This window comes from Ceratotherium simum, chromosome 15, assembly GCF_057802395.1.
Source record: "Ceratotherium simum simum isolate JZ-2026a chromosome 15, ASM5780239v1, whole genome shotgun sequence".
NCBI lineage: Eukaryota > Metazoa > Chordata > Mammalia > Perissodactyla > Rhinocerotidae > Ceratotherium > Ceratotherium simum.
This window is the reverse complement of record NC_141914.1, coordinates 32938148-33010236: the sequence shown is the minus strand read 5'-3', so window position 1 is coordinate 33010236 and position 72089 is coordinate 32938148. Positions and strand designations below refer to the sequence as shown.

At 36.9% G+C, this 72089-nt stretch overlaps 1 protein-coding gene across 1 annotated transcript; it reads right to left on the bottom strand.

Annotated features, from left to right (window-relative positions):
- Window positions 1–51454: 51454 nt before the first annotated feature.
- Window positions 51455–58293, bottom strand: GMNC (geminin coiled-coil domain containing). The gene is made up of 5 exons (XM_087439410.1): window positions 58258–58293; window positions 56446–56620; window positions 54636–54724; window positions 53612–53728; window positions 51455–52075 (listed from the first exon to the last, which is right to left on the bottom strand). Exons 1-5 carry the CDS (start codon window positions 58291–58293, stop codon window positions 51455–51457), a joined length of 1038 nt encoding a protein of 345 aa, XP_087295536.1.
- Between the last annotated feature and the right edge of the window lie 13796 nt (window positions 58294–72089).

Genomic DNA, 72089 nt, shown 5'->3' with positions numbered 1-72089 from the left:
TTGCTGTCTATTACCACGGACCAGTGCAAAGCAAGTATTACCTTACATAATTCATTATGTTTGTATAGTGATTTAGAGTTTATAATCTTTTTGTTCATTTAATTAAGATATTATTTACTGTGCTGCGAGGGTTAATTCCAGCGGACCTAGAACTGGCCTGAGCTGTGTTACTGAAGTACCTACATAGCACTGACCCTTGGTCAAGGCATAAAATATAACTATTAATAGTGTCACTTTTTAACCATGTGTCCAAGGAATTCAAGGATGGTTTTTACCAGTTTATCAGTATTATTTAATCTATAAGAGTAGGTTGATGATTTTACCTATTCTCAGTGAGACCCCCAGAAAATTTTGCCACGGGGGCTGTTTGCATATCAAGAATATGCCTATGTGGCCAGCAGAGTATAAGAAACCCCAGTCAGGACTCCATTATGGACTCCATGGTTCCATGTTGTGCACACATTGATAGCTCCTGATTCAAGACAGAAAGTGTCTACACAGCCCTTACATATGATCAAAGCTCTTGCCTTGTCCTGACTCTTAGGACATCTTGTGAGGTCTTCGGCTGTGATGCGTATCCCTACTTTAATTCTGTTTCTTTATTGTATCCTTTTCTTTGAGCAGACTGTAGATTTGTATGCACTGTAATTTTGAGTGCTAGCATCTTCTTCAGCAATCAATCCCATCTAACTAACATCATTAGTGCATTTACGTATAATATATTTCAGTAATTTGTGTGCAGAATATGCAGAATGTGCAGAATTATGAATTTTGTTATTTCTAAAAACTTGTATAAGCAACACCATAATCAGGATATAGATCAGTTCCTCATCCTAAAATGTTTCTTTGTGCCCCTTTGCACCTGGGTCCTCCTGCCTATCTCCAGACAACCAGGATTAAAAAGTTGAAACTCACTTTTTTGTTCTAGGAAAGCATAACAGAACATGATTCTCAAATTTTGCACCTAAGTACTCTGGGACACTGCAGCCCATTCACAGGAGTGTAGTGGAATATTTCACATATTTTAAGAAAACCCAGTTATCATATAAATTACAACTGTTAAATTTTTTGGATGTAACTACTTAATAAACAGAGCTCCTAGGTGTTTCTTTGGTCTGGGGCATTATGAAGAAATTACTGATATATAGTTAGTTCTTTGAACTAAAAAAGTTCGAGAACTCGTAATATGTGTCTCACTGTGAAGAGGAAGGCAGCTGTTACTGATGCCTGAATGCTGGGGGAAGTATATCAGTCACAATTATATCTGCAGAAAATAACAACAACAATAACTAGCAATGGCTGTAACAGATAAGAATTGTTTCTCTTAAGAATCAAGAAGTTCAGAATAAGGGGCTCATGGCTTAGACAGCTGCTCAAGTCATCATCAGGGAACTAGACTGCCTTGATCTTCTATCAGTAGTATGTAGCTTTCATTGTCATGATCACAATATGGTTCCCACACTCCCAGCATCACATCTGTTATCCGGGAAGGAAAAAACGCAGAAGAGCTGAGAGGTAAACTGACAAAGATATCCTAACAGTTTAGTCTGAACTTTAAAAAAACTTCCCTAGAAACCAGCCCAGAAATTTCTTCTTGCATGTCATTGTCCAGAAGAGGGTTACGTGGTCACATCTCACTTCAAGAGAGCAAAAGAAATGAAACATTTTTATTTTCTAGACTTTAGAAAAGAGGAAGTTAATTGAAAAGGTGGCTCTGACTGACTTTTGAGTGCCAATAAACAGGAAACATCAATATCTTAATGTCTCAAAATATTATTCCACTAACTGCTATAAGAAATTATTTGTTTCTAAATCTGCCAATGTGCTATTTGTAAGTTAGCTGCTTTTGTGCAGCGTAGGAAAAAGTTATGAAATGTTATATTGCTTTTGTTGGGAAGAAAACATCTAGATTGAGTGATAACTCAAATAAATCTTCACCATTATGTTATGGTCCTGTATCCTGTGGTTATATCTTATGCCATCGTGTAAAATTCTATCGATTTCACATAATAATTGCTGTGGTAAAAATTGGCTATTTGTTGGGGTTTTAACTTTTTGAGCACTTACCAGAATATTGTACGAACAGTGCCATACTCAATCAGGCAGGCTGCCCAATCCCATCTCCTCCACTTCATTGAACCATCAGACTTCCTGGTGCAGAAGATATTGATGGAAACTTGCCTATGAGGGACATCTAATCAACAACTGGAGTTGTCTCTGCCAGTTTTGAGATAACTGACAAATTTGGAAACTACTGATGGCTGTCAGAATTTTGAGGCTAAATTTTATAATGAATAACTAAAACTTTGCAAACATGCCAAATTCTGTAAATATACTTGGATGTTTAATTCATTCTTTGGGCATTAGATGGCACCAAGAAGTGAATTTAACTCAGTGTTTAGATTTTATGTATTAAGCTTGATGTCTGACATTTTATGGGACGTTTATTATTTTGCTAGATAAATATCCTTTTAAAGAACTTAGAATAAACTGTATACATAGGACACATGTGCCAGTAGCTGATGGTTGAATAGATCTAAGATATCTAACTCCCACTTGGAAGTGGAAGTAATTTTAGATATCAAAATGCAAGTAATTCTTACAATCTTCCAGAAATTTTTGAAAGTGGACCACATAATAATACATGACCCAACTTCCCTACTTATATCTTTATAATGCTATTAACTTGAATACCTGCATGAAGTTTCTATTCATTCTGTTTTTGGAATAATTTAAATACCGGTGCTATAATTTAGGCTAATTTTTTTTTTTTTTGGCTACTAAAGCAATGGTTTTGTCCCATATATTCCTATTTCCAAACTCACGCATACCTGAGGATCTCACTAGTAAACAGGATACCCCTTATACTATTAAGGCTGAATCCTGAGACTTGGTATCCTAGGAAGAAGAAAGGTATAAAGAAATGGAAAATTTATGTCAGAAGAAAGACAAAGTGCACACACTGCCATTTCTACCTTCATGGATTATGAAAAGAAAAACGGAGAGAGAGGTAGATTTGGGTCAAATGCCGGCATCATTACTCCTCCACACTACGTTCCCTTGAAGCTATACAGGAGGAATTCAAAAATATACAGAAAGGTATGGGAGAATCTAAAAGCTCCTGGCCCAGGGTGGAGCGGAATAATGTAGAGGTATCAGCAGGAGGAGGACAAGTAGGTAAGCCTGAGGTAGGACCCTGGTGTTTCATGGCGTATTGTCTATGCATGGCAAGCAAGGGTCTGAAAGTTCCCACACGCCCTGGTGAGAGGATGGAAAGTTACTGAAAGGGTCAGTGGACCAGCAGAAGTCAGGTTGGAGAAAGGGCTAGGAAACATAACTTTTTATGGCTGTGTGATGTGGTGAAAATGCTGTCTTCTACAACAGCTTCCGCTCGTATAAAAGTTTCCTGCACTGAAGGGTGTCCTGAACTATTGAGACATGGTCCTGATTTTGATCCATGCGGTTACATAAGGGGCTATAACCTCAAATGCTTACCCAATAGAATGTGGTGGAACTGGGTCCCCTGGAGAGCACATGCCCTTTCTTAAAGGGTTGGAATCCACTCAATTCTAGGGAACAGTTACCATAGAGGAATGCTGGCCTACTGTTGCCATATTTTCTAATTTTTAAGGAAAAGTCATAAAGCTTTATTTTACATGGATCGTATATGTATTTCAATATGATCAAATAATCTAGTGTAAAAGAAAAAAAGAAGCCAAAGAAGTTATATGATCCATTAGCCACCAGTTTGCTGACTTTGTTATAGAGAATATGCTGCGTCGCTCTTTTACAGATCAGCCTTTAAGTATGTGAGGGAAAAATAAAGAACTTCCAAGACTTAGTTTAACATGGACTTTTTTCTCAGATAGACAGGGTATACGGCACAAAATTTTTTCTTGTATTTCTGTTTTGATCTCTTTTTTCAACTACTTCAATTTGGGGGTCTTGGGCCCACCCAACCCATGTGAAATGTATGTGTTTTTCTGCATCACTCCATGTAAACTTAAGCCGCAAGATACCTAATCCAAGGCTATAACAGTCAATATCAAATAACTTGACTTAGATCTACTTGAAATAATCACTAACAAAGAGAAACTTTTCTTTTCTTCTTCCTGGTTTGTCCATATTATTTTCTTTAGTGTATCTTTGGGATTTCACCCTGATGTCTCTATGTTGTGTTTTTTTAGTTCTGAGCATTTTGTATGATACTTTCTTTTCCTCAAGGAATAGAGTAGCATTCTGAAATTATAAGTAAACTTCATTTATTATTCATTTAGGTGGAAAATATCATAAATCTTCTTGAATTCACTTCTACCTGATTTCTCTACATGCAGGATGACAATAGCCAGTAGTGGGACTCTTTTATATTTATTTTACTAGAAGAGTGTACACACATGTTTTTTAAATTTTTTTAAGTTTTTTTGCTTTAAAAAACATTAGTTCAAAGAAGTCTTATAAATAATTATAAACAAAAGTAGGAGACACATGACAAAGATACTGATGTGTCAGGTCCTCTCCTTCTACCCACACCTACATTAACAATTTCTTTTTATATGAAGTTGAGCTCAATAATAAAATGTAAAATCCGCAGAATCAGAAATTGAAGAAAAAAGCCCTCAAAGCCAGTTTGGTAAACATGAGTTTACACAGTAGTGACCCATGAGTTGTTCAGACCTAAACATTGGTGGTAAGATGCTAGTACCTACAGTGGAAAAAAAAGTATGGATCTGGAATTATTTAAGATGGAAGACATGAAATTAAGCCCATTTAAAGTAATTCTAAAAAGTGTTTAGCTATTTAAATCAGAAAAAGTAATATTTACTGTAAAAATAATAGTATTTAGCTATTTAAAACACTAAACATAATAGTGACTATTTAAAACAGTTAAGTGTCATGTTTGGTGAGATTTAAATATATGGAGAATTAAAATGGTGGTGTATAACGTGGTTGAGGGAAATGGAAATAAAGGGTTCTTAAGGTCCTTGATACGGGTGGAAAGAGGTTAAAAGCATCTACTAATACTAGATTTTTTAAAGAATGTATGTGGTACCATCTAGGAAAAACCTCAAACAAGAAGAGTACAATTTGTAACTTGCAATCAAAAGGAGAGGAAAAATATTTTAAAACATTTCATCATTTCACAGAAGGCAAATAAATAGAAGAAATTAATACAGAGAAAGTGGCAGCTAGTGAAATAAATATATTTAAATAAAAATATATCAATAATTTAATTACCTGAAAAATGACTAATTGCCCCCTTTAACACACAAAGATTATTAAGACTGGATGGAAAACTAACCCCAATTATATGCTGCTTCAAATAGAGAGTTAGTGAACTGGAAGTTAGATCTGAGGAAATCATGTACAGAACAGATGCTAAAGAAATAGAAAATACAGAAAACAAGTTAAGAGACATGGATGACAGAATGAGAGGACACAACTGATATTTAATGTGGTTTCTAAACATGAGAATAGAGAGAATTTGGAGAGAAAGAATCATTGAAGGGATGACTGAGAATTTTTCAGAGTTAAAGAATGACATGAATCTTCACACTGAGACAGCACCCCAAGTCCAAGAAAGACAAATAAAAATAAATAAGAATTCAGACATATTGTGGCAAAACTGCAGAATATTACCAAAGTAGAAATAAATAAGCAGAAAAAATGAGTTGTTCTGACTGAAGTAAGGTTGAAGATCTAGAGTCCTGCTCACACCAGACTGTTAGGTCCTAGACAGCGCGAATCAAATCTTGTTTTTCCTTAAACTTTTGGTGTCTGGTATAGTATCTCACTTTTAAATATTCTCTGACCTTGAAGAGCTTATAAGGTGGAATAGAATTCATGTTATGATAGGAGTATAAATTAAAGTGACGAAAGAGCAGAGAGGAGGAGATGATTTTTTTGAATGGGATAATGGAAAAGTCATAACCAAGGAAATAGTGTATGAGACAAGTACAACAGGTTAAAATAGGTGGCAATAGCCCTAGGAGAAAGGCATGAGAAAAATGTGGTGGCAAATATCCCATTTTGGGAAAGTTGTCTGGCTCTATTTGGATGGAGTTTAGAGGGAATGAAAAGACGCAGTGACACAAGTGAGGACCGTTGGCTGCCCGTGACTGACAATAAACCATACTAGGTGGGGCCAGATTGAAGAGCTGCAGAATTGAGTTCTAATCAATAGAATCTGGATTTTTTCCTAAAAGCAAAAAAGACCCACAGAGTTTGTCTGTTTGTTTAAGCAGAGAACGGTGATAATGAGATCTATGCTTTAGAAAGACAGTATGTATTAGAAGAAGGAGCTACTGCAGGCAAGATCACTTAGAAATTTCTATCAAGATAATAGTCTGGATGAGGAGGAAGAATGCTTTTGTCTTTTTGATGTTTTGACTACATCCTAAAGAGGAATGTGTGTGTGTGTGTGTGTGTGTGTGTGTGTGTGTGTAAACAGGAAGGATGATAGCATACAGGCATCACTGGTTTTAAATTTTCAGAATTATTCTACTGTGGTATAGTACAATTAACTTTGAACTTTGAAAACTCAGCACTGTCACTTTTTAGCTTTTTAGTCTTCGGAAAGCGATTTTAAACGTTAAGTAACTAGATATCAACTTTCTCATCTTACCTCATCTTTGAAAAGCAAGTTTTGTGTGAGAATTAAGTGAAATTAATAATTAAATAGCATGGCATATATCAAAGCTCCAGTTACAGTGTTTAGCACATATAGACAATAATTGTTATTGAATAAAAGAAGGAAAGACTGGAAAGTGACATCAATATTTTCCCATTTGATGTAAACCTTCCTGGAGCTTTTTGTTTCCAGGTAATGGCAGCTTATCATCTTGGTCATGGATCAGAGTTGAGCATGTTAGAACATCTTTTATGTGACTTAGAGACTCACATGTCTTTGTAGCGCTCTACCTTGTTTTAATCATGGGCTTTCTAAAGATGTTCTTTCCTCCTCTGGTACCATAGAGCTAATCATGTTACATATACGTTGCACAATATTGTTCACAGGTAGATTTCATTTTTTGAAAACTTTGACCTCTTAGTTAACAGTAAGCCTAATTCAAGTCAACAATTTGCAGCTATCATAAATAGAAGTAAAATATCCAGGACATAAAAGAGTCGTCTCTGTTAGACAGAAGGCAGAGGAGTATACCTTCTGTTCTGAGCATTACTGTCCTACATTGCCTGCACAGTTGTCTTGAGCAAAGAAAATTAGATGTTTTTTGTATTGTTAAACACCTTGAACTAGAATCACTGGGTAGATACAAGGACACAATTTGATCTTGACATTAGATACAATTTTCTGACTAAAGATGCCAGACAATAGAATCGGCTGTGTTAGTATATAACAATTTTTCAGCCAGTGGACTCTGCTCAGGTGTAATCTGGCCCACTCTTTAGGAGGAGACTGGAGGAAACATTAGCCAGCTCTAAGGCCACCAATTTTTAGTCCTGTGATCTTTGGCAAAACTCTTCTCCATTTTCCTTCTCATTGCAGATATAGTTTTGCTACACAGTTTTGAACATTTTAAATAGCAAAATAAATTAATGTTGATTAGATTCTAAGGAAATTAGCATTATATCAGAGATTGGTTCCTATCAGATGCCATCGTAGGGACTTTTATATTTATTTATTTAATACTTATAACAACCCTGGAAGATATTATTTTCACAGTTTTACAATTACTCAATAACTGAAAACATGTCCATGATATGTTGATGAATGAAAAAAATACAAAATATTATGTACAATCTGTTGCCAATTATGGAAAACAGTGATTCTCCACACCTACTCACTTGTGTGTAAAGCTGAACATACATATGCCACACACAGATAAAAATGATCAGAGTAATACACATGAAAATGATCATTGTGGCCATATCTGGGTTATGGATTATGATAACTTCTCAACTTCTTTCTTGGACTCTTCTGATTTTCTAAATTATCTACAACAATAAGCACTACTTTTATATTCAGAGAACAATTACTATTAATATTTATATGGCTATATAGAAAAAATATGTAACTCAAGATGACTTAGAGAATAAGTAGCAGGATTTGGCAATGCTTCCTGACGTGGAAGCAGTGCAGGGAGGGGAGTTCATTCTTACCTAAGTCCAGAAATTTGAGTTGTTCTTTGTTCCACTTTTTTTCCAGACAAGTTTCACTGCCATTGATTAGAGGACAGGAGGAAGAATGGCCCATTGGCTTAATGATGACAAATAGCTGCTTTGGTCCTTACCTGGAGGCTGCGGTAACCTGGGCCTGCCTTTTGTGTGTGCCCCTGGGCAGCAAGCAGGAATTCAGCGTGGAAGCTGGAGCCTGGCCTGACTCCAGCTTGGCGTGTGTCTAACATTGTTTGGGGAACGCTTTGTGCCCGCTGAGGCACACTCCTCTCCCAGGGACTAGAGCTAAGAAAACGAAAGCTCCTGGTGCCAAGGCTACCGGCCTTATCTGTAAATCACTTTTCTTTTTTCTTGTCTCCTCAAGGGTGCTATGACCTTAGCTCAGAGCTTGAGCGGGCACAGCTCATCAATTTTTCACTGACAAGTTAAAAGACCTAGTGGATTGAGCTTCCCTGATTGCTGAAACTGTGTCAGGTCTTATATTTGAGTATCGTTTTGACCTATTGGTGATTAGTACTGCCAAGAATATGTGTGTCTGCGTGCACATGCGCGTACATGCATGTGCATGTGTGTATAACTATATATAAATGATCAAATTAATCAAAATTGTAAATGTGTATGAAAATTAATTTTACTTCTTGTTTTTTAGAAATCATAAAATCCAAAAGTCACAGTGTCAAGAGGTCACTTTTTCCTCCTAGAATTCTCTAGATGCCTGCCTGATTTCAAGCCCAACGTTATCCTAGTAGCAGTGAGTGATTCTAGATAGAGCTCAAACATTAATGTTTTCCTAAGAAGCCACTTCACAATCTGAAGAGGAAGGTTTCTATTGTGAATGAGTCTAGACTTCTCCCAGGTCACTGACCAGGAATATTCACCCCACAGGGTCAACAGAGAGGCAGCCGAGTTGGTTGCCTTTAAAATCTGTTCAAATAAACAAAGACTTAAAAAGACCAATTATATCTGCACCTATTAAATGTTAAACATTAAAGACTCCAAAATAAGTAGTTGAAGCAGAGGAATTTTGTGGTATGTTTCAAGCCTCCTTTTATTTATTAAGACGCCCTGATCCTCTTTGGCTTGCTGTCTGACACAGGGCCCAAGGTTGCAATTTAAACAGCAGTAGAAATTCTCTGTGCGTTGAGGGGCCCGGAGCGTGCAGCCAGGGTTAATAACTAACTCTGCAGACTGAGCGTCGCTCATGCAGACCCTTACTAGTAACTGTCTCTGTTTTGTCTAGGACAGGAAGGACCAGGACTCCCTGTGCTTGGTCCTGATCAGGCTCACGCTTCACAGTGACTCATTGACTTATGTGTCTAGCAATGGATGTGCCTTGCTTGTTTCCCTTGAGTAAAATCCAGACATCCCTGTTGGATTTCATTTTGGTCTTGGATAAAATTTAAGGAGACCTGCAGGAAGGTGGTTTTTCTTCCAGAATTTGCAGCTCTGAGTTTCAGGATGCTCAAACTTGAATGCACATATAAATTGCCAACTTATCTCTTGTCCTACTGCTTTTCTCCTATAGCCTTTGGGTCCAGAAACAGACATGGCCATGGGCATTGAGAAATAAAAAAAGAAGCACTCCAGAGACACAAGAGATCATACTCCGGGTACCACTCTCTAACTGTATTTCCCCAAGTTGGAGCCAGCTCAATGAGTGTTTGCCCACGTACTCATCTAAGGGGTCAAAGTTAGGCCCTGAGTGAGGAGGGCTGCTGGTCAGCCCTACAGTCTTCTCCACACCTGCTCCCCGAGGAGTCTAAGTTCCCTCTGGATCTTGAGTAGTCTTCAAAATTCAATAAAATTCCAACTCTGTTCCCAAAGAGTTCAAGTGTAATGTCAGAATCAGCAGGCACTTTTGTGCTCACTGTGTGGAGTCGGAGGCTATAAGAACTGCTCCTGGCTCAGGACCAAATTTAGGGGTCCTGCAGACTCTCCGGTGTATTCTGGAGAAAGTAAGAAGAGAATATTCTTCACTCCTGAGAAGAAGCTCAGATCTCCACTCCTTCACTGAGGAGGAAGGCTAGTTTTGACTCCTGGAACCATGGCTCTGGCTTTTCTGCCTAACAACTAAGAGAGTTCCATTGCCTACCTGGGCCCAGACCCCTGGCTGCTGCCTGCCCACATGCTTGGTCATCACCTGGGTTACCTACTCCTTGACCTCCATGATGCCAGACACCTATGTGGGTGGTTGGCATTTGCCTGTCCCTGGACCCTGTTTTCTGCCTTACTAGCCTTTCTTTCTTACATGCAGCAGCTGGGCTCATCCTTCTCGGCAGCCACTCCCCTGAGGACATCCAAGAAGCCATCCTCTTTGCTTCGCCATTGATGGAACTTCTGATCCCTGTTTGTGATCTATGTTTTTAAGCCAGGTAGTAGCTATTTGCCCATCGGATGCTATCTTTTTATGATGTTGACATTCAATAATCAGAATCATTCTTTGGAGTGTAGATCAAGGAGATTTACAAAGCCAGGACAACACCTGGTACTGTCGAAGCAAAACAAAATAAACCAAACACTTGTTGGGGGTTCAATATATCTGGGTCCCTGTCCAGTATCGTTGTGACATCAGGAGAAAATCTTTGTCGTTTCTACTCTGGTTATCAATTTTCTCATCTGTAAATGGAAATAATTGAACTCACTGTTCTCTAGAACACACTCCCCCAAAACACAACTCCCGCAACACCATTCTTTTCAAAAAGACAAAATGTGCATTAACAGGTAATCTTAAATGAGAAGATGAGCATCAAAGCAAAGTGTGCAATTGTGGCTTAGGGGATGGGATGAGGCGCTGCCACCAAACTGTCCTGTGGTCCCATCTCTATGGGCATCGGATGAGGGCAGAGGAGGAAGCTATACTGACCGTGTGTGTAGACCCTCACATACAGTTTTTGAACACCCCGTGGTGAAGCCACCTCTTTCCAGGTAGGATAGTATCCTTCTCCAAGTCCCACCCAGCCCTTGCTGACTGTGGCAGTCAGAGGAATGAGAATATTATCCTTGGAGGAATGAATCATCTATTTTTCCCAGAACCACAAGGAGACTTATGAATAATCTTTATGCTCCATTTTTCTCAACCCAGCAAGACATCACAGTGGTAATCCCTGCTTGAAATAGTATCAGAGCTCAGATTTAATCATGTTCTGAAAGATATAATCTAAATTCACTAGGTAACCAAGACTACTCCTGTCACTTTTACGTATTTCGCCTTTCACTGATATTTTTACATCCATTATCTTATTTTATTCCCAGAATAGCACCCCAAGGCAAGTGGGGGAGATTATCACTTAACTTAGGAGGAACGTGAGACTCAAAACTGAAGGCATTTACTCAAGTTTACAGAGCTGAAATCCAGATTTTCTGACTCCAGATGAGTGCTTTATCTTCATAGTCTCAAATATGGAGATATTTTATGTTTTTCATGATGTCCGAGTGCTATCAGCACCCAGTATTTATTGACTATGTATTAATAAATACATATATTGTAATCCGTTATGTGCTTCTAATAGCACACACAAAAGCAAGGATATCATCCCAGCTTCCCCCTCTATAATCCAGGTCACTCAGGTTCATCTCTAATAAAGGAGATGACTTCTCACCATGGCTTTTGCTAGAATTTCCTAATACTATTATGTCCCCAAAAATCCATCCATGGCGAGGGCTACACAAGTCTTTCCACAGCAAACAAGACTCAATCTTGGTGCGAGTCTCGTTCCAAATTATCGCCAGCAGATGGCGCTGTGCATCAGCAAACATCCTGCTTGGGAACGTATCGCGAGGGGTGGCCGGGGGAGGTGAAGGAGACAAATACCATCTGAGGGGAAAATGTTGCACAGCTGATGCAGCAAAAAGGCACATCTGTGTGATTTAGACAAAGGAGCACAAAAATGTGAGTTAACTTTGTAGCAAGGCATTTGAAACACCTCCTATTTAGCTTTTATGTATCAGAATAGTACTGGTGAGTCAAATCAAATAGAAATTCTATTCACCCCAAAGGAGAGAAGTTCATTTACACAGGGGACTGTTCACACCTTGTTGACCTCAACCTAGCTCTAGAAATGTTAAATAATTGTCCAGATATTTCTCAACGTGAGAACTTCTTTCCTTTCTGCCTGTCATTTTTCCCCATTCCCACCCTGTTCTCATGTTCAGAAAGCTTTCTTCTAATACCTGTATTTCTGTCTGTTATTTAAGGACCAGATCTACCTCATATTTTTCTTGACATCACCTTTGACAGGAGTGGGAGCTCAAAAGACACTATTTGTTTCATCTCAACATTTCTTGCACTTGGCTTTTGCTCAATAAATGTTTATTATTTAATGTTGGATAATTGATTAGTGAATCACACTGTGGCCTAGTGACAGAATTTTCTGAAAGCGTATTCAATCATCCTTTTCGAAATATATTCACTGAGTACCTGTTAAGTTCTTGGTCACAGAGATTATGATCTAGGAGAAGAAATAAGAGGCAATTAAACGATTAACATATAGTGTAGTAGGTATATGATAGTAAGAAGATAGCATGCTGTGAAAGGACAGAGGGGAGTTCCTTACTTCAAGTTGGTATGAGGGGTTAGGAGAGACTTCCCAAAAGAAATGAAGTCTAATTTTGTATCTGAATGATGAGTAAGAGATTGCTATCTATTAAGAATATTCCAGGAAAAGAAGACAACATTTGAAAAAGTCCAGAGATTGGAAAGTATATCACTGGATATATGAGTAACTTAAAGAACTTCATTTTACCTGGAAAATACAGTGTGATAGGGAGTGTCAAAAGATAAGGTGGAAGGAGGCTGGCCCGGTGGTGTAGTGGTTAAGTTCACACTCTGCTTCTGCAGCCTGGGGTTCACAGGGTTCACGGGTTGGGATCCCAGGTGCAGACTGCACACTGCTCATCAAGCCATGCTGTAGCGGCATTCCACATACAAAATAGAGGAAGATTGGCACAGATGTTAGCTCAGTGACAATCTTCCTCAAGCAAAAAGAGGAAGATTGGCAACAGACGTTAGCTCAGGGCCAAGAGGACAATCTTCCTCACCAAAAAAAAAAAAAAAAAAAAAAAAAGATTAGGTGGGAAATGAAGGTGCTGGTAGGTCTCAAGATTGTCTAAGAGAAAAAGAAAATCATTATAATAATTGCATGAGAGTGATGTGATCAGATTTGTATTTTTCAAAGATCATTCTGGCTGAAGTGTGGAAACTAAATTGTGTTTGGGTGGGGGTGGTGGAAGGGAACAATGTGCAATACTGGAAACAGAGAGACCAGTAAGGGATCTGTTGCAAAAGTCCAAATGTGAAATGCTGTGGCTGCTCCCAGCATAGTGGGCAGACCTCGATTAAGGGATGGGCCAGCAAGATAGGTCTTTAGGGATGCCAACCTAAAAGGGTAAATAAAATATCACCAGGGTGGTAAAACATTGCTGCAAATGTAAGAAAATAGAGAAACTAATAATTATCAAGGCTCCTCCCTGGGAAAATGCAGTATATTTTTGGAAGGAATACTTTGCTAAGCAGCTTAGGGTAATAAAAGAGATCCTTAAGTAGCACATTCAAGTGACCACAGATGAAAAGCAACATGTCATTTTAGGACAGTAAGTCTTGTTATTTGCTAGGGTTTTGTTTTGCTGATAGTTATACAAGTTGGAGTCAGAGATGATAGTTCAGGAAAATAAAAGAAGGGCAGAGCACTAGCCCCAGTGGTCATATTTTTCTACTCTCCCCTTCTCAAAATAATTATTGGATAGATATATAAAGAATTCCTGTCTAAAAGTACACCAAATAATTAGCCTCCATTGAGGGGTCCCTCAATTCTCCACTGAGACTTATTAGTGGTAGAAGGATTAAAAAGAAGTAGATGGCATCAAAATATGTTTACAGGGAATGATCATTCTCTGTAATTATTGGGATGTAAGGATAAGGGAGAAAAAGAATCAATTATGAGAATGTCCAGGATTTAGACCTGGGAAACTGAATGATGCTGTTCTCTGTGATAAGGGAGAGAAAAGGCAGGTTTGGGGTGGAATTGGGAGAGAGTAGATGAAGAATTAAGTTGTGCATTTTTAATATTTGAAGTCTGTGTGACATTAAAGTGGAGAGATCGAGTAGATAAGTAAGTCTAAAGGTTAAGGTTAAGAAAGGAATTTGGGTTAAAGATATGTGTTTGGTAATTAAAAACATGGGAGTGGATTATATCACAAGGGAGAATGTGTAGAATGACATACAAAAGAGGATATGTGGATACGGATGTAGAGAAATACAATTATTAACATTGAATTAAGAGATATATTAAATTTTAAACCTGAGAAACAGATATATTGTGTTTGCATATGTGTGTGTGTGTAGACATATAATTTTTTAATTGTTAGATGCTAGGTGTCAAGGCATAACTTAGTAAATTACCATATGAGAAATTTGGGGGGTCATATTCTCTCTGCAGTGAAATAAAACTGCTTGAGGTGAATTCAGGACTCTTTTCCCAATAGGACTTGTGATAAAACGCTACAAGACTGCAAGAGCTCAAAATTGAAAGACTTTGAAAATTTTAGACCTTAAGACGTCTAAAACTTGAGACCATGAGAAGTCAAGACTGCAAGTCTATGAGACTAAGAAACTGTGAGACTGGAAACTGTGAAACAAGAATCCATAAGACCACAGGGCTCTGAGATTGCAAGCCTTCAAGACTGCAAGATTTTGAAACTGAAAGACTGAAAGATTGCAAGATCCTTTCTGTTTTCCAGTACCACCTCTAGCTTCTGTTTATTTAGCAAATTTTCTGTGTAAAAGAATAACTTAGCAGAGAGGGTTGTCTTTGCATTGGGGGTTCTTCCAGAATAAATTCTGGCATACCAGAGGACAGGTTAATCAAAAGTTTGACTGATCTCTCTTCATCTGAGAAGACTGTCCTTCTCTGACAGGTTAGCTGCTCTGCCCAACCTGATGCCTCCGACCTGGCTCCAGGTATGAAAGCATCCTCTGTCTCTTGTGATCATCCTTCTTGAGTTTACTTTTATATTTTAAAAATATTTGGGTCCATTGCTTTTCAGTGAATTTAAAGAAAATTTTTTGTTGCTCTAGTTTATCTGGAGATTTCATACTGTTTCAGTGAGAATGAAGGGCTTTCACACCTTGCACTTCTATAGTACTGCAGTCTTGCAGTCTCCAAAGGCTCAGGGAGTTACTGCAGCCTGAAGACCCAGCAGTATTAAAGTTTCATAGTTTCAAGGTGTAGAAGACCCAAGGTCTTTCATTTTTGAGATCTTACCATATTGCAGTATTTATTCACAGTCCTGAGCAAACTTTCAAAGTAATTAAAGACAAAGTTGAAATGAGTCTAATTAAAGTTGCAACTAATGAAACTTCTAATAACATCAATTTTTTTTTGGTCCTAGTAGTTGGGGGCTGGGATGAAAAAAAAAGAGAGAACTCCTCGATTCCTGGAAATCTGATTCCAAGCCCTGCTGGAGAGATTACAGTCACGACACGTCTATAAATGCTTCAACTTCTGTTTGAAGCAATAAACTGATCAGTCCCTTAGTCTAACTACCTAAAAGAGGAGAGTGCATTACCTCTTGGAGAGGTGTATATATATGTTCTACTTCTGCCTTTTCTTATATGCACAATATCAGCATAAAAATTATAAAACATCTGAGTAAACAAGAGAATATGACCCACAAAAAGAGACTATGTAGTAAATTTATAGAGACCGATAGATAATCCATATGTTGGAATTATTAGACAAGGACTTTGAAATAAACGTGATAAATATATTAAGGAATCTGCAGGAAAAGATAGATTGAATGAGTGAAGAAACAGGACATTTCAGGAGAGACTTGAAAGAAGCAAAAAAGAAACAAATGGAACACCTAGAAATGATGATTATAGTATCTGAAATTAAAAAATATACATTGAATATGATTAAGGATAGATTGGATACAATAGAAGAAAATATCAGTGAACTTGAAGATAAATCAATAGAAATATCCAATTTGAAGTACACAGAGAAAGAAAATGAAGAAAATGGACAAAGTCTCAATGACCTCTGAGAGACTAAATTAGTCAAGCATATGTATAAATGGAATGCCATAAGGAGAGGCGAGAGAACTTGGGACAGAACAATATTTGAAAAAATAATGGAAAAGTTATCAAATGTAATCGAAAAGAGCAATCTTCAGATCCAGAAAGCTCCAAAAACTCCAAGGAATGAGTATAATATAACAGAAAAAACTACACGTAACCATTTCAGAGGAAAATTGCTAAAAAACAAACATAAAAAGAAAAATTTAAAAGCAGTCAAATCCTCATCAGAAACAGTAGAGGTCAGAAGACAATAAAAAATTATTTAAAATGAAGAAAGAAAAAAGAAGCTGTCAAACTAGAACTCTATGTTCAGCAAAAGTATTTTTCAAAACTGAAAGGCATTATAAAGACATTTAAGATAAAGCTGAGAGACCATGCTGCATTAAGACTCACACAAGGAACCTAAAAAGAAGTTCTTCAGGATGGAGAGAAACCATACCCAGATGAAAGTCCAGATCTTTAGAAATACATGAAGATAATCAAAAAGGGTATTTATGTTGATAAACATGAAATATCTTTTATTCTGTCTACACACAAAATTACACACACTTCTTAACATACTACTGATGTGTATGCAAAAATAATTCATTTAGGAGTCTATAACATATGTAGAATTAAAATATTTGGCAATAAGAGCATAAAAATGTGAGGGGTCAACGCAATTACATAGCTGCAGGGTTCTTAAATCATTTATGAAATAATACAACATTATTTAAGAGTAAAGAGTGATAAGTTAAATATTAATATGATATAGCAAAAAAAGTCATGATTGACTCAAAAGAAGGTTGGACAGGAGGAACAGCGATACATGCAGATGGGATAAGTTTTTTAAAATCCAAGATGGTAAACTTAAAAATGATAATTACTTTTAATATAAATGGCCTAAACATTCCACGTAAGAAGTAGAAATTGTCAGACTGAATATAAAAGAAATAACAATGATATGCTACTTATAAAAATCACCTTTTAAACATAAAGACAGAGGCATGTTAAAAGGGAAAGTGTGGGGGCCAGCCTGGTGGAGTAGTGGTTAAGTTCTTGCGCTCTGCTTCAGCGGCCCAGGGTTTGTGGGTTTGGATCCTGGCATGGACCTACACACTGCTCATCAAGCCATGCTATGGCGGCATCCTACATACAAAATAGAGGAAGATTGGGGGCCGGCCCAGTGGCGCAAGCGGTTGAGTGTGCGCACTCCGCTGCGGCGGCCCGGGGTTCGCCAGTTTGGATCCCGGGCATGCACTGATGCACTGCTTGGCAAGCCATGCTGTGGCGGCATCCCATATAAAGTGGAGGAAGATGGGCACGGCTGTTAGCCCAGGGCCAGTCTTCCTCAGCAAAAAAAAAAGAAGAGGATTGGCAGATGTTAGCACAGGGCTGATCTTCCTCACACACACACACACACACACAAAATAGAGGGAGATTGGCACAGATGTTAGCTCAGGGACAATCTTCCTCATCAAAAAGAAAAAAAGGAAAAGGAAAAGTGTGGAAAGCAATATATCATGCATACCCTAAGATTTTAATAAGGCGGCATGTCTATATTAATATCAAACAAAATAAATTTTAAGATAAGAAGTATTACTAGAGTTAAAGAACGCCATTTCCTAAGGATAGAAGGATCAATTCATCAACAAGACAGAACTGAAACAACTAAAGAGAAAAATCAACAAATCCATAATCATAATTGAAGATTTCAACACTTGTTATGAGTAATTGATAGAATAAGTAGACAATAAACTAAGCAACACTATTAATCAATTTAATTCTGCTAGAATTTATGCAACACTTTACTGAACAGCAGTGAAATGTGCATTTATTTTGTAATTTCTCTAATTTTTTAAAATCAAAGTTTGTACGGTGTGGTGGACAGAGTAATAGCCTCCCAAAGATGTACACGTTCTAATCCCTTGGACCTGTAAATATGTTATGTTACATAGCAAAGGAAAATTTAAGTTATGGATGGAATTAAGGTTGCTTATCAGCTGACCTTAAAGTAGGGAGATTATCCTGGATTATCTAGGAGGGCCCAATGTAATAACAAGGGTCCTTAAAAGTGAAAGAGAGTGGCATAAAAATTGGTGTCACAAAAGGGGATGTGACAATGAAAGCAAAATCAGAAGAATGCAAGGTGAGGACTCAACCTGCTGTTTCTGGCTTTGAAGATGGAAAGGAGTTGCTATGGTCTGAATGTTTGTGTCCCGGAAAATTTGTATGTTAAGATCCTAATGCTCAATGTGATGATATTAGGAGAGGGGCCTTTGGAAAGTGCTTAGGTCATGAAGTTGCAGCTCTCATGAATGGGATCAGTGCTCTTTTAAGAGACTCCACAGAGCCTCTTAGCCTTTTCCACTGTATGAAGATACAACAAAAAGTCTATGACCAGGAAGAGGGGCCTCACCTCACTATGCTGGCTCTCTGATATTGGACTTCCAGCTTCTAGAACTGTGAGAAATAAATTTCTGTTGTTTATAAGCTACCCATTCTGTGGTATAGGAGAATGTTATAGCAGTCTAAACAGACCAGTACAGGAGTCATGAGCCAACGAATGTAGGCAGCCTCTACAAGCAGGAAAAGGCAGGGAAATGGATGTGCTCCTACAACTTCCAAGGAACTCAGTTCTGCTGACACCTTGATTTTAGCCCTGTAAGACCTGTGTAAACTTCTAAGCTATAGAATTGTCAGATCATACATTTGTATAGTTTTAGGTTACTAAGCCTTGGTAATTAAACTGATACATGTGGTATATCTTTTTACCATTGTTTTACTATTAACCCAACTGTGTCTTTATATTTAAAGTAGATTTCTCGGTGACAGTCTACAGTTGGGTCTTAGTTTTTTCCCAATCTGATAATCTGTCTTTTAATTAGTGTGCTTAGACCATTTATATATAATGGTAATTATATATATAGTTGGATTAAATCTACCGTCTTGCTAGCTGTTGTCTATTATTCTATCTGTTCTTTGTTTCCCTTTACTCTTTTTCTGTTTTCTTTTGGATTAACTGTGCACTTTTGTATGATTCTATTTTTTATTACTCTTTTCTTATTATTTATACCTCTTTAAAATTTTGTTTTTAGTGGTTGCCTTAGGGTTTACAGTATGCATCTTGATTTACTCAATTTACTTCCAGGTAATATTGTACTGCTTCACGTGAAATGTAACTTACAACAGTATAGTCCCAATTCCTTACTCCCACGTTTATGCTATTGTTATCATAAGTTTATGTTTATATATGCTATCACCATTCAATAATGCTTTGTACCGATGGTTATTATTTTCATTAAACAATCAGTTATTTTTTTAGAGCAATTGAAAATAAGGAAAAAATATGCATATATCTTCCTTTGTTCCATCTCCAGTACTCTTCATTTCTTCGTGCCTATCCAATTTTCTGTGTATGTATTTCTTCTGCCAGAAGAACTTTCTTTAGCATTTTATGACAGCATGCCAGGTCTTCTGGCAATGGATTCTCTCTGTTTGGGTTTCACTGAATAAGTCTTTATTTCTCCATTTCTAAAAGATATTTTCTCAAGGTATAGAATTCTGAGTTGACAAGTTTTCTTTCAGCACTGTTACAATGTAACTGTATTGTCTTCTAATTTGCATAGCTTCTGATGAGAATTCTGCTGTAATTCTTTGTTTCTCAACAGGCAATTTTAACCTTTGATTGTCTTCAAGGTTTTATTTTTCTCTTTGGCTTTCAGAATTGTGAATATGGCATGTATAAGTGTGCATGTGTGTAGGAGGGGTTTCTTATTTCTTTTATTTTTTTTCTTTTTTTTGGGGTATCTATTCCACTTTATGTTCTCTGATATATTGTTTGGTATCTGACAATAGTTTTGAAAAATTCTTATCCATTATATTTTCAAATATTTTCCTTCTAGTCTGGGATCTCATACATATATGTTAGACCATTGTTATTTTCCCACAAATCTTAGATACTCTATTCTGTTATTTATTTTTTTAAAAAAATCTCTCTGTTTTTCAGTTTGGGCAATTTCTGTTGATGTATCTTCAAGTTCACTGATTCTTTCCTTGTCTATGTCGAGTCTATTGGTGAAGTCATTGAAGAAATTTATCCTCTCTGTTACTGTGTTTTTTATTTGTAGTATTTCCATTTTATTATTTCTTTTGTTTTCATCTATCTGCTGAAATTAAGTATCTGATTACACATAGTGTAAACCTTTTTGACTGCAATCTTTAGTAGTTTAATCAGAGTTATTTTGATTTCCTTGTCTGATAGTTTCAATATCTGTGTCATAGTTGAGTCTGGTTTTGTTTATTGCTCTGTCTTTTGGCAGCATGTTGTTCTTTTTTTGTATGCCTCATTTTTTTAAGGCTGGACATCTTTTTCATGACAGTAGAGACTGAAATAAGTTGTTTTTTATGCCTGAAAGGGGCATGGTTTTCCATCTTCTGGGCTTTTAGTGTGAGGGGTTGAGTCAACCTAGTACGGAGTCAGTCTGGTTTTAGGTTTTGTTATTGCTATGGTTACTCTTAGTGCAATGCAGACCTCAAATTCCTCTTGTGTTACCTTGCATTTAGAGTAGGGACTGATTTTCCAGAGGGTTTTTCTCAATGTCTACTGTACTCTGAGCTTTATGTCTTTCTTTTGTACTATACTTGGAAGTACAGAGAAGATCTCTCTTTATGCTCTTTCCTTCTTCCAGGAGTAGACAGCTATTACTTGTTCCCCAGCTCCTGTTAGCCTGGCAAGGGGGAGGTTTGGAAGTATTCTCTGTTATGAATTCGCCTCAGTCTTAGACAGGCACTGTGTCCCTGGGTCTCAATGGTAGTACCTTCTCAGTGGTCTTGCCCCGTCCCAAGTTGTAAGTTTGGGCTCAGTAAGTATTTTAGAGCTTTCTTCAGGTAGAGAGGGGTCTTCCCTGTGCCCTTAATCCAGTTAAAATGAAGTTTAATTAATATCTTAAAGACAACAAAATATGGTGTCCTTCCACAAGGGATTTAAGTTTTTGTTCCTCAGGAGAGATAGAGAAGAAGCATCTGAGTGGGCTTTGTGGTTTTCCTGCAACAGCTGCTGTTCCCCTCCCCCATATCTGCACCATGTGGGATGCTTTTTCACGTCTCTTGCCCAGCTCCCCCTCTTTTTCGGTAAGTACCCAGTTAGGTCTGTGGAGAAGAACCTGTGAGTGGGTGTAAATTCCTTCAAAGGGTTCTATATTCTCTTGCTAGGTCACAGTCAACTTTGAGCAAATCTATGTTATTAATTTTAATGGAATTTTTCTCCCTAGAGTCTGGCAATGTCTTCTTCAGGAAATCTTCTTGGAGCTGCTTATCTTTTCTTAGATCTTGGGTTAGTTCGTTGCCTTAAAACATCAGCTCTCTGAAGGATTCAAGAAAAGTTATGAATCTGAAACTTGTCTGGAAACTATTTACCATTTTTATAAGGGTAGGAGTAATACTCTTCGCAGCTTTCTAGATCCTCAGTAGAAGCTGTAAATGTCTACATATTTATTTAAAGTGCACAGATAGCATTCATCAAAGTAGGCTATAGGCTGGATCATAAAACAAGTCTCATTAAATTTGAAAAGATTGAAATCATATAGAATATGTTCTGTGATCAAAAAGGAAGTAAATTATGCATTAATAATAGCCATATATCTAGAAAAGCCCCCAATACCTGGAAATTTAGCAATAAACTCTAATTAACACATTATCAAAAACAAAACAAGAAAATATTTTAAATTAAACTATAATAAAAACACGCCATATCAAAATTTATTGGATGCACCCAAGATTGTCAAAGAAAATTGATAGCATGAAATTCTTACTTTAAAAAAGAAAAAAAAATGTGTTAATGTATTAAACCAGTAACCTAAGGTTCCAACTTGAGTCTATAAAAACAAGGGTAAATACAATCTAAATAAGTAGAAGAAAGGAAATACTACAGAAAAGAGTGTAAAACAGACAACTAATAGAGAAAAAAATCAATAAAATAAAACACTGACTTTTTTGAAACTACTCGTAAATCTCTAGGTAGGCTGTTTGAGACAAAATAGAGCAAAACGCAAAAAAGGAATAAAGTCACAACTACAGATTATACAAACATTAAAAGAAAGATAAAAAAGATATTATGAGCATCTAAATGCCAAGAAATTTGACAACTTGGAAGAAATGAATGAATTATCTAAAAAATGCAACCCAAATTAACTGTATTACTTTTCTCCCGCATAAAAAATTGCCACAAATGTAAGGTCTTTAAACAACATTTATTTATTATCTAGCTGGTCTGTAGATCATCAGTCCATTCATAGGCCAGCTAAGTTCTCTGCTCAGGGTCTCACAAGGCTAAAACCAAGGTATAGGTTAGACTGTGGTCTCATCTGATGCTCAGGGTCCTCTTCCAGGTTCAGTAGTTGTTGGCAGAACTCACTTCTGGTAAGACTGAAGCCCTTGGGTCTTAGAGATCACTCAGTATTCCCTTCCACATGGCATTCTCTACAACGTGTCAGTTTACTTTTTCAAAACCAACAGTAGAATCCCTCCCTTCAAGATGGACCAATCCCTCTTTTAAGTGCTCACCTGATTAGGTCAGTTTCATCTACAATAATCTCCCTTTCAATTACTTAAAGTCAACTGCTTAGTAAGTTAATTGCATGAGTGGAATCCCATCATATTCACAAGTCCAGCCTGGCACTGAAGGAGAGGGAATCATACAAGACACATACACCAAGGGGAAGGATGAAGGCTATCTTAGAATTCTGCCTGCCGATCAAGAAAAATATCAAATCTGAATATTTCTATATTTATTAAATGAATTAAATGTATAAGTTTTAAAAAAATCCCAGTAAGGAAACCCCAATCTTAGGTAGTTTCACTGGTAATCATACCAAACATGAAAGGAAGAAATAAAACCAATATTATACAAACTCTTTCAGAAAATAAGGAAAAGAGAACATGTCCATCTTTCAGAAAATAAGGAAAAGAGAACATGTCCAGACTTGTTTTATGAAGACAGAATAATCTTGATACCAAACTCTAGTAAGGACGTTACAAAAAAAGAAAAAGACCAATGTTTCTCATGAACATAGACACAGAAATCTTCAACAAATTATTAGCAAATCAAATTCAACAGTATATGAAAAAGACTATATATTATGACCAAGTAAGTTTTATTCCAGAAATACAAAACTGTTTTATCATTGAAAAAATCAACCAGTATAACTCATCTCATTAAGAGAATAAAAGAGAAAAATAATATAATCATCCCAATAGATGCCAAAAATGTTTTTGACAAAGTTCAACACCGCTCCACGATTGAAACTTTCAACAAACAAGAAATAGAAAGAAAGTTTCTCAATCTAATGGAGAACATCTACAACAAAATACGCTAACATCATACACGCATCATACCTAAAATGGTGCAACGTGGAATTCTTTCCCATTACGTTCAGGGAAAAGACAAGGCTGTCTGTTCTCACTACCTCTATTTAACATTTTACTGGAATTTCCAGGCAATGCAATTAGTCAATAAAAAGAAATAAAAGACATAAATAAAAGGCATAAATGAGTAAAAGCAAATCTGTCATTATTAGTATGGCATAATTGTTAACAGAAAAAGTAAGAAACATAGGAAAAAACTACCGGAATTAATAAGTAGATTTAATAAGATCAAATTACAAAGTCAATAAAAATCTATTCTCTATGAAAAATTAAAATATAAGAATGATCAATTATTTCTTCAACATAAGTATACTTATTTTAAAGAAGTAGCCAGTTAGTACGTATACTTAATGGATAAAACACTAGGTGCGTTTTTACTAAATTGAGAATGAAAACAAGAATGCCATCTATTGCCTTTGTGCTTGAAAATTGTTCTGCAATATTTAAGCAATACAATAAGTAACAAATGTAAAATATATTAACACTGGAAGTGAAGAGACAGAAATATTATTAAGTGCAAATCATATGAGTATAGCTCTAAAAAACAATAACCAGAAGGAAGATAAAACAAATAATATTCCTGTTCATGCTATTAGTAAAAAATTAAAACTAGGAATAATATCTTAAAAAGTGTGAAGAAACTAAAACACATTACAGAATGATATCTAAAAAAGATATTTTGTTCTGACCTAGAGGAAAATTCTAAATGTTGTAAAGATAGTAATCTTTCCAAATTAGTTAAAGCTTAATGCCATTTAAATAAAAATACTAGTAAAATTTTTAACTTCAAAAAGATGATTTAAAAATAAACAAGCAGGAGGCCGGCCCCGTGGCATAGTGGTTAAGTTTGCACGCTCTGTTTTGGTGGCCCGGGGTTCGCAGGTTCGGACCCCAGGCGCAGACCCGCACACCGCTTATCAAGCCATGCTGTGTCAGGCGTCCTGAACATAAAGTAGAGGAAGATGGGCACAGATGTTAGCTCAGGGCCAACCTTCCTCAGCAAAAAGAGGAGGATCTGCAACAGATGTTAGCTCAGGGCTGATCTCCCTCACCAAAAAAAAATAAATAAATAAACAAGCAAAATAAGTAATAATATTTAGAAAAGAAATTGTAATGAAGGTAGATTTGCTTTAGTAGATATTATATTTTGCGACTGTAATAATAAATAACACAAATAATTTTAATATTGGTAAAGTTGCTGAATCTAATAAAATAGAGTGGACAATCCTGAAAAGGCAATAATACAAATACAAATGCAATACATGAAAAAGAAGCAGCAGAAACTGATAAAGAAATGCTGAAGCATTCAGCACAGATGTCAGCAAGATCAACTCAAGGTAATTCTTAGTGTTTATATATTTCATTTTCGTACAAACATTTATTCAATTATACCGTTAATCATTTTATAATAATACACTGAACTGCCATTCATATACAGAAGACGGTCTTTTGTACTTTACCTAATAAGTTTTAGAGCCGCTGAATGACGGTGTTCTTTTGAGAATATTGAGCTTGGTTATATGGAAAAGGGATAAGAAAATCACTTTTTAAACTTTTGAATGAGGTCTTCCAGTCCCCCAAATTTGCCATTTATTTTATATTTTATACATCATACATACTAAACTTATACAGAACTCTGTAGGTGTTACTTTACCTAACTTTTAAAGGATATTTCAACATCACAATTTTTCATTCATTCTGTATACACACACTAGCAGCATTTGTGCATAATAAAGAATAAAATCATTTAACATTTTAAAAATTTTGTCTTCAAAAGCACGTTGTCCAAGATGCAATTCAGAAGTGGAATGATCTTTCCCCACGTTTTTACCGTGGTGTTTAACAGACACTTTTGGGAAAAAGAATTTGAACTTGTAATTAATGGCATTCGATTAGTCCGTGCCTGGATCCTGCTGGCCCCGTTAGAGGACAGGGACTTTAGTATATTAATACAAGTGTGTTCAAGGGTCGGTCTTTATCCATTTTGTCTTTTAAATGATCTTCTTCAGAAACAACTGAAGATTTGTAAGACAGCTAGTGGGCGCTCAAGTTTCAGTCTGGGAATGGCAGAGAGGGAAGTAACGTAGCCATACAGAAGTTACACATACAACCCGAAATGTAACAGGGCTAGATTTGCACGTGTAGATGCTACATGGATTCTCCTAAAGTTCCAGAAACACTAAACAAAGAAGGAAAATAACATAGGGATGGCTATTGTGTGCAGGTGAATTAAACATGAAATAAAGCAACATAAAGAGTTTTATAACTATTATTTATGGCACCTTGAAAGGGAAAGCATTTCTGTCCGTCTCTCTTGGAGCCTCTTTCCATGTTGGTCTTCCCCTTTCATCATGGTTTTGTAATAATCTGTTTAGTTTAAAATTTCTCTGTGTGTGGAATGCAAAGAACACTCACCTGGGATTTAGGAGACCTGGATTCTCTAATCCCCACTGTTTTTCTGTATAACTGTGTCCTTCCCCTCTCTGCCCCTCCCTACTCATACATTCAGGAATTTAAGTAAATGATAGCTAAAGGCAGTATAATCTCCAGATTCTGTAAGAAAAGGGAAGGACTAAAGGGCAGATGGTTTGTATTGAGCAGAAGGAAGGCTTAAAGCTGTGCTTCCCTGGCATGACACATAAAAGGTAGAAAAAAAATCAATTGCCCATATCAAAGCATGCGATGGGTACATTCCTTCACTCCAATATTCCCCTAAAAGCACCTGCTTTCTGAGATCTACTACAGTTCTGCCATTCCGTATTTCTAAGATTCTTTCCCACTTTTCACTCACTCTGCCCACCAAGCCATGTTTGTGTGTTACCATTAAAGTCTGGATGACAGCCAACGGAGAGAAGCAGTCATGCCCAGTGTCTAAGAACACAGACTCTGCAGTCAGATTTTCTGAGTTCAAATGCTGGATCCACCCTTTGCTAGCTGTGAACTCTTGGGCAGTTTACTTCGTCTCTCTGTGCCCCACTTTCTCATCTGTAAAAGGGGGATATAAGTAGTGCCTACATCATTGTGTGATTGTGAGATTACATTCATTCACACATGTAAAACTTTTGGACCAATGACTGATCTGTAATAAAGCAGTTAATAAAAGATTGCTACTATTAATATTTATTTTAAATCAATTTGGAATTGCTAAGGATAGTTATTTTATGTAATTTTGTCTATAGTCTTCCCTTTCCTTCCTTCCTTCCTTCCTTTCTTTTTTCCTTCCTTTCCTCCTTCCTTCCCTCCTTCCTTCACTTTCTCTCTCTCTCTCTCTCTCTTTCTTTTTCCTCATCTCTGTCTGCCCCTCCTTTTCTAGGCAGATGTTTTAGGAGGCCTGCACTTACTTCCCAAGTACCTTGCACCAATCTGGCTTGATCAAGCAGGCCTAGGGTCAGGGAGCTTGCTAAGCCTCTCTGGTGTCCAGGCTATGCTCATTGTAAGCTTCACCAATCTGCAGAGAGTGCCAGACACGGATTTCATTAATCCTACCATCAGAGGTCTGAATTCATTGCAACTAATACAATACCTGTTTCTCTAACTATGCCAACGTTTTCTTGACACTGTGTATGACCTCCTGTTATTTCTCAACAAAAGCTGGCAAGCACGACCGGCAGTGAGGTAAAACAGCCCAGCGGGCCACAAACTGCTGAGTGCATCCATGCTGAAATGAACAGCACATTCCAAAAAGATCCATAGCAGCTCAGAAGAAAAAAAAAAGAAAGAAAAAAAAAGAAGGAATGCAGAATCATTCAGAGGAGAGAGTAATCCTCTAGGCCACCAGACTTCCGTATTTATCTTCCCTACATTGAAAAACAGTGTTTCTACCCAAATCCCTGATCATTCCAATTCTAGTACCATGTTTTGAGATGCCGTTCCCAACTGTCCCCATCAGACTTTATCCTCACAAAAAGAATCACATATGTCCTCCTGATGGGACAAGTCTCTAAAATCTTTGAAGTTTCTGCCAGCAACACCAAAAGAGAAAGAGCATGCCATACGTATGAGTAGGTTTAGTTATAGCTCAGATTCAGGATGAAATCAAACTGGGAAGATTTCTACATGGTATAAGAAAATATACAAGGAAAGGTGGAGTTTGTTTAGTTTCAAAGCCTGTAACTTTTCCCTCGTAATTTTTGTGAAAAATTGGTATACTAAACAACTTTTCCTGTTCTGTAGCCAACTCCGATGAGCACAGAGTGAAGTTTTTATTTTGTTGGCTAAAATATCAGATCTTCCTTGAAGCCTTTCCTAGCAAAATGAAGTAAGGAATGTTAATGGAAAGGGAGACCACTGAGATGAACACTTTGAATGGTCCATACAGTCGTTTAACACAGTTGTCAAACAATACTATATCCCAATTACTGTCATAGGACCTCAGCCAAAAAAAGATGAATAATATTGAGAACTTGTCTATTCTCAAAGACTCACATTCTGATGAGGGTGATAGACACAAAATAAATTAGTCATTAAAAACTGTAGGAATTTCCACAAAGAAAATGTTCAGGGTTCCATGGGAAATAAAATCAGGAGAATCTAGTTTAATTTGAAAGGCAAAAGAAAAGGTTTCTAGGAGGGAAAGCCTGCACCTGGTTGCAATCTGTAGGAAAATATAGGAAAGTCTAAAAATTGAAACTGCCATGTGGAATTATTAATAAATTGATCAACAACATCCGATTGTTTTCAAATAAAGCTAGCTGAAAAGAGGAAGTAGTTTAAAGGTGTTTAAGATTTAATCTTCTCTAGGACCAGAGGCACTTCTTGCTGTTGATCAAACTACCAAAGAATAACAGCTACCTGTTCCCCTCAAATCTCCAGAGATCAAGGTTTTATTCTAAAAGAATACCAAGGTCCCTCTTGGTATTCTTCACTGCATTTCGCATAGAATTCTGCATAGAATGGGTACTAACAAATATCTGAATGATTGTGAGAACCAGTTAGAATGGCTTGCACAGAGCTAGGAAATTCAATTTAAAAGTAGGTACAGACATACATATATTGGCTCAGATGAAAAAGGATTGATCGTGTAAATTGATGATAGTGTTTGGAAAGGAAGTTTTCTTGAGAATTAATCCCTGAATCTGACCATTCACATTTGCCTATACTAATGATGCACTCCCCAGTCAGTGAAGGAAAATCTGGGTAGCTGGTCCTTGTTCCTTTCATGAATACACACCATTCACAGAGCTCCGTAATGATCATTAAAAGATGGGAACTTGAGGCCTTGAGCAAAATGTTAAAATATCATGTTCATAATAAAATATCCTCACTAAGGGATAATAGACTTAGCTGTGAAGAACACTATATGTGTTCTTATAAGGGGTTCGTAAGAACACTATACATGTTCTTGTAAGGGGTTCATAAGAATAATAAAAATGATAAATAATGGTGTTGTTGTAACCCACATCTTGGAAACTGGATTTGTAGCTGTGGACTTTGATCAAGTAAATTAATTTCCAGAGTTGGAGCTTGTTCATCTCTAATTAGACTTTATAACACTTAAATTGTTTTTATAAATTGCTTTTTTACATGCATTCTCTCAATTCCCGCAGCAACACTAATGGTACAGGTTTTATCAACCCTATTTACAGATGTGGAAGTTAAGATTCAGAGTGTTTACTTGTTCAGTTATCTAAAGAGAAAAAAACAGAAACAGGACTCAAACCTTTATCCTTTCATTCCAAATTGTGTGTGAATTCCAGTACATTATACGTCCTCTGAGTATCCAATTATATTGTATATATTTGATAGTGTTTGATAAATGGTAAGGTGTTGCATACATATGAGGTACTATTATATAATGACCTCAAAGTCTGTAAAAGAGGGCCAGCCCTGTGGCTTAGCGGTTAAGTGCGTGCGCTCCGCTACTGGCGGCCCAGGTTCAGATCCTGGGCGCACACCGACGCACCGCTTCTCCGGCCATGCTGAGGCCGCGTGCCACATACAGCAACTAGAAGGATGTGCAGCTATGACATACAACTATCTACTGGGGCTTTGGGGAAAAAAAAAAAAGGAGGATTGGCAATAGATGTTAGCTCAGAGCCGGTCTTCCTCAGCAAAAAGAGGAGGATTAGCATGGATGTTAGCTCAGGGCTGATCTTCCTCACATACACACACAAAAAAAAACTCTGTAAAAGAGAAATCAGTAAGAAAATTGCTATTCCATGTTTGGAGAGAGGCCGTTCCACACTGACTATGCCGCTATTCATCTTGTGCTAGCACCTCTAGTTTCCTAAGCATTTATAATAAATTTAATATATTACATTGGGCAAGAAAGGTTAGTTTTCTGCCTAAGGGTAAAAAAAAAAGGCACTTTCCTTGACAGTATCACAGGAGGTAGGTAGCATGGTGCAATGAATAAAACCTGGATCTTCATACCGTTAAACTTGGATTTAAATCATCCTGCTTACAAGTCATGTAAACTGGACCAAGTCTTACCAGTAATTTTGTCTTGATTTCCACATTCACATCAGGATAAAAGCTTCTGATAATATTTGTGTAAAATATAAAAGTTAATTTCAGTAAAGAATCCATTAATTAATTAATAAAGTATTTATTCTTTCATTCTTTTAAGAAACCTTTTCTGAAAACCTAATGACTGTTTTCATCACTCTCCTAGACACTAGGGGAGTATGAGGAAGTTCTTTGCTATCTAGATCTGGAGATGCATTTGGCATATATTTCTTTGTTATATATTGGCACAGTGATCTAGGAAACAATCATTTGCAAGACAGTCATTCTTGAACAATTACTTTTATAATTTACTGCAGCACAAGAGGACATTAGTAATTCCAGACACTGGATTTTAGCCACTGAAGTCACTTAGTTATTGGCCTTGGAAGCGTCTCCTTCTTTCATTGTTATGTTTGATTGCACCCATTGGAATAAAAATAGATCACTGTACACTGGTGTGCACTGACCTGGTTAAATATACATGTAAATAACAGCTTTTTCAATGGAGTGGTTTCAAGACAAGCAACAAATATTTATATTACTCTAAAGTATTGTTCCAAGAATGGCTGCAATGATTCACAAAAATAAGAAGGCCATCTGAGTTAGAGGCTTTGCTTTATTACTCAAGACTGTAAGTAACTGTAACTTCACCATCTAATACATTTGGAATACTACAGAGTCTATTGAAGGTCTCCAAGTGGAGATGTTAACTTTTGTTTTCTTTCTGGTGAGGAAGATTGGCCCTGAGCTAACATCCACTGCCTGTCTTCCTCTTTTTGCTTGAAGAGATGGTCCTTGAGCTAACATCTGTGCTAGTCTTCCTCTACTTTGTATATGGGACGCCACCACAACATGGCTTGATAGATCTGCGCCTAGGATCTGAACCTGCGAACCCCCAGCCACCAAAGCGGAGCACACAAACTTAACCACTACACCACCAGGCTGGCCCCAAGATGTTAGCTTTTGTATGGAGAGGAAAGCTTTTTAATTCAATAAAATCTGAAACAGAGTTTTTAAGTAACGAGCACATTGTTCTTGGTTAGATTGGCATTTTTTAATGATTACTAGCCTTACATTTGGACTAAATTCCAAAGTGTATTTAATGGTTACAAATGACCTGAATTAGCTGTCAATTTTGAAATTAAACAGCATTGTTTTACAATCAAGGCAAACATTCTCAGAAAAGAAATATTAATTTCAATTATATGGTAGCAAATGTGAAGTAGCTACTTCTAGCTCTTTGCTTACATAATTTGTTTACCAGTTTAATACGCTAAGCACTGTTACAGATATTTTTCCATTAAAGTACATCAGAGATGCCTATTTAGGTAAATTAAATTATATGAAATTGCCAATATTAGACCGTATTTGTCCTATAGAAATGGAAATTTCAAATGGTTCAACTTAATATATGGTCCTGCTGATGGCAGCAGTCTTAGTTATGCCAGCCTCCCCCTATCTTTCATGAAAACTTTCCTCTAATGGAGCCACTTAAAGTGAAATTAATTGCAGAGATTTAAAAAGCACTCTTCTCTTTTCTTCATTTAATGAAATCAGTGTTCTTCTATTTTCAAGTGTCCTTACCAAACCTCTATAAGGACTAATTCTTCCAACCAAACCATGTGAAAAAAAATATTTTTTGGAGGGAGATTTATGCTGAGGAGTCAACATTTATTTCCTTAAAATGCAGAGATGGGGAAAGACAGAGAGAAGACCATACCCTATATAATTAAATATGATAGATAAAATGTCCAGTTATGAAAGACGAAGACATATTTGAATATTTAGATTCCATTAAAATACAGTATTTTGGCCACAGTGTCAGCAGTAATGTGAACCCCCAAAACTCTGATAATCATAAAAAAATAAGTTTAGAGTTTCTCAGAAGAGATTAGCATTTAGTAGCACTCATTTTACTATTTGCTTTTTAAACACCTAGTCACAATCAGCTTTGTTTATTTCATATTTAAAAGCTGTTTTAAAATTGGCAATATTTGTCATCTCTGCAATAATTACTGTTTTTATCTTGTGACCATGTGACTTCATGATGCTCTAACTTGGTCTCGGTAGGTTAGGTTCCAAAGAGTTCCAATCTTGAATTAGCGATTTCTCTGTCTTCTTCTACCCACCTTATTTCTGGCAGCGTGGGACTATTTCATCTTAGACAACCCAGGCTTGATATAACGGGTAATGTTCATGAACTAAAATGGAAGGTAATGGACCAGTGCTGGAAAAGGTGATCCATGACCAGATTGTTCTGATCTTTCATGGTACTGTCTGCTGACCTACTTGGAAGTTGAATTCACTCTTCTCATTCATGCATAACTGGGGTCACTTAAATATTAAAGGGTTGGAACTCCTCTCCCTCTCATCCTTTGACCTAGTTTAAACCTGTTGCTACTCCTTGCTCCAGTTTGAGGGAGAATGTGTAGGTATATACATATGTGTGAATGTGTGTGTGTGTATGTGCATGCCCAAAGTTATATACATTGGAAGTGGTGATCTATAAATAAATGGGACCAATTTTCATGTGTCTACATTCAATAAGGATAAGGACATATGTAAATGGGAAACATCAGCTTAACCTAAAATGCCAATAGATATATGTTAAGTCTTAAGAGATAGTTATCATTTATAAACCCTCTTTCTATGCCTTGAATGCCTCACCTATTCTCTTAAAATATACATAAGGATATCTTGGGTACACATAGTAAAATGGATCCTAAAAGCATTGAATCAAAGAGGGGCAGAAGGTCCATAAGGATAAGTAATACAAGATTTATACTTTAGGAAGAACTCTGAAATATGGCACTGATACACTGTTAAAATGGCTTTTGGAAGCTGGAAAAAAATGATGACCCACACCTAAGTGAGGTAGAAATTCCAGAAATGCTAAGGCAGATGGTGAAGGAATGCCTAGAGATGTGGGGGTGCTAGAGTGGATTTACTAAGCAAGGCCAGAAAACACAGCAGCTGATTATGTTACAAAAGAGAGCCCCTATGACTCTGTTTACCAAAGTGGTTAGCAATGCACTATTGAAGAGGAAGTAGTGTGTTTGAAAAGCTCAGTGATGGCCATCCTTTGTAGTCCAGGGTAGATGATAGGAAATGCTAAGAACTGGGCTCACTGATAGCAATGGGGATAATAAGATCCTAAAATAAGAGAGAACAGATGACAAAAAGTTTGAAGTCATTATGATAATGAGTGTCAACATCAGTGTGCAGATCAAGAACTATGGAAATGATTCAAAGGACGTAGTGTTCGTATGGGAAAGATAGGTGGTCAGCCAACAAGAGTACAAGCAGCCACTTCAATAAAATATCCCAATCCCTTGCCCAGTGTCCAGATCTGAGCCAATTTTCAAACCCCATCAATTAATCCATTGATTAATGGAGAGGCTGAGTCCCCATGAGAAATGACTTTGAACGTCATGGCATGTGTATACAGTTGTGATTCCCCCAATCTCTCAAAGAACTTATGGCTATTTAGTCAGATAACTGTATACCTTGAAAATGTGAATGCTCTGACATTTTGAAAACTGTGGAACACAGAGTTCAAGTTAATATTAACACTTAAGAGCCTGAATCATTATCATGGTCCTGCTGTTAAAATTGGTGCATAAGAGTGTCTGATAATAAATGGAGTTCTGGCCCAATGTCAGCTGACATTGAGTCCATTGGGTCCAGAGACATCCCAGAACTTACTTCTTTGGTCTTTAAATTCATAATTGGAATGAACATTTTGGTTGCTGGGAGAACCCCATAGTGATTTCTTGCCCTGTGGGACCAGAGCTATTGAAATGAGGAAGGTAAAATGGAAATCTCTGAGTCTGTCCCCTAATCCTATTCCTGGACAAGACAACCATGGGAGTGGATATGAAGTGTGAAGATCTTTTTATTTCAAGTTAACATCTACCAGAGAAAATCTACCATGTGAGAGGCCCCATTGACACTGCAGTACAACACAGTGGGCTCACAAATGGAGCAACTTTGATGGTGAAGATGGAGGCTATGTATACATAGGCCCACAAACATGGTCTTCAACTACCCAAATCTGATCCAGCTCTACTATGGCTTAATATCAACCTTCCATCAACAGAGACCAACACAGAACCCCTGCCCCATCCCTCAAGGATGATCAATTAGTTATTTGGTTTTAAGACGACTACATTGGACCTTTTTCATCATAAAATGGCAGCAATTCATTTTGACTGAGGTAGATACATATTTAAGTTACATGCCTGCCTTCTAATACTCAGGGCCTTGGCCAGCGCCACTATCTAAGAGCGTATAGAGTTTTGATCTACCACTTGGAATACTGCATAATATCACCTCAGAAAAAGGAAACTACTTTACAACAACGGAGGCATGGAAGTTGGCATGTGACTCATCACATACCCTCCCACCCAGAATTCAACAACTTGACAGAGTAGATGCAGATGAAGCATGAAACTGGAGGTGATAACCCACAAGGATGATATTTTACCCTACAGGATGTGGTATACCCTAAATCAGTGACCCATTTTATGGCACTGGGTCCCCATTAGGTAGAATATATGGGTCCCAGATCAAAGAAGAAGAGGTAAGAGTGGCCCACTTACCCTCACTCCCATTGACTCACTTGGAGAATTTGTGCTTTAGTCTCTGTTTCTGGATGTCCTCTTCTTAGATGAGGAATACTTGCACCAGAGATACAATAAGAGTCCCATAGAACTTTTTTTTTTTTAATTTTTATTTTTTTTTATTTTTTTATTTTTAATTTTTAATTTTTTGTTTATTGCAGTAACATTGGTTTATAACATTGTATAAATTTCAGGTGTACATCATTATACTTCTATTTCTGCATAGATTACATCATGTTCACCACCCAAATGCTAATTACAACCCATCACCACACACATGTGCCGAATTATCCGTTTCACCCTCCTCCCTCCCCCCTTCCCCTCTGGTAACCACCAATCCAAACTCTGTCTCTATGAGTTTGTTTATTGTTGTTACTATCTACTACTTAATGAAGGAAATCATATGGTATTTGACCTTCTCCCCCTGACTTATTTCACTTTACATAATACCCTCAATGTCCATCCATGTTGTCACAAATGCCTGGGTTTCATCGTTTCTTATGGCTAAGTAGTATTCCATTGTGTTTATATAACACATCTTCTTTTTTTTTTTTAAGATTTTTTTTTTTTAAGATTTTATTTATTTATTTTTTCCCCCCAAAGCCCCAGTAGATAGTTGTGTGTCACAGCTGCACATCCTTCTAGTTGCTGTGTGTGGGACGCGGCCTCAGCATGGCCGGAGAAGCAGCGCGTCGGTGCGAGCCCGGGATCCGAACCCGGGTCGCCAGCAGTGGAGCGCGCTCACTTAACCACCAAGCCACGGGGCCGGCCCTATACCACATCTTCTTTATCCATTCGTCCCTTGATGGGCACTTAGGTTGCTTCCAAGTCTTGGCCATTGTGAATAAAGTTGCAATGAACACGGGGGTGCATGTATCTTTACGCATTGGTGTTTTCAAGTTCTTTGGATAAATACCCAGCAGTGGAATAGCTGGATCATATGGTAGTTCTATCCTTGATTTTTTGAGGAATCTCCATACTGTTTTCCATAGTGGCTGCACCAGTTTGCACTACAGTGAGATATCACCTCACGCCCGTCAGAATGGCTATAATTAACAAGACAGGAAACAACATGTGTTGGAGAGGATGTGGAGAGAAAGGAACTCTCATACACTGCTGGTGGGAGTGCAAACTGGTCCCATAGAACTTTAAGCTATGGTTATTGCCAAGTCATTTGGGCTCCTTATGCCAAGAAACTAACAGATAAGGAAAAGAAACACTGGCATGGGAAGTTCATCCTGGTCATCAGGAGGAGAGTTAGCTACAGTTACACAGTGGTGATAAGGAGGAAATGCTTGACATCTGTTTGACCCACTGGAGCAACTCTTAGTACTTTCTTTCCCATTTTGATGGTAAATGGACAAGTGCATCAGCCATAGCTGACCATGGTGAAAAGATGGTGGCGATCAGGGTCTCATACCATCCCCCACAAAGATAACAGTCTGGCTCTCTACAAGGTGAGTCACCTAGACAAGCAGAGGTGCTAGGAGAAGTTTAGGTGCATCTAGAATGGATAATAAACAATTTTAATAAACAAGAGATGTAACGAGTATCAGTTGCAGTCACAAGATGAGCTACTATATGGGCACTGTGGTTCTAAAATTCTTCTTCTAAGTTTCTCGAGGAAAAAAGACCAAAGATCAACCAGAATACTGTAGGAGATGTTTCCAGATGGGATGAACTTGCTATGGAGACAAGCAGATCTGAGTGGTGCAAGGACTGCATCATAAGGAATGCTCTAAGTGATACATGACCCAAAACCCCTTTCAGGATCAAGGCGCTCCATTCCCGCAGCTCTCCAGAAATTGACTTCAGCTGAAGGAAGCTGTCCCACCCAAGGTTAATCCGACTTCTAAGGGCAGTGTACAAAAATTCAGCCCCTTGCTTCAATTCTGAAGGGCCATCTCAGCTCCAGAGCTATCCGTGCGTTTGGCTGAGGGCTTTGTTTTGACTGCAGCACCATTCATTGTTTCTCTTTTATCAACCTGCACATATTTCCCTTAGATGTGTTGTTCCTGAGAAAACTCCCATGAAAATCTCCTGTATGTAAATCTCTGTATTAGAATCTATTTCCTAAAGAAGTTGACTCGGGACACAAGGTTACACAGACTATAAGTAACAACCAGAATTAGAACTCAGACTTCCAGACTCTCAATACAGTGCTCTTTCCTCCACATCATATTGCTAAATCCTCTCAATATGTTTTTAAACTATGGCATTATATAGTGATATATAAGTTATCTGTTTAAACATTTGTGTCCCAAACTAGGATATAAGCTTCTTGAGGACAAGGGGATGTATCATAGACATATTTATTTCCTAAATTGAGCAAATTTGATATCTCATGTTAAGCACTCAATTAACATTGCATTTGTTTAAATAACTCCCATAATAAATATTTTCCAGTTTATTTGAAAATTATGATTACATTGAAATATTTAAGTATTTTCTTTAAGGGAATTACAGTATGTTAGAGGAGTTGTTAACAGTGCACTGCTGTCCTTTCTGACTTTCCTCTCTATTATTACCGCCAATAGAAGAGTATTCACATAATGCCTTATTGTTCTACTTCCTCCTTATTACCCCCTATATTTAGTGCTATCTTTATTTTCCTAAAATGTAGTTATGAGTGGATAATTCTCCTCCTCAAAAGCCTGCATGAACCCTTGTTTTCCAATGGATAAGTCTAAACTCAGTAAAATTTTTCTGGGTGGATAGAAGTCTCTCTGTACTTTATTATCACCTAATTTCCCAGTTTTATTTGCCATCACTTTACTTCATGCACCATAAATTTCTTTCTGCATGATTTTGTTCTCGTTATTTCCTTTCCTCTCAAATGTTCTTCCAATCTCCATTAGTCAAAATTTTAACAATCCTTCAGGGCTCAGATCAAATTCCACCTCTTTAGTCCTTATTCATTCTTTTCCAATAACTGTCTCTCCCAAGCTAGAAGTAAACTCTTTCTATATTTAGTCTCTACACCACTAGTATTTGTATTCTCTTACGGAATGTACCATGTTAAAACATGTGTATTATACGTATTTGTATTTGTCTTATCCCCCATACTCGTTGTTTTTCCTTTTTCCCTCAATGTGTAGCCTGGTGCTTGGTAGTCACTAGATAATTTTGACTGAGTGAATGAGATACAGATGAATGTTGACAACATAATAGCTGAATGACCAGCTGTGGAACTGATTTGTCTCCCTTAAGATATATATTTCAGACCTATTTAATGACACTTAGGTGGTAAACCATGTAATTAATGAGAAGAGACTTGAGGGATAGAAAAGATTTCAACAGAAATTGAGAGAAGGGAAATTCCAGGGAGGGCAAAGACATTGACACAGAAGTGGATCCTTGCCTCTTGCCTAAGTTTAATAACTAAATTCAGTGATAAAAGTGAGGAAATGCAACACAATATATTTCTGTAAATTCACTGCCTTATTTAATAATGACATTAAGATTACAGTAATTCTAACTTATATCCTGAAAATAGCTATCTGTAATTTCTGTTGTGTGTATCTATTTGTGTTATGGTCGCTTAAAGGTGTCATATAAGTTTGCTCGCTTTCCAGACATTCAGTATTTTTAAATGGGCTATAGCATGGCTTTAATCTTAATCTTCAACTATAAATTTGGTTACACTAGCCTGCTTTTCTTTGCGAGAGGTAATGTTGAGAATTGTTTAGTACCTTGCTATATACTTCATTTGGATGGAATTAGAAATACAAAAAAAAAAAAAAAAACAGTTACCACTTGCTTATGCTTCTTGACAGTCGGGATGCAATTTCAGGGGCCTATTTCAGCACCTTGGTCAGAGCAATGGGATTAAGAACATTTTTGTACATTCGTACACCTTAGATTCAACAGAGCAATTATTGTTTCTCCATACTAATAAATATGAATTTAAAAGTGATTGGCAAAAAGATGTAATAGTCAACTACAATCACTCTATAAGTATCCACTAAAGTCTTCAGGCAGCTTTACCTTAATAAGCACCTTTTTAAAAATTAAATTGTAGAGCCCTTAGGCTGAAGAAAACATGAAGACCATCTAATCCAAAATTCCTACCTCTCTTTCTATGTGGACAAAGACTTCTACTTATTAGTTTTTAAGTATGAAAATTTACATAACAAAAAGAAAATAAATACAATAGTTTGATTTTTTTTGTAAAAAATATACATTTGTGTGTAGAAGAAAAGATGAGAAGTATACAGAAATGTACATAGTGCTTCAGAGCCATGGTTGTTCTTTTTGCTGATTTTTGTTTTCTAATATTTGTCTCATAAGCATCTATGATTAAAAAATAATACAAACTTTTTATAAAAGTAAATCATTAGCTTTCCCTCACAATGCTAAGGTAAAGCAAGAGCCTTATCAGAGATCATAGATTTAAGTAAGTAACACACCTTATGGGTTAATATATATGGATGGCGGCAGTGATAACAGAGGTAGAGACCAACCTGAGAGCATAGTGATACCAAAGGCAAGAGTCAATGCAATTTAGTTGACCATGCTTCCCATTCACACAGTCTTTGTCTCTTTCTAAATTTCCTGGTTTCTGTTTGTACTTCTTACAGGAGCTATATACAGTTGTTCTAAATGGCTTTGAAAATCTTTTCTAGTTCTCATAATTTATACTTCTAAGCTTTCATATTCTATGTTATCCTTTTCTTTATAGATGATCATGATAGTCATAATGATAATTAGCATTTCTGTGTGCTTACTACGTGTCAGAAGCGATTCTAAATATTTCAGTATAACTCATTCAATATTTACCTCGAAACTTGAGTTAGGCACTATTATTTTGCCAATATTACAAGTGAGCCGAAGTCCTAAAGAGGTTAAATAATGATGTGTCTAACTCAAGTTTCAGCTAACAACTCTTAAGAGGAAAATGATAATCCATTCTAAATTGTGAAGAAATAAGCCTTTTTTGAAACTTATCAATTGATATTTTTAAGTATTAATTGAGTCTAGACACAAGGTAAAGGTTGCTTTAACTGGCTTTTGTAGAATTGGGGGCTCAGTGTTCACAAAATCATTCAATATGTCAGTATTCCTCACTGTTGATGACAATAGATGTCAAAGCCTATTGATCAGATTACAAAATCTATGGGATAAGAAGTGTGAAATGAGCACTTTCTTAGTTCTTTCACATTTAACAATATTAACACTATTTTATAGAGAGTAATATGCTTTTTTCTTTCATATTTTATGCACATGTTGTTGTCTCTAGACAAGCTGGGCCATCTGTCTCTGGCTGGGTAGGAAGTTGGAACTGCCATGGAAGTCTAATACAAAGAGAAAAAAGTGTTAAAATGCAGCTTTGACATTACACATAATATTGCAAAAAGATAATAAGATTGACAGCCACACTTCAGGGAGAGAAAATTACTCCTAGGCAGGGTTGTAGAACTTGATTATAGACGAGCTAGAAGAGAAAGGAGAAGGGTAAAGGAGACGGAAGAGCAGATATCTTAGAATAGCATGTTTAAAAAAGAACCTAGGATTTTGATCGTAACAAATCTCCTCTCTTAGAGAGCAGAAGATGTTAAAAGATTAAGGTGAATGGTAACGATATAAATTGCATAAAAGTTTCTGCTCTGCTTTTCCTTCGAGATTCTGGAAGGAAATTGTGTCCCAGTCTCCCCCTTGCACAGCAAAGTAAACTTGAGTCCTCCTCTCTTCAACATGTTTTGTCTCATCCCACATTCTTTTTATCCACACACATGTACACATGGGTTTTTGATCATTGTGTATTACAGACACTGGCTGGTTTTTGCTTTAGTTAACATAAGTAATATTTATAATTTAATAAAGATTTTGATATTAATTTTAATAGTGGTATTATTTTATTCAAAAATAATGATGAATTAGGAATGCATAATTGGATAGCTAATAGAATGACCTAATTAACTAAGGATCTGGAATGCTTACTTCCCATGGCTTAAAAGTCATCATTTCACTTAGGAACAAAATGACTCAAGTATTTATCTAAATGTCTAACTCAGGCACATACCTTTTTTTTTGCTTTCCATTGCACATACTTGATTCATTGCTGTGGGGGAATGGAAATCCATCACATGTTTATAACCATGACCTCTGTTCATTATCTTTGGTTATTATGTCTCTTTAACTTTTCTGCAAATTGTTTTGATATTAACAGAAATACAAATGAGAGGAAAAAAATATTATCCAAAGTTCTCCTTTCCTTCACTGCTCCCCACCCAAAACATTTTTTATTGTTTATCTCCTTTCTGTTTCTTGCTTTGTCTATGTATACATTTTTATTAAATTGTTTCATGTAATAAAGTTACAATTATGTTTTTTATTTTATCATTTAATATATATTTTATAACTCATTTCCCTTGTATATAAAAATGAAATGTAAAGTTTGTAAATGCATATGCATATATAAAAATACAGTATATTATTGAGGGAATTTTTACAAAACCATAATTTGAGGATGATTAATAGTACTGAAAAATTATCAATATTTTGCATGAAAGCAATTTTTTGACACTCTGTACCTTTCATTAGACTAAAAAAAATCTGTAAGTGATGATAGAAAAAGCATTGGAGAAAGAACAAATTGACATCGCTTCAGATTTCTAGATGAGCTATAACTTTCTAATATTTTAAGCAAATAAAAAAAGCAAGAAAGGAAACATTAAAATATTCATATATAAAGTGAATTTGAATATACTTAAAATAAAAAAAAATCACTACTCTTTATGCTTTCTAAGTTTTTGGAGGAGAAAAGAAGAAAAAGTGGGGTTGATAAATTAATTTACTTTGTTATCCACAATAATTGTGGATATCCACAATGTATAAGAGATTCCTCTCTTCCTTTGATAATAAATTGTCCCATAGAATATGGTCCTTGAAGAAAATGAGCATAGATTGTGTCTATAATCATAAAAGAATGGAGACTATTTTTTAAATTAACCACTCATAAATCACAATTCAATACTCTTATCTATTGACAGAATCATCTAGAGGGTTTAGGGAGTCTCAATGACAACTTTTAACAAAAAAGTTAGTATTGATTGAGAAAATTACTTCAACTTATTGATTGAAGTACTTTTATTAAGTTAAACTTCTAAGTCAATACCTGAAATTTTCCATGTCCATCAGAATTTTCTTGAGTGTTCTTTCAATATATGAGAGCCATAACCAATGCAGATTCTCAAATGTTTAATATTAAACATGAGATCTTGCATCATGAGACAACAAATTCTTCAAGGACAGGATTCTGAAGAATTTCTTTCTGGTCCTTCAAAACTAGAGGCTGTTGACGGTTTAGATGGGGATTTCTTAGTCATTGTGACTCCAACATAGAATAATTCTTTATTGTTTGCATAAATTGAGAATAAGACCTGGGGCTTATTTTGCTATTTATGTCCAAATTCTTAAAAGTGTAAATATTTTTTCACAAAGTGACCACAGTTCCCAGAATTAAATAGGGAAAATATGTATCCATAGGTGTAAATTGTTACATTGTATATAATAAAGAAAATTGAAAACAACCTTCAGGGCTGGCCCCGTGGTTTAGCGGTTAAGTGCACTCGCTCCGCCGCTCCGATGCTGGCAGCCCGGGTTGGGATCCCGGGCGCACACCGACACACTGCTTCTCCGGCCATGCTGAGGCTGCGTCCCACATACAGCAAGTGGAAGGATGTGCAACTATGACATACAACTATCTACTGGGGCTTTGGGGGAAAAATAAATAAATTAAAAAATTAAAAAAAAAAAGAAAACAACCTACATATCTGAGAATAGATAATTAGTTAAATGTTACAGTATATTCACACAATAACCATACTAAGTATTAATTGAAAATCATATTGTACAAAAAATTTAATAACCTGACAAAATGTTAGTGTTGCATGAAAAATATGTATATTGCATATACATGCATATATACATATTATATATGTGTATATATATATAACATTTTATGACATATTTTTCAATGCACACTTTTAATATAAAACATGTAAATGTGTCTACAAATATATTAACTGAAGTAATTTATGGAAAATTTGATTTTTTTCTTTCTTACTCTTTATGTATTTATTTGGTAATTTGTGAAATGCATGTAAGCACCTGATTATTGCAGAACAAAGATTCATAGTAACTTGAATATTTTTGCTATACCTTTGGTTACCAGCTACAAGTGAGCCCCACCCAGTTCATTTCAAAAAGGTTATTCTGTTTCTCTGTTCAACTTATTTTTCACTCTCCACAACCACTTGCTTATTTTTTTTTTGCTTTATTTATATTAAAAAGTATTTTATTGGGTGAAATCAAATCATTGAAGTATTAAGATAGACTGACTTTATTTTTCCCTTTTGCTGATTTCAGTCTTGCTGTGCTGAATTACCTTTTCTATTTTTGGGTAAATCTTATACATTTTAGGTCACTTTTATTCATAAAACTAAGTTTTGGTGAATTTCAGACTTTATCTTATAACTGACTGGATTGATAATCTTATAACCTAACTGACTCCTTTCCCCCAACGTAGGTTAACCTTGTGGTACAAGGCACTTTAGAATAGGGAGGAGGTCTATTCTTCACGTACCTCCTGCTTCCCCTTTTTTAAATTTGAGTACGTATCTACCTAACTAGATAAGGTTTAGCCTATTGTTATTCATAGTTGCTACTTTCCTGAGTAATATGACTGGCAGCTGTTTTCCTCTATGTGGCAGACATCCAAATACTGATTTTGCTATATATTTTGGACACGTGTCTGAATTGCTTACAATAATCTAGGGTTGTGTCTATCGTCCCAATATTCCTTCCAGTTTAGTATTTGTCACTCTAAAAAAGTCACAACTTGGACAATAAATTGTAGGATCACGCTCCTTGCGGGAAACATTTGTGAGGTCTTTCTAGGGTAGAACTTCCACACAGCTTTGGCTTAACCATCTCTAGTAGCCCCCTTCCTCTAATGTTAGCTCATACCACCAGATGTCTACCCTAGAGTCTCTTGCTTCTCATGCCAATTGCCTGGAAGATGAGTGGAGTAAATTTAAAATTGTCTCAAACCCAGCAACTTCTGCAGTGTTTCATCAACCACAAGAATCTCCTTTCCTTGAACAACATTGGGAGTTCAGGTTGCTCTGCTGCCTCCTCCTTTGTTGCTCTGCCATCCAAGGTCATATTGCTGCAGCCAGCATCTGAAGAACAGAAGTTCACACTCCCTTGTTGTTTCTTCTAATCTTTACGTGATTCTCCTGATACCTCCATTTGGATCCAAGGGGGAAATTTCCTCACTCTTCTTCTAATGGGAAAGCAGTTGAGGTAGGAACTCTTCCTACTGAAGATTCCAAAAATATCATGATCACTACCATATGCTCTCCCTAGTCCTCAGGTTATATGTGAATCATTTAAGATCTTCAAAGAAATCTTAGAATAGCATGTTTAAAAAAGAACCTAGGATTTTGAAACAAAAGCTGGTGGACATGAGTCAAGAACAGCTGGTAATTTCTACTACCTACATCCTCATACCTTTGTCTGTGAAGGGTCTGCCTAACTCAGTCTTGAGAAATTGAGACTATTTTAAAAGAAGTCTTAAAAAGTTAGACTCCTTTACTAGTTACTAGAATACTATCAATATAAATAGGCATGAAAGGTGAGAACCAAACAGCTTTATTTTTTTGTGTGTGTGTGAGGAAGATCGGTCCCGAGCTAACATCTGCCAATCCTCCTCTTTTTGCTGAGGAAGACTGGCCGTGGGCTAACATCCATGCCCACCTTCCTCCACTTTATATGGGACACCGCCACAGCATGCCTTGCCAAGCGGTGCGTCGGTGCGCGCCCGGGATCCGAACCGGCGAACCCTGGGCCGCCGCAGTGGAGCACGTGCACTCAACCGCTTGCACCACTGGGCCAGCCCCCAAATTGCTTTATTTTAAGAGTGCAAACATATCTAAGTTATTGTCCTTACTCTTTTGGGTTCCATATGTGTACCTCCCTTCTATTATTAATTGAATATTTGTAGAGGCTGTAGTGTGTCTTATTCTATAGAAATTTCTGCTGGATTGCCAGAACAGATACTTTATTTTATAAAAATCTACCCTGAGCCAGCTGGGCTAGTCATCATTCTCTGGATAGGTCTTACATATTGCCATGTTGAGCTTTTCTTCCCCTTTTTTCCTCCTCCATCTACCTCCACTGATGCAATTCTAACTTTATATCCAATGACTGTCTCTGACCTCCAGCCTTCAATGAATCCTTTCCTAGTTTCCCTCTACTCACCAATTGTAAACTCTTTTAAGACATGGACCATAGTCCCTGGAACATAAAATTGTGCTTTTAACATAATAGGAAAACAGTGAGTATTTATTGGTTTGAATCAGTAGAAATATGTTTAACTGGTTTTAAAATGTATTTTAAGAAGCATGAAGTTTTTCACTCAAGAATTAAATTGAAATGGACTTTTACTCTGCGTGACGGTTGTGATAAATGACAGAACTTAACTTACCCATGGTTCTTAAACATTACGAGATTATCTCACAAACTTATGAGATAGATAGGGCGAACATTATCTTTATTTTACAGATGACTACGCTGAGGCTGAGGAAGGTTAAATTAATTCCTGAGGTCATACAGCTGTGAGTGAAGGAACCCACTTTTTTGACTAGAGTACTTTCCTTTTCCACAACATCACTGCACTGTGGGGAAGGGGAGTGTGAATCTTTGTCTGTACGCTGATCTACTGACACGAATAAATCCTAATAGTTACCATAGGCATTAAACAATCTTCTAGAAGCCCATTCCAAGGCCATTGGAAGGATTTATTTACATTCCTCAGAGGGCTATTCTGCATCTCTAGCCTTTTTTCTTCCATTCTTGCTAACAGGATGGCGCACAAGAAACCTAATTCACCCTCTATCATTTCAAAAGAAAGCAGTATATTAATTAAAACTATTGTAGAAATTTGGAGCGAGGACAATAGGATGGGCTAGGTGGACTACTTCTGGTCCTTTAAAGCAAGAGAAGGAAAGGCTAAGTCTCTGGCGACATGGCGCTCTACTCCCAAAGGAGGCTGGGATTCCTGGGGTGCACACAGAGCCCTACCGAGGGATGGGGCCTTGGGTTGCACTGTGCAGATGCCACTTCCAGGTTCCGCCCACAAGGACTTCCCTGTGGGCCAGGGATGGAAGAAGAATGACTCTGTGACTCCTGTGATGAGGCAAATCTCAGGAGACCAAAATGAAGGTGTGTTTTGGCCTATTGCCTGATTTTAACAATGGGTTCTGAGTTCTCACTGCAGGCTCATTAAAGGGCTTCTCCTGCTCTCAGCTTCAGAGAAACTGGATGGCCCTGAGGGAACATCACCTTTAGAAAGCTCCTGGTTATGGATCTGAGATCCTGGGCTTTGTCCCAGGAGGACCAGCCACTGAGTATTAAGGACTCTCTTGAAATAAGAAATTACCTTGAAACACCCTTTCTGTGACTTATTATTTCAGATTATAAACCTTGAAAAGAGATGAGAAAAAAAGAACATCTGCTGTATCCCTGAAAACGTATCATTTAATCCCTGATTTCCAAAGTGAGAGGATAAAATGCTCTCCATGTGTTAGAAGGAGTAGGTTCAGCATGGTAAATACGCTTTTTCAACTATTTTACTTTCCCTTAGAGTTATATGTAAAAGGGTTGACAGGAAAGGGAATAACAGCTTACTAGAACAGGTATAAAATCTATGTTCCGTACAAAGGGAGGAAGAGAGGGAATTCACATGCCTTGTTTAACAACTGCTACGTTAGGCCTTTGTATTAGCAGCAATATAGGAATTGGGAGAGACATTTATTTCCCTTTTAATTTTTCTGACTTTTTTCACTTAAGAAGCATGTTAATACTTGTGACCATGAGTAGTTTACCTTTTCCATCCTACTCTCTGTATCCCAAATTTCTGCAGTACTCTTCCATTTATATACTTCTCTTTCTGAAATGATAGAGGATGAATTAGGTCTCTTGTGAACAATCCCTTTTAGTAATTATGGAGTTAAGAGAGGCCTGGACTCAGACTAGAACTCTGATGATGTAAACAAAGATTTGAGACTCCCTCCATACTTCTAGACCTCTAGGTCTGAGGCCCACAATAGTCTGTAATAGACAGCAGACTGTGAGCACACGAACTGGTCCCAAACACCATCATTATGTGATATATTGGAGAGAGAACTGGATCTAAAGTCAGTGCCAGGGTTTACCTTGGGCCTCAGTTACTTATTATAGTGTGACCCGTTAAACACTTAGAGCCAGTTTTCTCATCTGTAAAATGAGAATCAAGATACCTAGCTCATGCTGTAAGATGTTTCCCAAAACCTGTCCTGATGACATCCATATTCGAGGGTCATTTAGAGTGAGTAAGGTCGAGGTGCAGTTTTCTCCAAGAAAAAAAAAAAAAAATCAAATATCCCTGTAGAGAAACTAAATAAAATCCAGGTTATCCATGACTGGTAACAGGAGAATCTCCAGGTAGTAATGGGTTACTGGCCTGATACGTAAGTTTCAAACAATTTCTCTTGATATTAATCTTTCCCTTAGGAATACACGGCCTGTATAGGGGCCTCAGGGAAAATCTCTTCACATTTTCATATACAGACATCCTGATATTTTTATAATTCTTCATGGTGTAACTGAGGCCGTCTGGAACATTTAACTGAGGTTTTATTCGTTTGGGGGGGATTATACTGTGAAGGAAAATGAGAATGCCACAAAACTAGAGAATATCTTATGGGATGCAGCTCCTCAAGCTCACATTGCCTGTCCTATCCTGGTTTCTGGCATGCTTTTGTGTGGTGAGTACTATCTTAATGCCATTCCAGGATCCATTCCTAGTCATCAGCCTTCCTTTAGATCCCAAACCAGATTCCTGACAAAATGGCTTCAGCACCTAGATCCAGCCAGATCTGAAGCACAAACTTTTCCATTACGAGAGCTAATTATTCCCTTGCTTTGATTAAGCATATTTAAGTTATGTTTCTCTCATTTGTAGCAAAGTTAGCTTGAGCACATATTTCATCTTTATATCTTCTGCAGTGCCTGACACAGACTATACCTGTTGAATAAGTGCCTCACTTATTAATCATACCACTATTTGGAAATTAAAATACATATTATTTTCTATGACATAAAATTTATAGCAGAAATGAGTATAGAAAACTTTTTCTTAGTCTGTTGCTCCCTTCACTGAAAAACGTTTCTAAAATAAGGGCCAAAAGTAGGGTTAAATAAGTTTTTGACATTTATTTATTAGATATAAATTCATTACAAAATTGACTCTTCCATATAATTAGAAATATTTTAAATCATAAACAAATCATGATCATTTAAAATATTAAGTGTTAAATTACATTTTACATTTATAGAATATCCAATGTAAGAATTATAACTGAATGTCTGGTTATGTTCATGTAACAAAAAACGTAGATAAACATATGACAAATATGTTAAGAAATATACCATATATTTGTAGCTTGTAAGCCAATTTCACTTGGTTTAGTGAAAAATAATGAAAAATGGTGCATTTAATATTTACCTTATGTGAATCTTTTGGTAACTGAAACAAATGTAAAATTGTGTATCTCGACTTTACAGACAAGAAGTAAACTTATCAAAAATTTATCACTGGATGTAGTAACTCTATACTTTCCTCTACACCTGTGATGTAGGTCGGTTGTTGAATTGATTTGTCATACTTTAAAAAAAATTTCTGTCTTCTTGAAATAGATCAAATAGAGCAATTCTTTCCTTTGATTCACTGGTTTCTTTTCTTCAAATTTTTAAAAATTATAGGTTAGTATCACTGCAGACTTAAATAATCCCGTGCATTAAAAGGCACCTGCCTAAGTGAGGTTTTCCAATTGGTGTTATTTTCCAGATACTGGTGAAATACATGTATGATTTAATTTCAGATGATCAGAAGACATTGAAAATGTCATCAAATTTTAAAAATTGATACTGGATTCTAATTTTTATGGGAGGTTAGGTAAGATAGTGCTGTACATACAAAGCACTTGATCCTTTAGGCCACTTATCATCGAAAGCCTCATTAATGTATCCTGGATAAGGGAAAGAACCATTAAGCCCTAAATGCTGAAGATATTAGTCTGGCCCCATAGATCATACAAAAGAGGTGCAAATAACAGGATTACGGTTAAAACCTAGGAGAAGAAAATCCATTATTAGAAAATGTTATGCACAATATAAAAATATTCATCACAATCACAAAAGTATTTAATTTTTATTTCTCACTTTATATTAGTAAAATATTAACTGTGGTTTACTGAAGAGGCAGGGTAACACCCCAAAAGTTAGCACATGTACTCAGTTGAGAGAAATTTCTAATTTTTTAAACATCAACAAAATAATTTTCTATATATAATTCAAATGAATATCAAATGTCTATAGATATGATTGTGAGAAGATGTGGTAATTTTCTTCCATATAAGCTAAAGCAAGCTATCATAACTTACCACAAATGTGCTGTAATTTCTTAAAACCAGGCTAAGACCAAGTTTCATTTAAAAGCTATTACATTTTATGTGGCTTTGTTTTACATACCAAATGCATTATGCTAAGCCTGGGTACTGCCTCATGGTACATGACATATGATAAGGCACATAAAAATGCAAAATAAATATTTGTTGACTAGTCAATTTAGTTTTACAGTTTAATCATGTAGACTTTCAAAATAGTTATGTTTCTCTCTTGATTCCTAATGTATTAAAGTACAGCCAATTCTAATTCTTATATTTGTTATTTTAAAAAGAGATAAATTTCACCCACACCAGGAGCACAGATACAAGAACGTAAAAGGCATTTTTTTGTTTTTGTTTTTAGAACATAGAATGTGTTTTATCTCTTCCTAAGTCAGGAAAATACTCCAGAGAATAATATGACTTAATACCTTGGATTCCTCTTCATGGATTAAAAAGAAAATTGGGTGGTAACAAAATTTTATAAAATAGATTATTTGCTCACATCACCAAAATAAAGCAAAAATCAAACAGCAACAGCAACAAACCACACGTCTTCATTACAAAGAATGTCAAGCAGCAGCCTTACGCTCTCAGGCACTGATTGTACAAGGTGACTTATTGTGACGTGGAAAAGACAAAAATGAGAAAGAGATTCAACATGGTGAAATTTATCAGTAACTGAAGATTGGTCCAAAATAACATAGGTGTGCATCTTTGATGTGTAAATTATTCTGGGAAGGATAGGGAGGTTGGGGGATTGGAAAGAAGGAAAACTAGCATGAGCACTAAGAATACATTTTTTTTAATTGAGAAAGAGAGAAATCTTTGATGTCAACATTTGCATTAAATCTATGCACACTTATTTAAAACCTAATGTTTCTATTTTTTAGATGCAAGTTATACTCACACAGTTTGACTGACTGAATTAACCTGCAAAAGACGCTCATTCCAGAAAAAGAATACTGTGATCAGAGCAATGATTTCTAGTATTAATTACAAATGGCTCACATTTTGTTTAACTGTATATAAAGTTCACCCAACATATCTGCAGCGCCTATCAAAGCTAAAGAGAATAGTGACCTGGGATGGCAGTGTTGGAGTAAAGCTGATGGGAACCAGCCTCAATTCATAGAAGGCTAGTAATTATCTAGTCCAACTTCTGTATTCTCCAGCTGGGAGAACTGAATCTCCACACCAGGGAAGTAGCTTTCTCAAGGTCACAGTAAATGAGTGGCTCTAAGTCTCATGGGGTGGCCGCAGTGTCCAACATGCTCACGTTTTATCACCACCCCATAGCACAGTGCCTAGTATAGTAGGTGTTCTACAAAAATTTTGGTTGGGTTGATGAATGAAAAAATGAGTATATGAGTGACTGAATGAACAAGTGAGACAGTGTCAGAGCTAGGCTGGACTATACTTGCACAGAATAGAAGTCTGTCAGCATCTGAGTGGTGTCAGCATCTGAGTGGTTTAGGATGATGACTTGTTCCGTTACCACAAGTCCCTCAAAATGTTCTTGCTTGAGCCACGTTGTTTAAAGATGCAATGCCAGGTGCCTATAGAAACTGATACACCATGGGGCATTTTGAAGTAATTTTAATTCTCTTTAATCTTTTAATTTATCAGTGATATTGCTTATCAGTAGAGTTACAGCTGTTAGAAGACACTCTTTTTCAACTCTACCATGGGACACTCAACTCACTGAACTGCCCTACACATAACATTACTCACATCTACATTATGTCTTCAGGAAGGGTGATGGGCAAAGACACTTGTTTCTACCCCACCCTCAGCTATTTGAACACTCAATAACAGGTACTTGGAGCAAGAATAGCGCTCCTTCTAAAGGCAGTTTTCAGAAATGAAGAGGAGCAGGAGAGGGAGAAAAGTGAAAGGGTGAAGTCTGTCAACACCTAACTGCTTGATGAAGGAAGAAAAGCTGTTAGACCCGTTATAGTTAGGACAGCACACGTAGGTCTCAAAGGAATATTCAGGCAGTTGAAAAATACCTTTTCAAGTATAGGGCAAAGGGAAGAAGTCAACAGCAGGTGTTGGTGTGTAAACAAGTCAAATTTAGGTGAAAGAAAAGCAGGCATGTTTCATTATGGATTCTTGGAAGCTACTCTCTGCAGATTTAAGTGGGTAATTGAGAGTGACATTTAAAGTGGCAGGAAACAGTCTGGGCAATAGCTTCCATATTCCACATAGTCAAGTTCCAGTGCAAGAGAGGTCTTTGTAAACAGAGTTCATGGCAGTCCTTTGTGATAGAAGAGGGGTCACTAAGCCTGCTTAGGGACCCAGGTAAACTTCCAGCCTCCCTCTCTATCTCGACGAACAAAGGCTTGTCCCTGGTGGAAGGAATGAGTTTTCACATTACAGTGAGGGCTCAGGGATGTGGAAAAGGCCATCTCTGTCTTATTGGGTGACACATCAGAAGTATAGTAAGGAAGAGTTTGCAGCCCTCCTGGGGGATTTGAAAGTTGAGAAAAGAAGGCAAAATCTTCGCTGTGGCTGGCAGTGCTGTGCGAGGGGGTTGTTCTGTCACCTTCGTAGTCAATTGGCAGATCCTCCCTGGGGGTATTTTCATGATCAACTGCATCATCGGGAAACTGCGGAAATATGCTGGTGAGTTTTCTGGGGTGAGAGGAGAGGGCACTGTAGTTAGCTGATAAGGTGTCATCAATGGTGTTAAGGTCTTTTAACCCAAGTGTCTGAAGGACCCAGGGATCCACAGGGGGCCCGGGTTGTTCTTCACAGTTAGCAAATTCACTAGAGAGGTTTCTCTTGGCATTTTTGCGATGGGGGATCTCAGGAGGAAAATATCTCTGCTCTTTGGGTTTCCTCTTCCCCTTTCTGAACTTTCCCCATGCTTTGGAGAACTCATCTGATGACAGCAATTTCTGGGGAAGTAATATTTGAAAATATACAGTCAGATAATCAACTAAGGTCATTTTCTTTACTGCTGTCTAATTATACCGCCTTCAAATATTTACTGGTCACCTTAATTCCTTAGAAAACTTGATTAAATTTCTATTTTCACACACATACGCACACAAGTAAATCTGATTGGAGTAGCTTCCGTTTCTAAATTAAAATCTATGATGACAAATTACCAGCTAGAAACTCCAATTTTTTTTAATAGTCATTTAAAAGTTGAAAGGAGTAAATGATGTCTTTAAAATTTCAATTCAGGGAAGTAATTATCATTATGATGATGACAATGATAAGTACTATGAATTGAACATTGGTTATATCCATGATCTCATTTCATATATGTACTACTAAAATCTCCTTTAACGAGGAAACTGAGGCACAGGCAGGCACATTAGTGACTTGCTAAGGGTCATGCAGCCTAGATTTAAACCTAAGCCATCTGAATCTAGACAGAACCACTGATTGAAACACTATGTGACACTGCTTCCTCTATTTCATTAACTTTATAGCAGTGCCATGTGATATGTATTATATTAGTCTAAATCTCGCAAAATTGAGAATGAGAGAAAAATCTGTCTAATTTATATAACTTACTAATTTAACAACTATCCTTTTTGAACAGAAGGGTGGCTGGAGTTAGGAGCCCAGGGTAATAACTAGAGATGTGCTCCCTTTTTTAACGAAGCTAACTGAATTGTAAAGGAATTAAGTATAGTATCCTTTCTTCTCTGAACTATGCCCAATGAGAGTAGTAAGAAGCATCATCAATGTAGATGAAATAATATCAAATAATGTAGCTTGTCTAGAAGTAAGGTAGAGATTGATGATAGAAGCAATAATGATAATAGAATGGCAAATAGATAATAAAAAATACAAAACCCAAAGAAAGAAAGAACAACAAAAGGGGACGATGGGCAAACTATTCATCCTTGAGTTAGAAATAGTTTATTTTAAAAGTGTAAGAAAAAAATGTTCATTAAAAGCCAATGTAATTGTCTATATCTAATTGCTGATCAAGAGATCTGGGCTCTAGCTGTATTCATAACATTTTAGAGCAGGGAAGATTCTTAAAAGATCTTTTAGCCCGTTCATTTACAAATGAAGGTAACTGAGGCCCTAAGTGAGAGAGTGATTTACCTAAAGTCAAACAGATAATTAAAAGAACCGATCGTCTCTCAGCTCTGATTCCCACTGCAGTGTTCCATCCATCCAACTCTGTCTTTTTGATTAACCTCTGTTGTCTCAGCAATTCCCTTGACTGGCTTTTGACTCTTAAACAGCTCCTTTTGTAATCTATAGCTAAAATCTGCAATCTAGATACTTCAGAGAAATGATAGATAAAAATTCTTGCAAAACTGCTGTAATTCCTTCAGAACAACCCATCCAATGCATTCCAAGGCACTTTGCTTAGTACACTTCTTACATTTAATCAAGGAGTTTTACCCAAATCGTCTCCTTTCTCGAATCACTGCTCTGTCCTTATAAAGGGGATAGTTACATACCTTGGCCTTTTCCTCAAGACATTTAACCAAAGCAGAATTCAGGTATTGTCTGAGGTGGTTATTCTCTTCATGTAACCTAGCAAGCTCTTCTTCCTTCTGCACCAGAGTATCCTGGAGCTGCAAAAAGCAGACAATGGTGAAGCCTGCTCCATTATATTGACTTTGTAACCTTATAATAATGCCACTGATCCTTAACCTCCTTAAACTTGATTATTATTCTGTTTGTTATACGAACTCAACCTCAGGGAGCCCTCGCCCTCAGAGGCCTCAATGCAACCTACACCCACTACCACCTGATCGTTCAGTTGTGTGCCCTGAATTTTTTATCCATTGCAAAGTGTTTGAAGAGATTATATAACTTTTAAAATTGTAACCACAAGGGAATTGGGGAGGTATGTAGGAAAATGGGCTGCAGGCAACTGTTTAAATATAGAAAAAGGTGTTTAGAAAGGTTTTACTGGACTCCTTCCTCACACATTAAAAAAAGAAGAAAGAAAAAGAGGTGGGTTGGCTTCCCTCAGCCTCAGACTGATCTGTTTGTATGTCTACTAGATTAAATTACTCTCTCAAGAACAACAGCCAACAAAATGTGGAAAATGAAGCAATCTTTGCAAAAACTTTTATAATCATCATCTCTTCTCCAAGTGAATAGCTATGTTTATGGGTTAAAAATACGATCACACTCATCTAATTTGATCTTTCCAACAGCCCTCTGAGGTAGGCAGCACCTATTCCAATAGACAAGGAAAAGGAGGCTTCAAGAGGTCATACAATTAAAATGTGTAAAGGCAGGGCTTGACTGCAGGTCCTCCTAGAGGGTTTTGGTGGTGGTGGTTATTGTTTTCTGTGACATTGATCATCCAACTTTGATCGCTTTGTGGACAGATATCCACTTTGGTTCTAAACTGAAAGTCAACATATAAATTTAACAAGGGAAAAGAAGCAATGTGACATTGAAGGACAATATTAAGAATGGAAAACATGGACCACGGCGGGTCTCAATGTTCTGATTATCTACACATACCTGTTTGTTTCTATAGAGCTGAGAGGAAAGCTGAGCCTCTTCCCATGAACACAAGTCAGGAACAGGGAAATTTGAGTCGCTTGATGATTCTATGTGAAAACAAATGGAAACTGAGAAAACACACTTGTAGTTTATGTGCAATAAAGAACTCGCCACAGGATTTTGGAAAGTTTAACAGGTTCAATTACCCTTCTAAAAATAGCTATTGTCTCCACCTAGGAAAACAAAATATTTAAAGCTTTCAAAACCAGCAAGCATGCTATGAAAGACAAATATTTATAGATTATATGCCAAAGTGGTTACAGAGGTGAATTTTTAGGAGTTAAGAGGTCACATTCCCCTCTAATATATGTATTCCTGCTGACTAAATTTATTAAGACTGTTCTATCTGCATTATTAATTCATTCAAATATTTATTGATCTTTCCCTCACTAAGCATAATGTTGCAATTCCACTATGTTTTTCAAGTTTTTATCTTATTTTCTAAGCTTTAGTGCTTGATAATATAGTGTTTTCCTCCTGACATATAAGTGTGTTTCAAGATTTTGCGGCTTTTTGTTTGTTTGTATCTTTTCTCAAACTCAGAAAAAATCATGTGGCAGAACCAACAATAAAGACATTTAATTCTGAGTGCTTGGCTCTAGAATGAAATGCAATTTTGGAGGCTACCATTTTTCCCCAGATGAAAATCTCTGTCTGCCTGTCTTAAATCTGATGGAGAATATTTATTCAGAATTCTATGTGCTAGCACTTTCTACTTTAAAATAATCTGGGCCTTGCTTTTCTGAAGACTTTGATGAAAATCTCAAAACTGTACCCCAAACTCGTGTATTTCAAATGTCATCATCTGTATGTCTTTTTTGCTTTTTCAAAAAAAAAATTTTTTTCATGTTTGACAGTAAACTATACCCACCAATAAAAAAGATGCTTGCACATGCTGAATGGTTTACTTTTACTTTCTGTTTCCCATCTGGTACAGTTCCTACTCTTGCTTTCCTCTACCTAAACTGAAATATTACTGAAATATTTTTGATTAAAGTGGAATAATAAGTAAGGAGACAGGAATAAAATTTTATACACTGTTTGGTTTCATATCCCTGGGCATTCTGTTTTCTCTGTTGCCTGTGGTAGAAAGGTAAAACTGAACTACTTGCTTCCTGACATATAAATGTGTTTCAATATTTTGGGGCTTTTTGTTTGTTTGTATCTTTTCTCAAAGTCAGAAAAATCATGTGGCAGAACCAACAATAAAGACATTTAATTCTGAGGTGTCTGAGAGTTTTTCCAGAAACTTGAGTGTTAATACAGAAAATCCTTTAATATTTATAAATACGGTTACGAAACCTCAGGTCAGAATTAATTTCCATCAATATTATGCTTCCTCCAAAGTTGAAGTCTTCTTTGGGTAAAAAGAAAATATTTTTTTCCACTTATAAGACACTGTTCATAGAATTTCCTCTAGGAAATGATCCAACTGGTATCTTGATTCCAAAAGCATCCCACGAGTATGATTTATAAAACTTTGAGCCAGACCCAAACTCCCTCAGTGAGTTGGAAATTTCCAAGAACCATAAAGGGATGTAGGAAGAAATTCATGTTGTCCATCAGACAAGGGGAAGAATCCCATTTTCACTATTTTACAAGTACAAAATATCAGGTTACTTAAGTTGTAAAATGCAAGAGTCTTTGGAGTTTCTTAAACTTTCCATATCATTCCTTCTTCAACAGAGTTCCAGCCCATGATGCTTTGCAACTATGGTGCTGGAAAAGGGCTTCAGATCTACCAGGAAAGCAGAAGAGCAGAACTTACCCTGTGCCTGTGGTGCTCGTTGGGGCTCTCTGTTGTCCAGGAGACCAGCAGCCCAGAAAGAGACCCAAGTCTCCGTGGAAACGTCAACACTAGATTCTGACGTTGTAGTGGAATACGGGCAATTATAGTTCTGGCCTCCTACAAAGTACTGGTCTTGGCAAGGCAGAACGGTGTTCTGTGAAATTCAGTATGAGGGGTATGGGGGTCCCAGGAGATGGGTTGATGCGGATTTGGAGGTGGGAAAGAGTGGGAGCAAGAAATAGAAATTACATGCAATGAATAAAAAATAGTCAAGGTGTTGGTATAGATCCCAGATCAATTTTGAGTGATCAAAACATAATTACTAAAAGGGAATCAGCTTCTTGGTTTACCCAGTACTTTCCTTAGGCCCTCTCAGCAAAGAACAGGCTAGTATTGGATGGACCACATTTGTAAATATACAAGAGTATTTTCTGTTGCAATGTCTGAGTCATCTCACAGGCTACCCAGGATCTAAGTAAAAGGAATTCTATTTAATGATTCAAAGATATGAGAACTGTTTGGCTCTTTCTAGCAAATATCTTAATTATATTTCTAATATCCTTGAAAAGCAAAGAGCCCAGAATGCTAAGGCTGAAATAGACAGAACCTGACATATAGTCTAACCTCCTTATTTTAGTTTCTTAGTTTCTGAATTATAAACTTGCCCAATTCCTCCCTCTGGCTTTAAATGCTGCTGGAACCTATAATGATCTGAATAGTTTGAGATATATATATATTCCAGAGATAACTAAATAAATTTTGCTTAACTCCAAGTACAGGAGCATAAAGTCACTCCAAGTAAACATATAATCAAAGCTAAAATAAGTTAGTCAGCAAAGATAGCAAGCTCTAGGTCTCTCCATCACTAGGTCTCAATGTCCTTCCAAAGTTACCTCGCCACCACTATGCCTGGCATGCATTCTCCACTGTGTTCTGAGCCAGTGAACATCCTCCTGCCCTCGACTCCTCAAACCTCAAACACACAGTTTTTCCAAATGTCCAGGCAGGAGCGGGTGTGCAGCCTTCCTGGGTTAATCTGTACAACAGCCCATTCCTAATTATTTGTCAATGTTTAATCAGGTAAAAGCCATTCATTTCAGCAGAGCCCAGCTTTGGACAAACTCTTTATTGACCACTGCAAGTCTTTTGTTGACTTGAGGACCTTCTTGGGCATAACATAAACAGAGAGAAAACAAGAAGAAGAGGGGAAAAAAAAGTTAAGTCAATTAAGTCACCCTTTGTTAATGTTCCCGGTAAGTTTAGTTTTGAAAAAGTCCAGTTTTGAAGCAGGTCCAGCTTGGGGAGTTCAGACTAAAGAAATTCAGCAGAAGGTGTATCAAGTGCTATTTTCTTTTATTTTAAAAGCATGTTTGTAGGCACTTTCCCTGAAGATATTATCAGAATCAGAGCTGAGCTATTATACAATTGACACCTGAGAAGAAAACAAGCCCCAGACACCCCTAGACTAGTTCAAGTCCAAGTGTTTGCAAATATGTGCATAATCTGGAAGAAGAGGTGGAATGAAGGCTATTCCAGGTGAAGAGGGAGAGAAAGTTGGGAGAAAGTACAGAAAGTAGAAATAATAGAGAAGGTAAAGGAATGAGAGAAAGATTGACACGGAGAGAAGGAATTAAGAGAGAGAAGAGAAAGCCCAGAGAAGATAGAGAAGAAAAGGGAGATGGGGCAGCAGAGAAGACCTGATGTAATTGGCAGGTAGCAGAGAAATCTTGCTTCCACGGTGGAAGAATTCTAAATGAAAGCTGACTAGCTCTCAGAGCCCCCAGGTTTCACCAGCAGACTAGCTAACGCCAGCTCCTCACTTACCATCTTGCAGTGGAAGAAGGCGCTGCAGACTGAGCCCACTCTTAATTTTTTCGGTAAAGCCCGTGGGAGCTTTAAATGGGACTGAGGGGAGGAGCTAGGAGAGGCGAGTTCTAATCCGCGGGAGCTCCGGGTGGCGCCCGGGGCTCCCGGCGAGAGCCGCCCTCTGATTTGGTGCGAGGCTGTCAAACTGGTGACGCGGGTCGGGCGACATCCAGCCAAAGCCAAAGTCACCGGCAGTCACGGCGGCCGCCGCGCCGGGACCTGGGACCTGCGGGTCGGGGTCCGCGGCGGTGGGTCCCGGGCAGGGCCCGCGCGCTCCGCCTCCGGGTGCGCAGCGTGGCTTCAAACCCCGCGCCTGTGCCGCCCGCGGCCCGCCGACCGGGCGCCGGGCATCAGGTGCTGGCGGTGACCGCTCCGCCGGCCCGACGGCGCGAACGCGGCTCCCACTCGCGCGGGGCGCCCCGCGGCCGGCCAGGGCGGGGCGCACAAGCCGGCCCGGGTGCCGGGGCGTGGGGTCAGGAAACGCTCAAATCGGCATCTCAGGGATGAGGGCAGCACTTGGGGGAGCCCATCCAGCAGGCTCCAGAGTTAATACTGCTCCTTGTTATTTTCTGGCCACTTGATAAATATCAACGTGCTGTATGACGTCGTGAATTGATTTCCCTTTTTTTTCCTTCTATTTGATGTGTCTCGTTTTCCCCAGCTTCTGAAGTGGGTGTTAAATGTGGAGGTGATCTATGTCCATTCCAGAATGTACATTTCAGGAGAAGAGTGGTTTCTGTCCATTTTGTTCACTGCTGTCCCCAAAGCGCCTGGAACAATTTCTAACATGTAATGGGTGCTCAACAAGGAACGAATTAAACTACAAATTTAAGAACTTAAAAGTGTCTGTCCCTGTGTTGGTCTTATCTTCACAACTACTATTATATAGAAAAAATTATTACAATTAAGAAAAATCAGTGTTAATACTTCTCAATTAAAGCGTTTGATTTCCACCATCTTTTCTGTTGCATTTTAGTCTCACAACAGCATGATGTTACATCCAGAGAAGAAAGAGGGGTAATACCATCTTCAAAACCGTTCCTCTACCACTAACAGCCATTCTTATTTCAACTGGCAATAACCCTAGGAAGTAGGTACTCTTATTGTCCCTGTGTCAAAGGATGGAGAGTGAAGCACTGAGGTTAAGAAATTTGACACAATGTTAACACCATTAGGAAGTGGCAAACTTGGGATTTTAACCTCTGACTCCAGCATCTGTGCTCCCAGCTATGGTTTTTGACTCTCTTTGACTTCTTTCCACCGCACGTTATAGCCATTTATGTAATGGGGATTGTTATGGACTAAATTGTGCTCCCCCCCAAATTCATATGTTGAATCCCTAACCCTCAATGTGACTGTGTTTGGAGATAGGGCCTCTAAAAAGGTGATTAAGGTTAAGAGGTCTTAAGGATGGTGCCCCAATCCAATAAGACTGGTGCGCTTATCAGGAGAGGAAGAGACACCAGGAAAGGCCTACAAAGAGAAGAGGCCATGTGAGGACACAGCAAGAAGATGGCCATTTGCGAGTCGAGGAGAAACTGATAACCCTACTGATGCCTTGATCTTGGACTTCTAGCCTCCAGAACTGTGAGAAAATAAATTTCTGTTGTTTAAGCCACTCAGTCTGCAGATTTTGTTAGGGCAGCCCTAGCAAACTAATACAGACATGGTATAGGCATTGAGAAAACTTCTGGTTCTGGTTGGCATAGATCTTTCTCTAATCCAGTTTTGACCTGTATTTATTCTGCCTTCTTTTGTACTTATCACCCATAGCACTTAGCAGTAACTAGTACATAGCAGATGCTCATTAAGTGCTATGTGTCCAAAATTAAGGAAGGAATGGAACAGGAAGAGGAGGAAAGTACCAGACTTGATAGGGTATCTTTTTCCAGCTCTAATACTGTTTATTCACAAACATTTTTTCAAGTGAATAGTACCAGGTTTGGGGATTACTGCCTGGAAGATACTGCCTGGGTTACTTGACATGACTCATATCAGTGAATGATGTGAGAGAGTGGTCCCTCTCTGCTCTCGCTGCCCAACGGGCAAGGATGCCCTGATAATATGACCCTGAGATGATGAGGGAAACAGATCAAACCCATTTAGGCTGTAGGAATCAATGATCTTGTTCAGGGTAAAGAAAACTTTAATTAGTTTTATGACGAGCAGCAGGAGAAGCAAAAGGAGGATCAAATTGTTTTATTTTTGGAAATTGTCATAAATGAGACATGAGCCTCTAGAAAGTACAGTTTTTTTGACACTCAAAATGGGCAATTGTGCAAACATGATACGAAAATAAAGGGCATTGGCTTTGGATCCAAATATACCTGGGTTCAAACTCCTGCTCTACTGTCTGAGATTGAATCACCTGGGGCTATGTTACCATGGTCTCTAAATCCTCAGTTAGCTTCCCTGGTAGATTAAGAAAGAAATACCCATCAGAGAGGTTTATTAAAAACCTGATCATTAATGCTTGAAAATTCCTAATTCACTGCCTAAATCATGACTAGTAGCAATTATTATTGTTAGATGTGGAGGACTCTGCCTTTGAACATATATGCTGCTGTGCCTTGCTTGTTAAAAATAACTGAAAATGAAATCTACATTTATAAAACAGGTTTTTTTTTTGAAGGCTAGAAATATTTTTTAAAAGCCTTTGATGGATTTTAAGCACAAATCCTTGATAAATCATTAACTACTTTAGCTTAGTAGGAGTGGGAGTATATATGGTGGCAGAAAATTCTAAAGTTCAACTGTGAGGAGCTATTGACAATTGAACATAAATCAGAAGATAAAGCTGTCTTGAAATCATAAACTGATGGAAAAATTTCCAAATTCTTAAAATCGGATTTAAGCACATCTTTTTATTTAAGATCTACTGCTTAGGTATAAGCCTTATTTTTTGTTTGTTTGCTTGATGATTTTTTTAAAATTAATCAAGTAAGCAATAATGTAAAATTCTTGGGTCATTTTTTATTAATACATATGAAAGAAAGAAGTGTACCTTCCCTAGCAATTGCAACCCATGAAGATGTTTTTTCTTCTATGAACAATACAATCAGTTAAAAACTGCCTTTTGTATTGTGTATTAAAAAGGAGGTAGCTAATAACAGCCCAAATTGTTGAATCAGGGCACTGCCTCCTGCCAGGGCAAAGATATAACAAAATAGAAGGTAATTTGACCTGCACACAAACCAAGTCTGTAGACAGAAAAGGGTAGAGTGTGATCAGAGGTGGGCCAAGGAGATAAATAAATTGGCATATGGAATGTTCTTTTATTTCACCCCTGGAGGACACTTTATTCGATTACCTCATTAGTGAAGTCAGCAGCATATATAATAAAAGAACAATTTTAAAATTCTCTTTATAAACGTAGCCTTTTCCCATAGCTTCAACAGCTGAATCTCCAGGCAATAAAAAGATAGTATTTCTGCTTTCACAAGTAGGTAAAGAAAAGCATAACCCTTAGAAAAAATTAAGTGCAGTAGATAATTTAGACTGGGAGATTTAACATTTGCATATTTTATTTTAGCATATCCAGAGAACCATGACACATTTAGTTTGTTGAGGCATAGTTTTGAATTTCACCGCTCCAGAATGATGTGCAGAAATCAATTATGTCGATGAGCACAGGGTCTTGCCTACTCCCCACCATCTATGTGTCAGCATAGCTTCCAGCAACCATCACATATGCAATAACTTATGCAGTGGTAAAAACTGTTTCTACAAGAACAATAGGTACATAAAAGGAAGGCAACTGTTAATTCTGGCAACAGAAATGAAAAAAAATAAGTTTGAGAAAATGATATCATGTTATTAGCCAGAAAAGAGAAAGGCCTTGGATAAATTAAAGAGTGAAATGTTCACTTTGGGCCTAAATCAGATTAGTGGTATATAGAACTGAGGAGGTGAAAGGGAGAGGGAGATTTATGATACTATTTTATTGGATGTTTCAGCCAGAATTAATTTTAATAGCTTTATAACCAGTTTTAGCCCTTTATTTATTGACTCATTAAGTGACTGCTTAATTTTTCAGTTGTATTTGAGTGTATTATATTATAGAAAATCATATACTACAATGATATTCACAAATTTGAATATTCTCAAGTCTAAGGGTATGTCTTTCAATAACAACTATCTATTTCAAATTTGAGGGATAACTAGCCAATGGATGCCGATTTCTATTCATTGCACAAAGTGAGGCAAACCTTTTCTGCCCTCTGTAGCATTGCTGTCTGGCTTTTCTCAAAATATGGCACTTAAAAATAATATTTGTGGGCAAGCTGGAATAAATATTTGAGGCTTATCTTGGCTATTGACAGGCAGGGGAATCCCATTTCTCCCAGGCCCTATCAGGCCACCATGAGGACAGGGGGCATCAATATCTCCCAGGATCTAACTCATCTTGCCTTGGTGCACTGGTTGAGAAGCTCTGCTCTGTGATAACCCATCTGGCCAAACTGGAATAAAATAATCTCATTACCACTATAAACATAAATACAAAACAGTGAAATTAACTTGGCGTTACAATGACATTAGAGATGTGGAATTCCAAACAAAACAAAACAAATACAACTCTATTCCTCCTTACTTTATTCCAACCACATTAGAAAATAATGAAAATAGTGAGTTATTATGATTACCATACATCAGAGATGGGCTAATCTAACTATAATTTGAAATATAATGAATTTCCACTTCAGGAGCACTAGTATATTCATAAACTAGCCCTCTGCCTTCATTGCTCCTGAAACCTCTCTCAAGGATTTTTGATCTAGAGGTTAGTGGATGGATTGCTGACTGGGCATGAAAGACCTGAAAGGTGAATTTACACTGACTATGGCATCCAACTTTATCCTGAAGATAAGAGAAATAAGAACGTCCCTGCCTGGTTTCTTTAAAAAGCTTAGTTCAAAGTATAATAGCAAAACAGGACAACTATGACCTGATTCCTTCTAGTCCTGGAATTATCAGAGAACCTGAAATAATGTGACATCTTTCATGAAAAGAAGACAAAGAAATATATATAGAGACGAAATGTTAAGCTACAGTGAAGTTATAATTCTATATTTTTGTAATTCATAAAATCTATAAAATTTAACTGAATTCTTATTAACCCAATAATTTGTGGCAAAATCACCTTATTTACAATTAAATCAAAGAAACTTATTTGAAATTTGTAATAACGAAATTTGAGTGTTTCTAGTCAAACTGTTTTCCACATTTCTTTTTTTCACAAAATGAAAGCATAATGCCAACCTCTAGCCAATGGAAGCATTTATACTTTCAAAAACTATCTGAGAAAAATACAGAGAATTATAATTGCTATGAAATAATAACGTTAAATGACATTAGAGTGAATGAACAGAAGCATTAGAATATAAATAAAGTACCATGCCAGTAATAAAGCAAAACTCCAAAATCCTCTGTGCATGTGGAAAGAAACGACCATGGTGAAGACAGTGCAGATCATCTTTTTTTGCTTCATTCAACCAGAAGCCTTCCTGCGGCCACCTCTGGAACAGCAGTATTGGCACCACGTGACCAAATCATAGTGAACAATAGTAAACACACAAATAAATGTCAGTAGCGTCATTTGTAGGTGAGAGGGCACCAAAAGACAAGCAAGCAAATTGACTAAGCTCTAAAAGATGGTTTATTGTCCTAGAACACGACTGGTAAAAATTCAAGTTGCAGATTGCATAACTTGCATCTTTTAAAAAATTTTATTAGCAGTTATTCTTTGTGTATTTGTTAGTATTTATCTAGCTATCTAGATGTGTATAAATGTACGTGTTTATGCGTTTGCATATATACCTATGCTCATATCTGGAGGAAGCCATGAAGCCTACAGCCTTGAAATACTTACAGATGGAAATGCAAAGATGTTGGGAAACAGACTTACTCTCCACTCTTCACTTTTCTATAAAGGGTCAACAATTCCCATGAGAACAGATTTATTTGATTGGTGAGATTGGAAGGAGGGAAGGAAATGTGTTACCCACATTAGTATCGGCATCTATATGCCACATACTTTCTCTGCTTCCCCGTGAAGAAAGCTTTCAGGGAAGCCTCTGTCTCAACTGGAGTTGTGTGTGGCTGGCCCGTGTCACCTATGATAGGGCAAGTAAATCTATATTATTCAGAAATGCATATTAGGAAACCTTATTAAAACTACAGATATAAGTCATGTTTGACAATCAAGCTCTTTTTTTTAAGTGATAAAGGGAACATTTATTTCCATCTACCTGTCCTTTCCATCTCTTGCTTATTTGTTTCTTAGCTCAGGAAAGAAAGAAAGGAGTGTTATTTACATATACACATATATACACACATATACCCACACATACGAAGAAACAATTGTATGCTTTGTAATAAAACATAGTAACCAGGAGAAAAAAATATATATGAAATTCAGCCATATGCAAATATATTTCAAGAACTTTAAAATATCTATATCCTTTAAGTCAGCAAGCACAAAAAGATCAATTTATGAAAATAATAAATTTGAACAAAAATAATGTACAACTTTGTTCATGTCAGTATAACAAACACTTGTAAAAACTTTCTAAATGCCTAATAATAGAGACTCTTTCAATAAATTACAATATGTCCATAGTATGGATTGCGTTTCCATAGAAAATTTTTTTGGAAAAAGTTAAAGACATGGACTAACAACACTATGTAAACTATGTTAAAATGCATATAAGTATAGTTATACAAATGAAAAAAAACAGAGGAAAATATATGAACATGTTAATGATGTTTATTGTTTTGTAAGAGACCTGTGAGTATGATTCTATTTTCAACTTCCTGTACAATCTTGAAATTTTACAAGAAACATATTTTGCTTTCATAATCAGAAAAAGGTTATCCAAACATATATGAAATCATACAGATGATTATCAGTGATATACTTTTGTGGAATAACATCATATTTAAAATTAAAGCAACTTGAGTAACAGTCACAGATAATGTCTGTCTGTATGTTGGTTAAAACAAGTATTCCATGTGTTTCTAATTTTATCCAAATTTGCAGGGTGAGGGGTGAGGTGGGGGCAGAAAAATGCTTTACTTCTTTCTTTCCCACAAACACAAAACTATTCTAAAAACTGTACAAATCTTCAGAGAGGAGATAAAGTACTTTATAATAAAATAGACTATTTAAATACTGCATTGCTCTAAAATGTCAAAAACTACAAAGACTTAGTGGGATTTTGACAAGATAAAAAAAATCATAAAATACAAGCAAGTTTGAGTCTTTTTAAAATATATATGAGAAGAAAACTAAATAGGTTCTGATTACAATATTCAAATTAAAACAAAAGTATTAAAGAGATTAAATAGAACTAGTGCCAATAGGTAGAATTAAAAAATTACCAGATTTCAGTTTAAAAAAGAAAGACATTTCTAACACTCAGTACTATGTAAAGATAGAACTTGACTCTGTGAGTAGTGAGCTCTTGGTCACTAGAGGAATTCACAAAGAAGCTGGATTACCAGTAATCGCAGAATTTTTATATTTCATTTATAACTGGTAATACCAAGAAGATATGCTCCTTAAAATTATTTCCAATGATAAGAGCTCACAATTCAACATGATTTTGAGATTAGAAGTCTGTCTTTGTAATTAATTTCCATGCATACCTTTAAAGGGACAGGGAACTCCTTGCCCTTTCTGAATGGGGATAGTTTTGCTGAGATTTAGTAGAACTTCCATTGGGATGAGGAAAGATTAGGAAGACAGGAAGAGGTAGCAGTGGGTGAGAATGTTGATGGCAGAGTAGGAGCACAGCTAATCCCCATTCCTGGAGCATCTTTTCCTCCGTTCCCAGGGTCACTTGGTCCTTAGAACTAGTCATAGGAAACAGGAGGAGCACATTTAGTGAGAGGATATATTGAGTCCAGCCCAGGTCTTAAGGGCTTAAGCTTCAGGGAAAAAAGAGAATTTGGAGTGCAGGACCCTCAAGGGTCATGTTACACTAAGTGCTCACTTATCAGGGTTCAAGGAAAAGTTAAAAGTCACCAAGGTGAGGTTTCCTCCCACACTGATGCTTTGATTATGCCTGTGGGAACTTCAGATTGTAAACAGACTAAGATTTCCGAAAAACTGAAAAATCCACAAAGTGGATGACAATATCTTGCATAAACTGCAAAATTTAATAAGTAAATAAAAAGCATATAAGGAGAAAATGTGCCAAAAGAACAGAAGGAGAATGTGAAAACAGGTTCACTGAATTCTTTGCGTTATTGAGGCTAATAAACCACAAGTTAAGTATTTCACTTTTGCTCTTTGTGGAATAAAGTTTGGCCTCTCATCTTTTGCTCTTCTCCAGTTAATCATATCCCTGCAGGCATCAGCTTGCACTATCCCTTTTGCATTGGAAATGTGACTATATTCTACCTGACAAGGTATGTATGGAACAGAGAAAGTCCTACATATTTGATGACCCTCAAGAATCACTTGTTCTTTGTAACGTCAGAGGCCAAAACAGAAACATGAGGTAGAAATTACAGGAACATAGATTTTTGTTCAATAGTTGAAGGTACTTTTAATAGAGTTGTCGAAAAAGAAATGATTTTCCTTAAGCAGTCGTGTGCTCTTCATCCTTAGAGGTATTCCATCAAAGGCCAGAAAGCAGGGAAGTTATTTAGTGAATGCAAGCAGGCATTCATTCAAAAAGGAAGTGAACCTCTTCCATTGTATGCTGCATTTTATAAGTACTAGGGATACAGGGCTGAACAAAACAGACATAGTCTCTGTCTTGATGTATATACTCTAGGGGAGAAATATTGTGCTGTGATAAGTGCAATAAAGGAGGAATTGTAGGGTGCTGTGGGAGTATTGAACCCATGTTCCTAACCCATTGGAACTGGGGGAAGAAAGCTGGGAGTAGACTGAGGTGTCAAGGTATATGTTTCCGTGGAAATAACATTTTAACAAAAACTTGAAGGAAGCATAGGAGTTGAACAGATGGAGAAGACGGAAATATGCAACAGGGAAGACAAAAGAGCACACGCAAAAGTCTTGAACACATATCAGAAAGAGAAAGAGTAGTAAGTAATGGGGCCGGAGAGGTAGGTTGAGACCAGGTCATGCAGGCAGCACGCTCTATCTTAAGAGCAGTGGGAAGTTATTGAAGGGTTTTAACTTGGTGAGTGAAGTGAGATTTGTCTCAAAAGCATCAAATACTGGATAAAATAACAGCCTTCCAAATTCAAGAGTCTATAGCATCAAGGTACCTCCTCCAACCAGTTAACGCCTTGGGTATACAGGTCCCTATACCCTTGTGCAGAACTAGTTCTCATTTAAAATCAAAACAAAAACATCCTTTTTCATTGATCTGTGTTATTCCCAATCTGTGGGTTCATAATTTTTAGACTAGAAAGGGGCTGTAGACATCATCCCATCTGATCGCCTCTCATCTCCTGAGACACACACAGAAGGTTTATCAAGTTGCCCAAGGCCACCTATTGTTAAGGGCAAAGCTAGAACCAGAAACTGGATCTCCCAACTTTCATCCAATCTTGCTATTAATCAATGTTGTTCTTTTATGAATGATCAGCAATTACAATAATTCTGCAGTGTTTATTAGGCAGTCTCCGTCTAAATATGAGGTATTGTGCTATTGTGTTTTTATTTTCAATAATTTAGAACTGTGAAAAACTTCTGGTGTCTTTCTTTGGGTATTCTAAATATCATGAGAAAAACTTACATAATATCCTGAAATTAAATTACAGTTATTGTAGTTATATCATGCCACTTGTTTAAGCATCCTTATCCATGCTAAGATATTTGTAACATAAAAAGCACCATATTCTTAATATTAATCTGAACTCTTGTTGCAAGAGGACTTTTTGAGCAAGAATACATATTTTTAAAGGAGGGGAAATTCAAGATATTTTTAATACAAGTGCATTTAAAAAGTCTTATGTACAAAGGAAAAGGCATTCAACATGTACAAAGGTTTAGTTTCTTGTTGTCCACTAAGAGCTCCTGTGAAGCTTGTCATGTCATTGAAATTGTTGTATTTCATTAAATATTGTATTCTTTTCTCATGGTTCCCCAAACATTCCCTGATCAATTTTATTCTTTATATCAAAATGAATATGTACATTGAGAATTTCCCTCTTTTTATTGGATGTATAAGTGTAGAGTCTAATCTGTGACCTGCCTATAGGAAGGTAAAGGCTTTTATGGTACTAATTTTTACCCTTATTCTGGTCTTGTTTGATGTGTTTGCATTTCTTTAATTTCTTCTGTCTCTTCTATTTTTTCTATGCCAGATTCTTGTCTTTTTCCATTCATTTAAGAAGTTTTAAGTGTCTTCTGAAAAGAGGTAGAGGATAATACATAATAAAAGAACATATACAAATAAGTAAGGAAACTCTAAAATTATAATATAAAAAATGCGCAAAAGACATGAATATTCACAGAAGAAAATAACAAGTGGGTACTAATGTGTAAAATTGTTAACTTTACCAGGAATTCTAAAATGTCCATACACACTAATAGATGATGTTACAGAAGTAATATTAAAAATGTGTGTCTTTTGGGGCCGGCCCCGTGGCTTAGTGGTTACGTGTGTGCGCTCCACTACTGGCGGCCCCGGTTCAGATCCTGGGCGCGCACCGACGCACCGCTTCTCCGGCCATGCTGAGGCCGCATCCCACATACAGCAACTAGAAGGATGAGCATCTATGACATACAACTATCTACTGGGGCTTTGGGGGGAAAAAAAAAGGAGGAGGATTGGCAATAGATGTTAGCTCAGGGCTGATCTTCTTCACACACACAAAAAAAGTGTGTCTTTCATTGTTCCTTGTGTGGCAGATTGTAATTTTCAAAAATGGGCAGAGCAGTATTTCCATTCCCACATGTGCTTTTAGAACCTTGCCACTCCCATCAAGAGGTGGGAGTCTACTTCCTTTCCTCTTGAAATTGCATGGGACTTGGAGGGTGCCTCAACCAAATGAACATCACAAGGTGATATGGCTCCTGTCTCTCTCTCTCTCTCTCAACACTCAACCTTGGATCTCAGCCATGCTGTTATGAGAATGACCAGGACTCACCAAGAGGCTACATGAGATAGATGTTCCAGTTGACAGTCTCAGGTCTCAGCTTACAGTCAGTATCAAAACCAAACCTTGTGAATGAGAGAGACTTCACGTGATCTCAGCCTTGCCTTCCACCCTGACACCCGGTGGAGCAGAAATGAGCTATCCTCGCTCAGCTCTGCTCCGCCCAAATTGCAGATTCGTGAGTAAAATAAATAGTGTCATTTCTTTTAGCCAGGATCACTCAGCTTTGCCCTACTGACATTTTGAACAGGACATTTCTTTGTTGTGGAGGGCTGTCCTGTGCATTGTAGGATGTTTAACAGCATCCCTGGCCTCCTGACAGTAGCAACCCCCTCACAAGTCATGACAATCAAAAAATGTCCATTGGGGGGCTGGCCCCAGTGGCCTAGTGGTTACGTTCATCATGCTCTGCTTTGGTGGCCTGGGTTCAGTTCCTGGGCGTGGACCTACACCACTTGTCAGTGGCCATGCTGTGGTGGCAACCCACATACAAAATAGAGGAAGATTGGCACAGATGTTAGCTCAGGGTGAATATTCCTCAGAAAAAAAAAAATGTCCCGTGGAGGGCAAAATCATCCCCAGTTGAGAATCACTGCTTTAAGTCACTGAGTTTTGGGGTTGGTTCTTATATAGTCATAGTGATCATTTGTCTCGTCTTGTCCTGGATATTGTCCCCCACCCACATGACCCACTTATGTAATTTAGCCATGACCATATAATTAAATGCAAGTAAACATCTAGATATAATACATGCACACATACCATGTAGGGTTATGTTTAACACCATTTTACAAAAGAACGGAAAGATATTATATGGATTTGTTTATATAATATTTCTTTTCTCACTCACTGATATACTTTGTAGACATCAAGTAAAATGAAACAACATTAATACATTTTATTTTATTGGCTATAAAATAATACATTGGCTAAAATATTATATTGCTTACATAACATTACATAACATATTCAATAATTTCTCTCTCAATGGATATTCAGATTATTTCCATATTCTTGCTTCTATAAACATTACATAATAAACTATTTCCATGCATATATCTTTATGTAGTGGTAATTTATTTCTCAGGGATAGATTTCCAGGAGAGTATTTGCTGGGTCAAAAGTTTTATAATTGTAATAGATGTTGCTAGATTGCTTCTTTCTAAATTGGCTGCCATGCTTCACATTTCAACTAGCAGCATACAACGTCTTTCATTTGTTCAAATTATTTTATGTCCGTCATAAGATTATATATATATTTTTCATATATATTTCAAATATGTATATTTCATATAGGTCTTATTCCACTCTTTTAATTTCTAAGTATTTTCAGGTATGTGTGTGTGCACTATTATACACTTTTTTCTTTCCATTTCTAGATACTTCAGAGCTAAAGAGAAAACTATTGTTTTTTTATGTAGGTCTTGTATCCAGATTCCTTACAAACTCTTTTAATAGATTTTAGTAGATTTTTAAATAGATTTTTAATAGATTTTAACGTTAATAGATTTTTCTAAAATCTCCTGGGATTGATACAGTAATATCAACAGCAGGAAGAAATGAAACTTTCTTTTCCAATATTAATACTCATTTGTTTCCTTACCTGATTGCTTTGAGTACACCTCCAGCCAATATTAAAAACTAATGTCAAAATCAGACCTCCCTATCCAGTCTGTGACCTTAAATAAAATTACTTTAAAGCTGCGCTATTTATAACAACATTTATTGTTTTATTTGCATAGTCAAGTATTAAATTGAAGTCATTTCTTAGTCATTCTGATTTTATTTGGTTTTATTATTAGGATGGTTACTCAATTTTATCAAATTCCTTTTCAGTATCTCTGTCTATGGATTTTCCGATATTTTCTGTATCACTTTAATATGCCTGAAGTACCTGTAATTTCAATATGTGATAATCACCTGTGAACTTATCCATTCTTTCAATATTTTTCAATTATAAGTAATCATTTCAAAATTTCCATTTATTTTTCATTCAGTGTGGCATTTATATATTTTGCCAAAAAATCATCCATTTCTTGAGGTTTTCAAATGCACCAAAGAATTGTATATTACAGCATGTTATTATTCTTTTAATAAAAGTCTTATCTGTAGTTAAGTCTTATCTCTAGTCTTCTATATTTTACTCTCATTCTTTTGTCCCTCATCAGGCTTATGAGGGATTTATCATTTTTTATTGGATTTCTTAAAAAAAACCTGTTTGATTTATTTATCTTTTGTACTTTTCCTGAATTGCAAATAGAGATTATAATTGTGTCTGTGTCACGGGGTTATTATGGTAAGGATTAAATGAGTTAATGTTAAAATGAAGTTCTTAGATTTACTCAAACTTCAAAAAAATATATTAAAGGTTCTTATTGTAATTATATTTTCATCAAGTTGCCAATATTCTAGTATGTAGTTCTTTATACATTTAGCTGCTGTATTATTTGTCACATTGATCTGTGACTGCACATCTTCTTCACAAAACGTGCCTCTTATCAATACATGTCAGCCCACTTTATACCCTCTTTGGTGCTTTCAACCCTAAAGCACATCTTCTGATATTGATATTGTTATTCCTTCCCTCTCTCCCCTCTCTCCCTCCCTCCCTCTCTCTCTCTGTTGCATTTACTTCCAGATTATCATTACTTTGTTTTCATTCTGATTCTTATAAA

Bases quoted from the DNA above. Each gene is read 5' to 3' on its own strand.
- GMNC (XM_087439410.1), bottom strand. From the start codon at position 58,293: ATGGTAAGTGAGGAGCTGGCGTTAGCTAGTCTGCTG. The intron at 54,725-56,445 runs GTAAGTTCTGCT...GTTTTCACATAG, and splicing joins ACGAGCACCACAGGCACAGG to AATCATCAAGCGACTCAAAT. The intron at 52,076-53,611 runs GTATGTAACTAT...TTACTTCCCCAG, and splicing joins GTCTTGAGGAAAAGGCCAAG to AAATTGCTGTCATCAGATGA.